The sequence below is a fragment of the Sciurus carolinensis genome, chromosome 14 (genome assembly GCF_902686445.1).
Source record: "Sciurus carolinensis chromosome 14, mSciCar1.2, whole genome shotgun sequence".
NCBI lineage: Eukaryota > Metazoa > Chordata > Mammalia > Rodentia > Sciuridae > Sciurus > Sciurus carolinensis.
The window spans coordinates 82,443,591-82,515,679 of NC_062226.1; the positions used below are offsets into that span (position 1 = coordinate 82,443,591).

General features: G+C 36.9%; 1 pseudogene; it reads right to left on the minus strand.

Moving 5' to 3' along the window:
- Positions 1 to 17,673: 17,673 nt before the first annotated feature.
- Positions 17,674 to 44,713, minus strand: LOC124964165 (ubiquitin-conjugating enzyme E2 K-like; annotated as a pseudogene).
- Between the last annotated feature and the right edge of the window lie 27,376 nt (positions 44,714 to 72,089).

Below are 72,089 nucleotides of genomic sequence, written 5' to 3' on the forward strand. Positions count from 1 at the left end.
CACATCCTTGCCAACATTCATGATTACTTGTATTCTCGATAATTGCCATTCAATTCTCTAACTGCTAGAGATGTTGAACACTTTTTTCATACATTTGTTGACCATTTGTATTTCTTCTGTAAAGTGCCTATTCAGTTCCTTTGTCCATTTATTGATCGGGTTATTTGGTTTCAGGGTGTGAAGTTTTTTGTGTTCTTTATATATCCTGGAGATTAATGCTTTACCTGAGGTACAGGTGAATGATTTTTTCCTATTCTGTAGTCTGTCTCTTAAAGCCATTGTTTCCTTTGCTCTGAAGAAGTTTTTCATTTGATAACATCCCATTTATTGATTCTTGATTTTATTTCTTGTGATTTAGGAGTCTTGTTGAGTAAGTCAGTTCCTAAGCTGAAATGACAGAGATTTAGGCCTGCTTTTTCTGCTAGTAGGCACAGGGTCTCTGCTGTAATGCCTAAGTCCTTGATCCACTTTGAGTTGAGTTTTGTGCAGGGGGAGGGTTCATTTCATTTTGCTACATATGGACCAGCACCATTTGTTGGAGAGGCTATCTTTTCTCCATTGTATTTTTATGGTGCATTTGTCTAGAATGAGATAACTGTATGTATGTGGGTTTGTCTCTGTTTTCTGTGCCACTGGTCTTCATGTCTGTTTTGGTACCAGTACCATGCCATTTTTGTTACTATAGTTCTGTAGTATGATTTAAGATCTAGTATTATGATGTCTCCTGCTTTGCTTTTCCCACTAAAGATTACTTTGGCTATTCTGGGCCTCTTATTTTTCCAAATAAATTTCATGACTACTTTTTCTATTTCTATGAAAAATATCATTAGAATTTTAATAGGAATTACATTAAATCTGTGTAGCACTTTTGGTAGCATTTTGACAATATTAATCCTGCCTATCCAAGAACATGGGAGATCTTTCCATCCTCTAGGGTCTTCTTCAATTTCTTTCTTTAGTGTTCTATTGTTTTCATTGTAGAGGTCTTTTACCTCTTTTGTTAGATTGAGTTCCAAGTAATTTATTTTTTATGAGGCTATTGTGAATGGGACAGCTTTTCTAATTTCCCTTTCAGCTAATTCATCATTGGTGTACAGGAACACAATTGATTTATGGGTGTTAATTTTATATCCTGCTACTTTGTTGAATTTGCTTATGAGTTCTACAAGTTTTCTGGTGGAGGTGTTTTGTTTGTTTGTTTGTTTTGGGGGGGTTTCAAAATAGAGAATCATGTCATTAACAAATAGGGATAGTTTAAGCTCTTCTTTTTGTATTTGTGTCCCTTTAATTTCTTTCTTTTGTCTAATTGCTCTGGCTAGAGCTTCAAAGACTATGTTGAATAGAAGTGGTGAAAGAGAGCATCCTTGTCTTATTCCAGTTTTGAAAAGAAATTCTTTCAAATTTTCTCCATTTAAATAATGGCCTTCAGTTTAATGTACATAGCTCTAACAATGTTAGATATGTTCCTACTACACCCATTTTCAAAAGTGTTTTGTCAATACCTATTGAGATAATAATGTGGTCTATTGAAGTAATGAATTATGCTTATTGATTTCCATATATTGAACCAACCTTGGATCCCTGGGATGAACACCAATTCATCATGTTACAGTGTCTTTTTAATGTTTTTGTATGTGATTTGCCAGAATTTTATTGAGAATTTTTCCATCTATGTTCATCAAGGATATTTGTCTGAAATTTTCTTTCCTTCTTTTCTGATTTTGGTATCAGGGTGATATTAGCTTCATTGAATGAGTTTTTAAGTTGACATGTTGAAATTTTCTATGTCCTACTGAGTCAATTTGGTTGGATCATATGTCTCTAGAAATTTGTCAGTGTCTTCAAGATTCTCTATTAGATTATAAGTTTTTAAAATAGTTTGATTATAGTCTGTATTTTAGTAGTATTTGTTGTGATATTTCCTTTTACATCATGAATTTTAGTAATTTGAATTTTCTCTCTCTTTTCATGAGCTTGACTAAGGTTTCATCATTTTATTTTTTCAAAGAACCAACTTTTCTTTTCAATTTTTTGTTGATTTTTTTCAAAAATTCTTTTGTTGTTTTTTAAAATTTCATTGATTTCAGTTCTTTTTTGTGGGAGGGGGCAGAGTGGGGAATGGGGATTTAACTCAGGGGCACTCAACCACTGAGCCACATCACCAGCCCTATTGGTATTTTATTTATATACAAGGTCTCATTGAGTTGCTTAGCACCTCACCATTGCTGAGGCTTGCTTTGAACTCATGATCCTTCTCTGTCAGCCTCCTGAGCTGCTGGAATTATAGGCATGCCATCACTAGTCTCAGCTGAATCAGCTCTGATTTTAATTATTTCCTGTCTTGTACTGCTTTTGATGTTCATTTGTTCTTTTTTTAAGGCTATGAAATGGAATATTAAGTTATTTATTTGGTGACTTTCTATTCTTTTAATAAATGAATTCTATACAATGACCCAGCATTAATGTGTTGCACTCTATTTGATTCTTGAAATTGAGAAGGGTTTGTTTGATGTACATAGATGCTCCATTACTTGGGGCATAAATATGTATGATTGTTATGTCTTATTGATGTATAATTCCCTTAAGCAATATGAAATGATATTCTTTTCCCCTACTTTGGCTTGAAGTTCATTTTATCTGAGGATAGAAAACACCTTCTTATTTATGAGACCCATGGAAATGATTTTTTTTTTCACATCTTTTCACCTTCAGTCTGTGGATGTCTTTGCCTATGAGGTGAGTCTCCTGTGGACAGTATATTATTGGTAATTGGTTTTTAATCCAATCCAGCAATATTTAATACAAAGAAGAGAAGAGAAAAAAACCCACACTTATTCCCAGGCACCAAGTTGGAATGGCTAGGGGACTCTTTGTTCCCACTCATGGACATTTACCCCCATAGCAATAACAGAGAATTAACATGAAGACTGTGGATACCACACCTACAAGGGTGTCTCAATCTGGATCACTCTAGAACACTTTGGCAAGAAAAGTGTGTGACCCACCCATATTGTGGAAGAGAAATTCATCACAATAGATGGTTAAAACCCAACATAGCAATACAAGAAATGTGAAAAAACAAGGAAACATAATACCTCCTAAAGTTCACAATTTTCCAGTAACTTACTCAAAAGATATAAAAGTAAATGAAATACCAAATAATATATTCAAAAGCTTGACTATAAAAATGATCAATGAATTCTGAGAGAATACACAAAGACAAATAAATTAAGAGCTTATAAATGAGAAATTCATAAAAGAGATACATTTACTGAAAAAGAACAAAACAGAAATTTTGGCAATGAAATACACAATAAATCAAATCAAATGTTCCCTTGAAAGTCTGTCTAATGGAGTAGACTATGCTGAACACAGAATCTCAGAGCAGGAATATAAAAAGACTGCCCCTGGACATTCAGACAGTATTAGAGAAGAAAATCAGTAAGCATGACCAGAATGTTCAAAACATTGGGACATAAAGTAACTGAATTTAAGAATCACTGGAATTGAAGAGGATTGCAATCGTAAGGCCAATGGAATGGATAATCTCTTCAGGGAAATGATAATTTTTATAGCCTTGAGAATTAGATGATCATCCAAATAGAAGAGGCATTTAGAAACCCAAATAGACAGGAGCAAGGGGAAAAAAACAGAAAAAGGAAGAAACCTCTCCACAATGCACTGAATTAAAATTTCTCCCATACAAAGCAAGGATATAATTTTAAATCCCTCAACGAAAAAATGTCAGGTCACATTTGGAGACAAGATGATCAGTATTATTTCTGATTTCTTGACACAGTCTCTAAAAACAAGAAAGGGTTGAAATAACGTGTTTCAATCCCCTCAAGAAAACTCGCAATCAAGATTGCATTATTCAGAAAAGCTATTCTTCAGAATCAAAGAGAAATAAAACTCTTCCAAGATAAGATAAAACAAAACGAATTCATGACTATTAAGCCAGCACTACAATAATACATAAATAAATACTACACACAGAAGAAATCATGTGTAAGCCCCAGAGCTCACAAAAACATCTCTTTTGAACAGGAACTAAGCAAATGAGATATATGACCATTAGTTTTTTCTAAAGCTTGTTCTTTTTAGTTATACTGGACAGTAGAATGTATTTGGCATATTATACATGCATGGAAAACCTTTTATTTCTAATAAAACTTTAGAAAGAAATCAAAATGACAGGATTTAATAAAATATCCCTAAAATAACATTGAATGTAAATGGTCTCAACTATCCAATTAAAAGACATAGGCTGGTAGAATGAATTAAAAAGCAAGACTCATCCATATTTGTTGTAATTGTTGAAAATTGATATACCATATAAATGGAGACCCCCCAAAGCAGAAATAGCTACTGTCATAGCTGAAAAAGAAGATTTAAAGCCAAAATTAATCATAAGAGACACAGAAATTCGCCTCATAGTGGTAAAAAGAACAATCCAACAAAATATAATGATAGCAAATACTTATGCTCCAAACATTGGTGTACCTAATTGCATAAAACAGACACTACACAAATTAAAAACTCAGATAGATATCAGCACAATAATACTGGGAGATTTTAACACATCTCTTACAACAATAAAGAGGTCATCCATACATTTTTTAGTAAAGATGCTTTAGACCTTAAAAATTTCATAAATCAAATGGAATTAACAGATATCTATAGGATAGTTCATTCAGTGATAACTGGTAATGGAACCCTCCCCGAATAGAGCACATTTTTGGTCACAATACAACTGTCAGCATTGTGAGGGAGGGAGGGAGAGAGAGAGAAGGGGGAGATGAGTATGATTCCTTGAATCATACATGATGATATTGGAATGAAATTAGAAGTCAACACTCAAAACACCAAACTCTGCAAGAACTATATAAACATGTGAAGATTGAATAAAACATAAATGATGAATGAGTGATAGAAATCAGGGGAGAAATTAAAAAGTTATTTGAATCAAATGTGTTTAGTGATATAACATACAAGAATGTCTGGGACACTATGAAGGCAGTTCTAAGAGGAAAGTTAATAGCTATGAGTACCTACAAAAGAAAATCAGAAAGATCCCAAATATACTACCAAATGATGTATCTCAAGTTACTTGAAAAAAATAAAAAAGAACAATTGGGTACAGTGGTGCATGCCTATAATTCCTGTGACTTAGGAGGCTAAGGCAGGAGGATCACAAGTTCAAAGCCAGCCTCAGCAACTTAGGAAGGTCCTAACTTAGTGAGAGCCTGTCTCAAAAAAAATAAAAGGGCTAGGGATATAGCTTATGGCTGTGCACCCCTTGGTTCAAAAATGAACCAACAAGCAAACAAAAATATTTCCAAAACCAGTAGAAGGAAATAAATAAGATCTCAGAGCTGAAATCAGTGAAATAGAGAATTTTTAAAAATGCAAAGGATCAATAAAATGAAGAATTGGTTCTTTGGAAAGATAAACACAGTTGATAAACCCTTAGTCAAACTAACCAAAAGAAAAAAGAGAAGACTAATAAAATTAGAGATAAGTAAGGAGAATTCACCACAGACATCACAAGGTCTATTTTGAAAACTTATAATAAATTGGAAAATTTGAAATAGACATTTATATACATATATGATGTGCCCAAATTGAATCAAAAGGACCTAGAGAACCCAACTATACTAATAACTAGCAAAGAGATAGAAGCAGTAATAAAAATCTTCCAAAAAAGTGAAGTCCAGGACAGGTGGATACTCAATTGAATTGTACCAGATCTTAAGGAAGAACTATTACCACTGCTCCTCAAATTATTCTACAAAATGGTAAATGATGAAACACTTCGGAACTTATCCTATGAAGCCAGTATCACACTCAACAAAAACCAAACAAGGATACAACAAGGAAAGAATAGTATAGACCAATATGCCTGATGAACTTATATGTAATAATTCCTAATACCATATTAGCAAATAGTATTCAACTACATATTCAAAAGATTATACATCATGACTAAATTGGTTTTATCCCAGGGTTGCAAGAAAGATATAATATTTGTGGATCAATAAATTTAATTCACTATATAAATAAAATTAAAGACTGAAATTTAGCCATAGAGAACAATGGTTGATCTTGGTTCAATTTCTTGGGTACTGACCCCAAATGTACATTTTTAACCTTGCTCTGCTTGTACTTGTGCTTCCGGCTATTGAAATTTCTAACATGCCAGAATGAAACCATCCAAAAGGTAAGGGAAGCAGAGTGAACCCCACCAAGGGAGGTTCTTATATTTTTTTGTCAATGTACATTTTTTCTATATATATGTGGTGCTGAGAATCAAACCCAGTCCCAGGCTAGGCAAGCGCTCTGCCACTGAGCCACAACCCAGCTATAGATTCTTATGTTTGTCCAAGGTGAAATATTTTGTGAAATGTCCTTTGTGATTTGTCATTTCCTTTTCTCACATTTCTAAATGTTTGTGCAGCTCAGAAAGACAACTTCACTCTTTAGAGAAAGAAGTCAGGCAGGGGTTCAGAGGGGACTAAGGTTTCCATCTGAAGTTCACAGATTATCTTTTGGGGTCTGGTGTAGCTTTGCAGCAGAAAGTTCCAAGCATAGTGTTTCTGAAGATCTTGATGGGATTGGATAGAGAGTTTGGTTTCTCTGAAAGAGATGTCTGTTCTAACATCAGATCCTGAGTCTTAATCCCATGTCATCAAGCCTTCCTATTGGTCTCATCAGGACAGCAGTGCTGACCTCCAGGGCTTGTGAGCAGAGTCTGCAACCTAAGCTCTGTCCTCAGGACCCAGGGGACCCTCAGAGCGCACTGAAATTCTATGTCCTCCTTGAGCAGAGGATTTCTAAGAACATCAAAAATGTGGATCCCACTGACAAAATCCTCCTTTGTAAATGTCAAAGATGTGAAAATTAAAAATATTTCATTGCTTTTCAAAATTAATAAAAGGAAGAAATACATTTCTACTAACTAAAAAATGAAGAGTTGTGCGATTCTGGCATAATAAATGTCTAAACTTGCTAAAGAAAGAATCAAAAGAAATGAGCCCCAGCCCCTTATTCATTCCTTTTTGTTTCAGCATGAGGGCACAAGGAGGAGGAAAAGTGGAGAATTTAAAGTAATGTTATGCCTGTTTGAGCTGATGCATTTAAAGGTAAGGTCTGTCTGTCTGACCTGAGCTCTACAAGAGTGAACCTTCCTATCTCTTCCAGCACCATGTTTTTGGAGTATACCAGTTTGTAGGCACAGTCTCTCAGGTAATAGAGTCTCAGAGAAGAGTTTCAAGAGAAATCAGTCAGATCTGAGACATTCCTCAGAGTCTGTGCCCTGCACTTACTTGTAATTTCCATTCTCACATGCTAAAATGTTTGGCCAACTACTGGTTACTGCCTAGTAGGTGGTCATGTGTGATGTCCATGGACACTTGGTTGCTTTGTTAATGAAGGCCTTGGGAGGGGGGAGCATGTTGTGAGGACATGGATGTGGGGAGTGTAAAGCAGGTAGCAGGCTCCCCCACCACCAATTGAACTGCACACTCTCCTTTCCCTTGTACTGGTTCTGGTTACAGCTTTGTACTTTGTCTCTTGCAGCCCCTCGGGCCGGAGTCGTGATATCATCAACTTCTGACAACTCTTATGTCCAGACCCCTTCTGTGGAGTGTGTAATAGAACATCTGCTATGGTCAGTCAACTGATCTGTAAGGCGTCCTTGGAAGATGATGCTAATTCTGTGTCCCATGTGCCTTCCATAACGTCTGTGAAAGTCATCAGTTTTTCTGTCTGCTGTTGTCTCAGCCATCCTTTCAGGAGCTTCAATATCAGCCCCTTTGTCTGAGCCCACTCCACCTCCTTTCTCTGAAGTCTCATCTGACCAAGCCACCTCTTTTAACTGACCAAGTTTTGCCATCATCACTGGGTGACCCTCTGCCACCAGAGTCTGTTCCTCCCTTGAGTACAGACCTTCCAGTGGATCAATTCCCAACTCAACCACCTGTTCCAATCCCTCCCCCGTTACATGACAGTCAAGAAATGCAATCTAATCTCCAACCTGAAGCCACCCTGTCTCTGGTGGATAGCCCAGATGGGTTGTCCACTAATGTCCCAATGACCAGAAGCACTGACAGTGCAAGTCTTGAAAAACAGTCCCATGCTGAGAACTTGTCTCCATCTAAATTGGAGCACACTCATGATAACGAAAACCTCATTGACCTCCATTCTTCTGAGCCCTCTTTTGAAAGTGATACTACAGCCAACCTTGTAGAATCTGGAAACATCTCCTTTCTCAGCCCAGATGTCTTGGCACTCCTGGAGAGACAAATAAAAAAGAAGGGTGATTTCCTGATGCAGAAGGAAAAGAAAAAGAAAAAATCTTTTCCAAAAGAACTTAAGCCAGACTACAAACTCCATTCTTCAGAGAAAATGTTAAAGTCAGTTGCTGATCAACAGGACTCACCTGTCTCTCTCCCTTTGAAGACCCTCCTTTTTCTTGTACTGGTTCTGGTTACAGCTTTGTACTTTCTGTCTCCTTCAGCCCCTCGGGCTGGAGTAGTGATATCATCCACTTCTGGCAACTCTCATGTCCAGAGTCCCTCTATGGAGTGTGTAATGGAACATGTGTTAAGTTCAGTCAACTGCTCTGTAAGGCGTCCTTGGAAGATGCTGCTAATTCTGTGTCCCATATGCCTTCCATAACGTCTGTGAAAGAGTCATCAGTTTTTCTGTCTGCTTTTGTCTCAGCCATCCCTTCAGGAGCTTCAATATCAGCCCATTTGTCTGAGGCAATCCCATCTCTCCTTGAGCAGAGGATTTCTAAGAACATCTACAATGTGGATTCCATCGACAAAATCCTCTTTTGTAATTGTCAAAGATGTGAAAATTAAAAATATTTCATTGCTTTTCAAATTTAATAAAAGGAAGAAATACATTTCTACTAACTAAAAAATGAAGAGTTGTGCGATTCTGGCATAATGAATGTTTAAGCTTGCTAAAGAAAGAATCAAAAGAAATGAGCCCCAGCCCCTCATTCATTCCTTTTTGTTTTCAGTGTCAGGGCACAAGGAAGAGGAAAAGTGAAGTATTTAAAGGTAAGGTTATGCCTGTTTTATCTGAGCTTTACAAGGGTGATCCTTCCTATCTTTTCCAGTTCCATGTTTTTTGAGTATGCCAGTTTATAGGCACAGTCTCTCAGGAATATAATGTGTTACAGAAAGAACAGGAAAATGTATGGGTCCAAAAATCCAAGGAAGACTTTTGTCCTCCAGCTCCCAATCTTTTATTGGATAGGCAGTTCTCCAAGGCTTATGTTTCACCATCCATCCTCCTGGGAGATTTTCCCCTCAAAAATGAGCTTCGGAAGAAACTAGAGCACCAAACTTCGAAAGCAACTTATTCAACACTGGTGGGATCTGCCCCACAGAGTCCATGAGTCTCTGTCAAGTATGAATCCTGAGTCTAAGAGCAGTTATGGACTTACATGGATCTCTTTAAGGGTCAAAGAAGCAAAGATCTTAAATTGAGCCAACCCAAAAGTTCCCATAAAAGAATCTCAGAATTGCTTCCTCTAGAGGACAGAGTGAAGAAAGTAAAGAGTCCAGAGATTGGCACAAAAGATTATCCACTGAGTGACCCAAAGGGGGCTCCAGATAATAGTCTGTACTCTGACTTTAAGACAGACCTGAAAAATCAATTGAATAGTCTTTTAGGAAAAAAATCAAAAACCTCAAGGGATAACTCAATTCAGAAACAACTGACAGAAGCTCTGGAAGTACATTTGAGCAAGAAATTTGAAGAAATCAATGAGAGTCAGATGCCTGACTCTGTGCGTAGATCATGGCATTCTGTGGATCAGCCATTGAGTTGCTCCAAGAAATCCCCCAGCCAAATGAAACACAGTGATTTGATACCACTGGTGGGTGAGGACAACTGCCTCAATACCTCCCAGGATATTTCCTTCCTTGGTTCTAAAAAACAAAAGAAGTTGGAAGACCATATTAAGTGGTTTCATAAAAGGATGATGTGTGGGCTTCCCCACAAGGTCCAGGAATCCATAGATATCTTCACATGAAAGGGACCCCATCTTGGTTCTCTTTTCATTCTGAAATTCCCTCCTCATCCAGCCTTATTTCTCGTAAGGATTCTAATATTGGAGTCTCCAAGCCCCTTAAAGGAGGCCTTAACACTTTTCATGGAGACAGGATGGGAACAATAAATTCAGTTCCCACTGTAGATGTCCTCTTCCTGCCACTTCAACTGTGAGCAAGGAAAGTAAGAAGACACTAAGATATTCTCTCTCTTGTACCTCTCATGAGCTTACAGAGAATATCAAGGCAATTGAGGGTGACAGACAGACTTTGTTACCCTGCATATGCAGTGACATAGATGAAGAGAGTCAGAAGCAGAGTGTAATAGCCAATAGATGCAGCTCAAAGCTGTCCACAAGGCAGGCTGGGACTAGACCCAAGTCATGGAATAAGGGAGTGAGTCCCAACAATAGCACAGAAAAGCCGACGTCTAACAAGTCCAGGGAGATATTCAAGGCAAAAGAACTCTGTGTTGTTCAATCACAATCTACTAACAGCCTGATGACCATAGAGGCAGAAAGCTTCTCAGTGATAGATGTGAATATGAGTAAAGTTGAACCAACCCTGAGCACTGAAAGGCCCCCAGAAGGAATATCAGCTTCCAAAGAATCTGAATCATCAGATCTTAAAAATCAGTTGCTTAATGAGTTGAAGTTTAAAATGGAGAGCAGGGAGCGTGGCCTGGCTTCAGGCTTTACCCCTGACTTGTCTCTTGCTTCTGATAACTTGACTTCCAAGACATTACTAACTCATTTCCAGAGTGCTTCTAGTGGTGACAAGGCAGCTTCCCAGGTGCTACAAGCCCATTTTGAGAACAGAGGGATCAGTATAGAGCAGGGACAAAAACCCTGGATCCCTACACATGTTTTATGCAAGTGTCAGGACAAGAATTTAGCACTAGCATCAAAGGCCAAAACCTGATTAAGAGGAGAGCTGCCTTCACTGGGAATACTGAAGCTCAGAAAATCATGATGGACTTTGGGGAGAAACTAGTGGGGAGCCATGTAGTAGAGAAAAAGCCTCTTTCCACCCTGAGGATGTCTGGGAAAATTCAGCACAAGGCAGGACCACAGGTTCAGGCAGAGCCTGTGCAGAAACATGCCTTCAACCTCAAGACTCCTTGTTCTAAGGTGCCAAGTGCCAAGTCTTGCAGCCAAGAAGTTGGCCTCACTGGTCAGAGGTATCCTACAAGGAACAGATGGGTCATGGACAGAGGCAGACAACCCCAGAAAAGTGTGACAGTACAGTATTATGTCAGAAGCATTACCCACCCATGCCATACAAGGAGTCCATGCTCCACCCAAATACTACCTACAGATGTCAAGTTGGTCAGGTGCCTCCAGCTACCCCTACTTTTGCTAAAGGCACTGTGTTGGGAAATTTTTCCTTATTGTTTGAACAGAAAAGGCTTCTCCAGAATGTCTAGAAAGAAAATTTTCTTCCCCCCAAATATATTCCTTGATTTTCCCCAATAAATTTTCTAATAAGATACTGTCTTTTCTGCGTACTGTGTTGGAGGTTTGGGTTTTGGGGAGAACCTCTTACTGATTACCTCTTTGGACTTCTAAAAGGTGACCAGTTCGCAAAACCTTTGCTCTCCCTGCTTCAAGAGCAGGAAGAATTTTGAGAATGGAGCAGCTTAGTCATTTTTTACAACACGTGTCAGAATGGTGAAACATGTTTGGGGGATTCTGGGTGATGGAGGTAGGGTCTAGGAGAGCAGGGTAGGTGCTGCCATTTGGGTTCCTTACTGGAAAATCACTTAAGGGAACAATTTCCCCTCCCTGGTTACTTTTTCATGCTGCCTGGACTTGGTATTTTTGCAAAGCAAAAGGTAAGCCCAAATGTTGGTGTTGTTCTAAGCATCTGCATGGCTGATTGCCAAGCATGCATACCTCTTGCCCTTAATAGGTACAGTTCACTTATTACAGTTCACTTTTCAGAATGGAAATGCCATCTTTGACTTTCATGGGCTGCTTAGAGACATAGTAGATCTCCACCACCTGTAGCTCACAGTCTAGAGTTACAGATATTTGAGGGTTTATCAAAGATCTGCACACATTCATTGTAAAAATAGGGGTCTGTTGGGAAGGTAACTGCACTTGAACAGATTGGGACTCCAAAATGGGAGAGTAATGGGTTTCATTGTCTCAGAGCACTCTTGAATTTTTTTTTTAGAAGCAAACATGAAAATTAAAAAGATAAATGCACCAAAGCCCCCTCATTCTAACACACTTCTTTTACTCCATTGATTTGCAGTATCTGAAGCACTTCAGATAGAAAGATTCTGCACAGGCTCTGGGAAGAACAAAAGTGTCAGGGGTCCCATGCACAAGGGACTTGCAGAGGTTAAGGAATCAGTAGAGGTCTCCAACAATAACTTGACTTCTTAGTTCCTTTCAACCCATCTTACGGCTCTTTATTTCCATTCCAGTTTACTTAGAGCTGCATCAGAACATAATTGACACAGGGTACTACCCTGACCCCACCCTTTATCCTGCCAGCATATGCCCTCAATTTGTCAACTCCCAGTCTTTAGTTTTTGCACTTACTCATCTATCCACTAATTTATTTCCTCTCTCTTCAAGGTAGGCCTCAAACCTACATTTACACTGCTCCAAATGGGCCTAATACAGCCCATTTAATCCTTACTCTCAGGCCAGTACCCCCCTGCCTTTTCTAGAAATGTCTTCATATATGTGACTTATTGCTATTGGATTCAAATCTTATAAATCTACTGGGACCACCATAAATTCATGATGTGCACCAGCATGAAATGGAAATGATTCACTCATTCATTCCCCCAAATAATTATTCTACGCTTTCTTTCAGTTAACAAGCCTTTTGGAACTTAGGCCACTGATTCCTTAGTCTACTCTTCTATACTACTTACATCTATTTCAAACCTCCTATACTATGCTTTTTTTCTTCTTCCTGTTACATACAAAGTTTTCTTTCCAAGGTCCAGTCTCAAAGGAATTACACTTCTGGAAGTGTCTTTATTGAGAGACTAGATTGAGTTTTGATTGACCCAAACTTGCCAACCATTCTTTTTGGTCTTTCCCTCTCCTTATGAGGCACTCAACATATTTCAAAATTACAAAAATGTTTAAACATACAGGGATAGATAGAAAAATGAAACATATAGGGATAGATAGACAAAACTCTGTCCTCAAATTTTATGATTATCAGAATGGGTGGTGTAACCCATCTTTTATATAATGATTAAAAGGCAAAAGTTCATTTAAATACCTTGATATCCATCTCTCAGATGACATGCTATGTCGCCTGTGTCAAGCATATTCCCATGATATTTGTCATACCAGGAACACATGCACAACACAGATGTATAGCACTGGTGATTAAGAACGGTGAGCATCATTTGATAATCAGTTCTGCTCTGCCTTTTAGTCAACATTGCGAAGTCTATCAATTCCTTCCCCAACTCCATACAAGAAGTAACCTTACAAAATTCAGGGCATAATATTGTATTTACACAGTGAATACAATATGAAAAGAGGAGCCGTAAATTGTACATTATTCAGATTTGCATATCTGTGATGCAAATACCCAGCAAGAAAAATTTAGGGAAGAAAAAGTTTAGTTTGGCTGTGGTTCTAAAAGTTTAGTACATGTTCAGCTGAGTTCATGGCTGTGGGCCTAAGGATCATGGCAGAAGGGCATGGTGGAGGAGCTGAGGAGCACTGATCCATTTATCCATTGAATGCAGGCAGGAAGGAACAAGGAAGGGAGAAAGAGCGAGGGAAGGAGGGAGGGAGGAAAGGAAGGAGGCGGGGGGGAGAGAGAGAAAGAGAGCAGGAGCTGCAGCAAAGGGCACACAGCCAGTACCCACTTCCTTCAGTCAAGCCCCTTCTGCCCACAGCACCACTCAATCAGTCCATTCAAACTAAAATGCTGCAATCAGGTCACGACTATCATAACCTAATCATTTTATTTCTGGATATTTCTTCAACACAGGAACTTTTTGGGGACACCTAATATCTAAACCATAACGGTGTAGATAAAAACTTGAGATTGTTTTTATAAATGTTTACAAATATTCAGAAGAAAGTAATTTTTTCCTGTCACATGGTTAAAATGAGTTGTTTCTAGTTAACTATATTATGTCAAACAGTTCTGTTCCCCATCCTTCCCTAAATGCCATTAAATATGAAAGATTTTGTGAAAATACTTAAACTCATTAATCTTCAGGGAACTATAATTTAAAACCACACACTAGAATGGCTAGAATAAAAAAATCCGAAAATAAGCATTTAAGAGAAATTGGAAGACTCATACACTCTTATGGAAATATAGAATTGTGCGACTGTTTCCCATCAAAATGTTAAACACAGAATTGCCTTAGGACCCAGTAATCCCACTCTTAGGTATATACATAAGAGAAATGAAAACAAGTCCATAAAACCCACATAATCGACCAATGAATGGATAATTCCTTGTATATCCATATAATTTATCCATAAAAGGAATAAAATATTGAGACAGGCTACAAAATGAATGAACTGTCAAAACTGTTAAATGAAAGAAATCAATTACAAATGATCATATAACAGTCCATTCTTATGAAATATTCAGAAAAGGTAAAATAAAGATAGAACATATAGTAGTAGTTTCTTAGTGCTGGGAGATGATAACTGAAGTGTACAGGGTTCATTTTGGAAATCACAAATATATTTTAAAATTGACTCATAAGAGATGCACAACTCTGTGAATACATTAAAATTGTTGAATCACCTTTTGTCATTATTTTGATCTATTGGCAGTCTCTTCTTTTGAGCATTACATACATATGCTAAAAAATACACATTAATTCCTGAGTATTTGAGAATATAGGTCATATACCATGTACTTTTTTCTTACTATTTCTTCACATATTAAGAATTTTCCCCTTCAGTAAATTTAACATTGACATAAAACTTAAAGCTAATCTTTCATCCATATTCCATTTTTTTGGCCACATTATCCAATAATATCTAGCTTTATTTTTATTTTAAATCTCCATTAAAAAAATCCAGTGTAGAATCATGCATTGCATTTAATTGTCATGTGTCTTAGTTTCCTTTAATCTGGAAACATTTCTCAGCCTTTCTTTTTATATGGCCTTTCTGGAGAATATATTCTATGTGCCATTTTTATAACTGCTTTGCATCTGGAAATTTGGTGAATGTTATCTTACTCAGATATTACAGGATGTTTTTACATTTGTCAGTCCTGGGACCTCAGGGCCTGTCAGAAATAGATTTGTTATAAGCAACAAAAAACAACATTATCGAAAACTTTGTGGAGGAATTCTCCTGAACAGCAAGCTCTTCTGTGGTCAATGGAGGTAGATGAGAGGAGGCAGGCTTGAAGCATATCTCTGTTTTGGGCAGAGATAATGGAGCATCTGTGAATGCAGAAGACAAGCAGAGAAAGGGGCTGTTATTACTGGAAAACCCTCATCAAACTGAAAAGAACTGGTGAAACATTTTGGTTGTCTTGTCATACTTAGAATTCCTCTATCCCTGGGAGCTTTGTGCCAGAGATCAAGGTTGACACTGATAAGACTGTTACACACAGCCTCTTTAGGCAGGGCATCACCATAGCAACTTAGCATCCTCTACCCATGCACAGAAACATTCTCAGGCAGCAGGCACACCACAGGCATTAAGCAAGCAGCGACCCCCAATCTCAGTCACCACTCTCCACATCAGCCAATATTGTTAAATACAACAAATCATCCTTCAAAATTGAAGAAAAAATAAAAACCTTCCAAGGTAAGCAGAAGCTAAATGAGTTCATGACTACAAAGCTGGAACTACAGACTTATTTTAAGAAATACTGCCCACACAAGAAGTAAAAAATGAACAAATCTCACTTGAAGAGTAGCTAAGTAAACGAGAAACAGAACCAAATTACATATTATAAATCAAAATGATAGAACTTAATAAACATCTCTCTATAACAATGTAAATTATCTGTGTAAATTATCTCAACTCTGTGATTAAGAGACAGGCTGGCATGATGATTTGAGAAACAAGACCCAACTACATGTTTACAAGAGACTCACCTAATAGGCAAAGACAGTCATAGACTAAAAGCGAAGGAATAAAATTGATATAGCATGTCAATGGAGCCTGAAAACAAGCAGGAGAAGCTATTCTCATATCTAAAATAACAGAATTCAAAACAAAATTAATCAATAGAGGCAAGATCATGTCATACTGATAAAGGGAACTATTTAGCAAGAAGATATAATGATAGTAAATATTTATGCTGGAAATGTGGGTGCAACTAATTACATAAAACTGACACTACTCAGATGAAAATCTCAGATCCCAGTATACTGAGTAACTTAATATGCCAATCTCACCAATAGATAGGTTTCCAGACATAAATCAGTAAAGATAATTTGGACCTAAAATATTATAACTCAAATGGACTTAACATATATCTTTAGAATATTTCATCCCACATCTGTTGAATATTCTCTCAACGGTCCACGAAACCTCCAAAAGAGACCATATTTTCGGCAACAAAGCAACTCTTAGCAAATACAAAATAAATGTTATCATTCCTTGCACCTAACTATATCATAGTGGAATTAAATTAGAAATCAACACCAAAGAACCCATGAAGTCAAAAGATTAGGCTAAAAATTACCAAAATAATTCATTGTATCTTTCTAAGTTCTCAACAAAAAAATTTTTAATTTTATCAGTTTAAAAATTAAAAATCAGTGAAAATTAAAATTCACTGAAAAACTAAGTTGGGTTCTTTCCTTATATCTGGGAATACTGCAACATCAAGTATTTACTGGTTTTGCAAGAGAAAATTGAAAACCCTATTTTTACATTCTTACTTAAATGGGAGTTTGAAAACTGTGACAAAACATTCCAAATCTATGACCTAAAATTGGAGTAAAAGATACTGACCCTCAGCACATTTCCCCACCAAGTACAGAGAAATTTACCATCAGAATATTAGCTGAGTGTGGTAAGAGGGAAGAAAACAGATATAGTGCCCAGTTTGTCAACAGGACATAAAGGCTCTGAATAAGTCACCATCTTCAATTCTGGATAAATCTCACATTTAAGAATTTTCTAATGCTTAAAATGGTGGTCTTTTCAGCTACCCATCCTAAGAAGTCAAATACAAGCATGCAAGTAAATTCGCAGTCAAGAGGATCCATGCTGAGAACAATTAAGGTGGCTGTGATGCAACACCAACAATTTGAATGGCCCTGACACACTCAAAATATCAATTATTCAACAAAATCCTGAAGCAAACTCTTGCTGGTCTTCTTACACTGCTGAACACTAAAGTAGCATGTTTTTTTCCACGGTTTTAACTTATCTCAAAGAATCTTTACACTATTAAGTATGAGACAAAAGTAAAGTATTTCCCCTTTTTAAATTTACACAGACATTTAATTAGACATTCAATTAGCAGGGATTTTCTTTTTCAGACTCCAATGGGGCCTAGATAACATCATTAGGCAAGATTGCCAGTTTGAAAGAAATCTATGTGGAACCCTGAAAATAGCAGATGTTGGTGCTCCTCAAGAGGAGGCAAGTTTGACTATCAGCCGTGCGCTCTCTACCCCTCAGTTACTCAGAAGCAATTCTGTGGCAGTCTCTACATCCCGTGATTTTGAAGACAAAGTCACTATTATTGCATTTCTATGGAAGTCCATGGAAAAACATCCTTTCTATTTTTCTGGTGTAGTCCGGACTAGAAACTGGTGCTCCATCATACATGTGCGCCCAAAGTCGAGCTGCTTAACTGAACATTTTCAGATTTTGTACTGATTTGCTGCTACCACATCTTGTGGATCAACCGGTTCTGCAGCTGTCAATAATACTTGCAATGCAGCAATACCGTGCGTAGAGTCATTGCTGCTGCCCATTGATCTTCAGGATATCAAAAAAAAAAAAAAAAAAGCCCGTGACAGAACTAATATTAGGATGTCATATTTTAGTGAAAAACCGGACCTTAGGGGGATTGAATGGATGTACTTCTGGTATTTTTATCTCTGGTTGATATCTTCCTCCTACCTCCTGTGTTACAGCTACGACCACCTCCACCTCTCACACCTCTTCACCGCCTCTTCCCTCCGTGATTCAGACCAAGCACACAAAGGCTGCCCTGCCGCCGTCTCTCCTGAGTGTGGAATCACCTCCACTGGGTCTGTGCACAAGCAGGACGTTGACCCGGGTCCGGGTCCGGGTCTGTTATAGCACCAACCGCCACCGCTGCCACGAGCCCATCACGAGCCCGCCGGAAGCCAGCCACGAGCCCTTCACGAGCCCGCGCATCTCAACAGAAGCTCCGGCCGCGTGGCTCCGCCCTGTCGGCGTCAGGGCTTGAATGATGAGTGGGTGAAAGAATTATTCAGGGGAGAAATTTTAAAATTCTTAAATTCTAATGAAAATAGCTATACAAAATACAAGAAACTCCGGGACACTATGAAGGCAGTGCTAAAAGGAGATTTCACAACTGAGTTTCTACATAAGCAAGAGAGATTCCAAATGTTCAACCTTATGATGCATTACTCAGCCCTAGAAAAAGTAGAAACAATCAATTGTTATAAGGAGTTCCCCAAAAACTTATGTGGGAGACAATGCAAGAAATTTTAGAGGTGAAAGTTTTGACTTATGAGAACCTTAACCTAATCAGTGCTTTAATCCACTTGAATTGATTGACTGGGTGGTAAAATTAGGCAGGTAGGGTGTATTTAGAGGAGATAGGTCCCTGGGTCATGCCTTGGGGTGTATGTTTTGTCCCTGGTTAGTGAGGTGCTCTCTGTTTTCTGGTGCCATGTATTGAGCTGCTTTCCTCTGCAGCAAACTTCCACCATAATGTTTTGCCTCACCATGGGCCCAGGCAATGGAGTTGACCATCTATGGACTGAGATTTTGGAAATCATGGATGCTAAGTAAACTTTACCTAAAGTTCTAAAATTGTTCTTTTCAGGTGTTTTGGTCACAGTTGCAATAAAGCTGACTAAAATTCGAAAACCAGTTTAAGGAAGTAAATAATCAAAAATCAATGAAACTGAGAATTTAAAAAATACAAAGATCCAATGAAATGAAGAGTTTGTTGTGTGAAAAGATAAGCAATATTGATAATCCCTTAGCCAAACTAACCAAAAGAAAAAGACAGAAGACCCAAATTTATCAAATGAGAGATTAAAAAGGAGAAATCACCATACACATTACAGAATTTCAGAGAATTATGACTTTGAAAACTTTCACTCCCATAAATTGAAAAACCTGTAAAAAATTGATACATTTCTAGACTTATATGGCCGGACAAAATTGAATCAAGAGGACATAGAAAACTTACACCAACCAACAACTACCAATTAATAAAAAGCTTTCCAACAAAGAAAAGTCCAGGACCAGATGAATTCTTAACTGCATTCTACCAGACCTTTAAAGAAAAACTAAAGTCGATGTTTCTCAAATTATTTCATGAAATAGGAAATGATGAAACACTTCCAAATTCATTCTAATAAGCCAGTATCACACTTATACCAAAACAAGAGAGGGACACATCAAGGAAAGAAAACTACAGACCAATATCCCTGATGAAACTAGATTCAAAAGTCCTTAATAAGATATTAGTAAATATTTTGCATACTATATATTTTTATATATTATATGTGTGTTATCTATTATGTATTCACATATTTTAAACAGTATTCAAGAACATATTAGAAAGATTGAACATCATGACAAAGTTGGTTTTGTTCCAGAGTTGCAAGGGTGGTTTAACATATGCAAATCAATCAAAGTCATTCATCACCTAAACAGAATTAAGGCAAAAGTCATCTCAATAGCTCTAGTTATTGAGAGTAGCTAAGTAAGATGTCAATACAGAGAGGATTTTTGAGAAAATTTATCACACATTATGACAAAAGCACTAAAGAAATGAGGCATAGAAGGAACTCACCTCAACATCATAAAGCATAGGTGAAAACTCAAAGGCAATGTCATAGTGAATGGGGAAAAACTGAAAGTATTTCCTTAAAGATATCTCACCACTCCTATTCATTACAGTGCTAGGAATTCTGGTCAGAGCAATTAGGCAAGGGAAAGAAATAAAAGGGCTAAAAATAGGGAAGGAAGAACTGAAATTATCACTGTTTAAGGACGCAGTCCTATACTTAAAAATCCATAAAACTCCGCCAGAAAACTTTTAGAGCTAATAAGTAAATTCCACAAGTAGCAGGATACAAAATCAATATACAAAATTTAATAACTTTCCTATATACTAATAATGCATCTGTTAACCAGTTGCAGTGTTACACACCTATAATCCCAGTGGCTTGGGAGGCTGAGGCAGGAAGATCATGAGTTCAAAGCCAGCCTCAGCTACTTAGGAATGCCCTAAGAGACTCAGTGTGACCCTGTCCTTAAAATGAAAATACAAAGAAAAAAAAAAAAAAGATCTGGGGATGTGGTTCAGTGGGGAAGTGCCACTGGGTTCAACCCCCAGTACAAAAAAGGAAACAAACAAAAAAAGTATTTATTGAGAAAGAAATCATGAAACCAGTTCTATCCAAAACACACACACACACACACACACAGACAGTCTCAGGAATAAATATAACCAAGGAGGTGAAAGATCTCTTTAATCTGAACTATAGAACATTGAAGAAAGAAAATGAAGGAGACACAGATATGGAAAGATCTTCCATATCAATGGATAGGCAGAATTAGTATGGTCATGTAACCAAAATAAATATCCAGGTTCAATACAATCCCCATCAAAATACAAATGACATTCTTCATTTGTATGAACTTAAAACAAAATACTCTTAAAATTCATGTGGAACAATAAAGGACCCAGAATAGCCAAAGCAACTCTAAGACAGGAAAAGCAATGCTAAATCTATTACAATGCCTGACTTCAAATTTTACTGCAGAGGTGTACTAACAAAAACAGCATGGAACAGGCATAAAAATAGATACACAAACAAATGGGACAGAATGGAAGACACAGAGACAAATCTACAAATCCGAGGTCCTCTGATTTTGACAATGGTGCCAAAAACATTCATGGAAGGAAAGACAACCTTTTAAACAAATGGTGCTGGGAAAACTGGTTATCCACATGTAGAAGAATGATATTAGATCTTTATCTCTTGCCCTGCACAAATGTTAACTCAAAATGGATGAAAGACCTCAGAATTAGACCAGAAACTATACAACTCCTTGAAGAAAACTTAGGATCAACTATACAACTTACAGGCAATGGCTTTCTCAATAGGATCCCTAAAACTCAGAAAATAAGGCCAAAACTTAATAAATGGACTGGCATCAAATTTAAAAGTTTATTCACAGTAAAGGAAACAATTAAAAATGTGAAGATAGAAAGTAGAGAATGAGATTTTTTTGCTCGCTACTCTTTGGATAGAGAATTAATACCCAGAATATACAAAGAACTAAAATTTTATCCCCCCAAAAGCAAATAACCCAAATAATTAATGGAAAATGAACCCAATGTGCATTCCTCACAAGAAGAAATACAAATTGCCAAAAATTTATAAACAAAATATTCAACAATTCAGCAATTAGAGAATTGCAAATCAAAACTACACTGAGATTTCATCTTACTCCATGAGAACTGCAACAATCAAGAGTACAAACAATAATAAATGCTAGAAAGAATATGAAGAAAGTGGAAGAAAGTGTTGGTGTGATTGTAAATTAATACAACCACTATGGAAATTAGTAGGGAGTTTCCTCAAAAACTAGGAATGGAACAACCATGTGACCCAGCTATATTACTTCCTGGTATTTATCCTAAAGAATTTAAGTCATAATAGTACATCATTACATTCATACCCATGGTTATAGCAGCACAATTCACAGTAGTAAAAATACAGAACAAGTCAAGGTGTCCACCAACCAATGAATAGATAAAGAAAATGTGGTATACATACAAAATGGAGTTTATCTCAGCCATAAAAAAAGATGAATTTATGTCATTTGTAGGAAGATAGATGAAACTTGACATGATTATGTTAAACAAAGTAAGTCAAACCCAGAAGATCAAGTGTTGTATGTTCTCATATGTGGAAGCCAGGGAGGAAAAAGGAAAAAAAATAGAGGTTTGTTGTCTCACAAAAATTGAAGGGAGATCAGTAAAGTAGAGGAAAGGTACTAGGAGGAAAGAGGAAATGAGGAAAAGAGGAAATCATGGAAAATAGTATTGTCCAAATTATATTGTTGCCTGTGCTGAGGCCAGGCCCAGCCACCAGCAAAAATCAACCATGTGAAGAGACAGCCTACAAGGTGGGAGAAAATCTTTGCCACACACACTTCAGATAGAGCACTAATCTCCAGAACCTATAAAGAACTCAAAAACTCTACACCAAGAATACAAATAACCCAATCATAAAATGGGCTAAGAAATTGATCAGACACTTCACAGAAGAAAATCAGCAAGCAATCAATAGGTATATGAAAAAATGTTCAACATCTCTAGTAATAAGAGAAATGCAAATCAAAAGTATCCTAAAATTTTATCTCACCCCATATAGAATGTCTATCATCAAGAATAAAAGCAACAATAGGTGTTGGGGAGGATGTAGGGAAAAAGGTACACTCATACATTGCTGGTAGGGGTGCAAATTGGTGCAGCCACTCTGGAAAGCAGTGTGGAGATTCCTCAGAAAGCTTGGATGGAACCATCATTTGACCCAGCTATCCCATTCCTTGGCCTATACTCAAAAGACTTAAAATCAGCATACTACAGTGATGCAGCTACATCAATGTTTATAGCAGCTCAATTCACAATAGCTAGATTGTGGAACCAACCTAGGTGCCCTTCAGTTGATGAATGGATAAAGAAACTGTGGTATATATATACAATGGAATATTACTCAGCCATAGAGAAGAATAACATTATGGCATTTGCAGAGAAATGAAAGGAATTGGAGAATATCATACTAAGTGAAATAAGTTAATCCCCAAAAATGAAAAACCAATTGATTTCTCTGATAAGTGGATGATGATATATAACAGGGTGTGGGAGGGGGCAAGAATAGAGGAAGGATGAATTGTATAGAGGAAAATGAGCGGTGGGGTGGAGGGAAGAAAAAATAATAGAATGAGACAAACATTATTACCCTATGTAAATGTATGATTATGCAAATGGTATGACTCTACTTCATGTATAACCAGAGAAATGATAGTTGTATCCCATTTGTGTACAATGAATCAAAATAAAAAAAAGAAATTAAAAAAATTATAGTTATATTGTGTGCATGTACACATATACACCAACAAATGCCACCATTATGTACAACTTAATGCTCCATAAAAATATGGAGACAAATAAAACAAACATTGGTAGAAAGGCAGAAAAAAAAAAGAATACAAAAATAAAAATTTTATTTTACTGTCATTCATTCTCTCACCAGTCCTTCACTTTTCTTTTATATGTATTCGATACATCATTATTCTTCTCCCCAAAGAGCTTAATTTAACTTTTTTTTCTTATACTTGGGATTGAATCCAGGGGCACTCAGCAACTTAGTCACATCCTCAGATCTTTTAATTTTTTTTTTTTTTTAAATTTTAAAGAGCATCTGGTTAAGTTGTTGTGTCTGTTCTCTACCATTGCATTCTCTTGTCTCTACCTTCTGAGCAGCTGGGATTATAGGACTGAGCCACCTTGCTTGCCCCACATTTTTTTCTTTTTTGGCTTTTCTTTCAACACAATTTTGTTAATAATGAATTCTCTCTCTCTCTCTCTCTCTCTCTCTCTCTTTCTCTCTGCCAGAGAAAGATTTCATTTACTTTTTCAATTTTGAAGTATGATTTCTCTGGATATAGAATTCTAGTTTGCTCTTTCTTTTTCTTTCAATCCTTTAAATATTTCACTCCACTTTTCTTGTTTGCATGGTTTATGATGAATTTGTCCACAATTCTTATCTTTGTTCCTCTTATAGGTAAGGTGCTTTTATCACCTCTCTTGTTTCTTTTTGGGTATTTTTTCTTTTGGTTCTTGTCCTTTGAATATGATATGCTTGGGTGAGGATGTCTTTTCTTTCTTTTTATTCATTTATTTATTTTTTAAATCTTAGTATTTTTCCTGCTTGGTTTTATCTGCACTTCCATGATCTGTGGCTAATATTTTAAGAAATTTCAGAAAATTCTCAGTCATTCCTTCAAATATTTCTTTTGCTTGAATCTTTCTTCTCCTTCTGGTATTCAAAATACATGCATGTTACATACTTTGAAGTTTGTTCTTAGATAATCTGGATAACAAAATTAAATTGTTTTTCTCTTTCATTTCAGTTTGGGAAGCTTTTATTGAGATATATTCAAACACACACATTCTTTCCTTGGCCATATGTAGTCTAGTGATATGCCCATCAAAGGCTAAAATATTTCATCCAAGAACAGCACAATATACATTTTTCTCAAGCTTATATGGAACATTCACAGATTATTTCTTGCAAGAGAAATATAGCCAGCTCTTCCCTCCTTGTGCAGGGTTTCTAGTGACTGCTCTCCTCCTTCTAGGATCAATTACTCCCTAGATTCTTACTCTGTCTTGTTAGAAAGCATTTGTAATGCTCCTGCAGTCCAAATGTGGGATCAAATATCTCCATCACTTCCTTAGTCCCATGCCCATCCCTAAACCAATGTATATTTCCAGCCCTAACATAAAGGTCTTTTCTAGGAATTCCCACTGAATTCTTTGAAGCCACAGTGGCCAGATATGACAAATAGATCCTCATCTTCATCCATCTCTGTATCATCAAGTTCAAAGCTGTCTAATGGTTGAATGCAGTGGTAACTGGTAAGAAAAACATCAGAGAGGTTGGAGCACCAAGGGTGGAAAGAAATGTGGTATAGAAGTAAAGATGTCATGAAATCATTGTGGATGGAAAGGGGAAGGAACGTGACATACCACTGCCAGTATTCAGACTTTCCAGGCATGAGGGAGAATTAGGTGGAACAGGGCTCATCCTGGCCCCACCAGTCTCTCCACTTTGTCCTGAATGCCTGACTACAGGCCTGTAAAAACAACCTTTAGGTTCCATGAGACAGCCAGGCTTACTGTTATGGTTTGGATGTGAGTCCCCTCAAAAGTTCACATGTGAGTCAATGCAAGAAGGTTCAGAGGAGAAATGATTGGGTTGTGAGAGTCTTAACCAATCAGTGATTTAATCCCCTGATAGGGGTTAACTGAGTGCTAACTGAGGTGGTAGGGTGTGGCTGGAGGAGGTGGGAATTGGGGTCATGACTTTGGAGTATATATTTTGTATTTGGCCAGTGGAGTCTCTCCGTTTTCTGATCATCAGGTGAACTGCTTCCCTCTACCACACTCTTCCACTTTGATGTTCCACCTAACCTCGAGCCCCTAGAAATGGAGCCTGTTGTCTATGAATTGAGACCTCTGAAGCCTTAAGCTCCCAAATAAATTTTTCTTCCTCTACAATTGTGTTGATGGGGTCTTTAAGTCACAGCAGTGAAAAAGTTGACTAAAACATTTATTGAGGAAGCAAATAATACAGGCTTCAAGATTTAAGTTTTGTTCTTATTAGTACATTCAATGTAGCATACCCATCATCTCAAATTTGACTCATAACTTGAACATCAGAAGGGATGAATCACCCAGTTAGTAGAAAAGCCAGTACGAGGAAACTCAGAGCATGTGACTCTCATTCTGGAATGATTTCCACGTACCCAAGACCTGAGGACTCTAATGGAGAGATGTGGGGGCTGAAAGAGTCTGAGTGAGGTCACATAACGAGTCATACCTGGTACTCAGATATTTGCTTCTGTTCAAGGAAACATTGAATGAGGCAGTTAGAGTTTGCACTCTCAGAGTATCTAGGAAGTAATCTCTCCAAATCGAGGTGAGCAAGGGTAAGCCCATGTGATGATTATGTAAGTTTACCAATGCCTCACTGTGGTACAGAGGTTATGCTGGCAACAAGAGTGGGTAATTTCCTCTGTACGGATTCTTGCTGTACCTACTTATGCAACTTCAGGTCATTTTTATCTGTGGCAGGGTCATTGACCAAACAATATACTGATGTTTCTATTCCTTACCAGAGAGAACACCCACAGAAATTAAAACTAACGTTCCACCTTTGTCTTCCAGAAATTTCTGGGCTCTTAGACCCAAAAATTGTTAATGGTTTTCATGTTTCTTAAAACAGAAATTTCGAGACACCTGTTGCATGGTGTGTTATACAGTGCCATCCAGATTTTCATGTGGGAAAGACATTTAGTTAGTGTTCTGAGGAGGGAAGGAGGAGGAGGGAGAAGTTGAAACAGATCCTAGGTTGAAAGAGGGACAGCTGTTAAATATAGTAGTAGCAGCTTTGGTGACTTGAGAATAAAAATATAAAGATGGTTTCCTTAAATGGATGAGTGCTATGTTGAAGTCCTTTAGGAAGCAGCAGGATTTTTTTAAGGGATGAAATGGTGTTTGCTGAGAAGACTAGTAGTCAAGTCCCATTAGTTTGGGAACTGCAGCAAAACACTACATTGTCCAACCTTGGCATATTGCTTCACAGTGGATACTAATTTAAACAGGCAAAGGATACCCAGGAGTGACTAATATTGGATATTTTCCTATCTTTCAGAGTGCGGGTTTTTCATCAAATTTAGAAAAATCACATACTGCTTATACTTGAGAATTTGGGAAAAAATTTTCTCCCGTTCCCCACTTTTATTTTGCGATGCCCGGGGTTAAACCCAGGGTCTCAGGTATGCTAGGCTAGTGTTCTATCACTGAGTCACACCCCAGCCCCAAATTTATGCTTTTATGTATATTATAACATTTAATCTTCACAAAGCTTTGAAGCAGGTATCTTTTCCCCTTTTAACAAAGGGGCAACCTGAGGGATATAGAAATTAATATACTTATTGGGCAAGCATGGAAGAGGAAGCCAGGAACGGACAGTCCTTACTCCCTTATTATGAGGAATTATTTGGATATAAATCACGACAAGTGCTATGGTGTGGATTTGGAAATGTCCTCCCACTGCACATATGTATTAGCTAATGCAGAAATGTTCAGAGGTGAAATGATGAGATTATGAGAGCTGTAAACTCATCAGTGGATCAATCCATTTTATGGATGGATAATTTGAGTGGACTACGAGGTGGTACAGGTAGGTAGGTGGGGTGTCGCTGGAGGAGGTGGGACACTGGAGAATTGTTCTTGGGGAATGTATCTTGTCCCTGGATCCCTGGGTGCTCTCTGCTTCCTGGCTGCCATGAATTGAGCAGTGTCCCCCCACCGTCCCCTTGCACCATGCTGTTCTGTGTCACTGCAGGCCCAGAGCAAGGGAGTCAGCTGACCATGGATGAAATCTCCTCAACTGTGAGCCCCAAACATACTGTTCCTCCTCTAAGTTGTTCTTGTCAGATATTTTGGTCATAGCAACGAAAAACTGACTAGAACAACAAATATAATTCAAGTGACTTGAATAAAAAAAAGAGAAGGTGTTGATTGAGGTCTGGGAGGAACGCCAGCCTCAGGCAGCAGGGTTCATGCTGGGCCTCAATGGATGCCATCAGGATTCGTTTTCTATTCATTTCTATTCATGCTTTTTATTCTAGATTCACTTCATTTTAAGACTTTGAACTGAGGTTGTGGCTCAGTGGTAGAGCGCTTGCCTAGCATATGTGAAGCACTGGGTTCGAGCCTTAGCACCACATTAAAAAAAATAAAGTTATGTCCATCTACAACTAAAAAAAAATTTAAAAAAGACTTTGAGTCTAGCAATTTCATAGCTACATCCTCTAAGCTTCAAGGGCAGGTGAAATAGGTTGACTCTCTCACTATTCCTTTGAAAAGTCCCATTAATCTTTATTGTCGCCAGTTGGTTCACATACCCTTTATTGCAAATCACTGTTACCAGAAAAATGGAATGCTCTTTTTCACCATTTCTGAGTTATATACCATCCTTAAAATAAGACTATGGAGGAGAGGAAATTTCACTTGCTCGCGATCTGAAACACGAATGGAGTTAGTTTCCCAGAGGACAATAAAGTGAGCAAATGCTATAAAATAAAAACAAAACTCAAATAGATGTCTACTCCAGCTCTATTTCGTACCACTTCATCTCTGCCTTATTTTCCAGAGTGATGTCATTGACTCATGCATAGAGTTGTAGGAAGAATGTTGATTCTGGGGAGACTTTTGAAGAAGAAAGAGGTGGGTTGTTATTCAGAGCAAGGAGCTTTGAGTGGGGGGAATCAGCTGGACTCATGTGAGTAGGCCATTCAACAACCTGACCTAACCTGGTGCACCCTTTCTCGTCTTAGAGCCATTTACCCTCATTCCAGGTCAGTGATTGCCACACTCTAGAACTTACAACCAGCAATACCTGTACCTTCTGAAAAAATACAGTCCGAAATTACACACTTTGTCCTTCTGGCTTATGCCCTCGATATGCCAGTTGCTGCAACCAGCGTGTTCAAACTCATGGTTCCGGCAAGGGGAGAAGGGGGATTGGAAAAATAAAGGCCCATAAACATAGCTTTTGAAGATTAAGCTGGGATCAGGTGGAGCTCTGCTCTCTGATGGAGATGCAAATCTAAAGAATTACGCCAGCAATCTTTATTTACATAAGTCTCATTATCAGGTTAAAGACTATGCAACCATTATTCTTTGTATTCAGGAAAGTTACAGAAACTAGGTCATTGATGTAACTTTTCCACAGTTGCAATCCACAGTTGCAAAGTGCTATGTTAGAAGCTTTGTATAGCTTTCAAGAAAGTTCATTGTTAAAAGTTATTGTGAAGTGGGCAGGAACAGGAGAAGCGGAGCTGGTGAAACATTGTGGTTGTCTGGCATAAGAATTCCTTCCTTCCCAGGAGCTGTGTGCCTGTGCCAAGGTCAGAGCTGATAGGGCTCTTGCACAGAACCTCCTCATGCAGGGCAACGACACAGCAGCTAAGAATTCTGTGCCCTTGCACAGAAACATTCCCAGGCACCAGGTATGCCACAGCCATGAGGTCATAGAGGCCCCCCATCTCAATAACTGCTCTCCCATTCTGTCGCCCCTCTCCACAGTGTCTCAACCTATGCAGGAAGTATAAGCCGCTTTAAATTTTCTCCCTGTTTATCTGCCAATATTTCTCTAAATTTTCCCTCTCTCCAAGAAAAATGTCATTGTCTACCTTTAATCACAAACCTGTACAGCTTCACTTCAAACAGTCTTCTACAATCTCCTTTCATCTTTTCTGCCTGGCAAATCCAACTCTATTTTTTTTTTTTTTTTTTTTTTGATCTGTCATCTAAAATGGGACTGATTTCTCTGGGGACGGGGAAACACACAGAATTAAGTACACTGGTGCCGCCATTAATTCATCATCTACAACTAAATGGTCAGTTTCAACAAACCTGAAGCGAATCCTCTCATTCCTTCAGTGATTAGCTTGTGCCAGGCAGTCTTCTAAGTACTTGGGGACACACCAATGAGGAAACAAAGCTCTTTCAGTGGAGTTTATATGATTACTTTCTTAGTCAATTCCCTTGCCTGTCTACTCAAAAGTATTTCACTTTCTTAAACTTCTCTATTCTCCTCACCCATTAAGCATATGTTTTGGACCACCACAGAGGAATAAAAACTTAAAAATACCCCAAACAACTTGAACTCCCATACCTCCTTTGCTATTTCCTTCCTATTATTTCTGAAAGAGATTTCCTTGGATGCCTGCCTTAATTCGCCCAGGCTGGAATCTGTCCTTGCTTTCCAATTCACAGCAGTGTGTTGGGATGTTAGTCTTAATTTCTACCTCCCAGGATGTGACCACGTCTACCTTATTGATGGGTCTGTGCCCAGCATTTGGTAATTAGAATCTAGTAGAGCTCAGAAACTTCTGGAGGAATGAAGAAGCAATGGGAAGGATTTCAGATGGATGCCCAGCTCCACTCTGAGGCGGGGCCACCATACGGGGCGGGGCCGTACCAGGGTGGGGCCTGTGAGGTCACTGTCTTCTTAATGGCAGCAGGGGTGACTGTGGGTGTCAGCTCAGGCCTTTTGATTCCATCCCCTTTACTTCCTGAAGGTAAGAGTTGCCATTTGTCTCCAAGAGGAGGTTCTGACAAGGGTTTCTGTCTCGCCAGTGACCTTCCCCCGCTCTGTCGGAAGGTTCTTTTCCCCTTCACCTCTAAGACCTTCCCAGTGTGGAACCTATAGGCCTCATAGCTGCTGCACTCCAGCGCCTCAGAAATGGCTCAGAGGCCTGGGCGTGGGGCTGTGCCTGCTAGACACTCATGGAGGAAGGTGATACTAATTAGAGAACAATAGTGACACCTGTTAAGGCTTCACTTGCACAGGCAGCGTGGCCTTGCCTAAGTAACCTAACCTAAGTCTCATAGCTCATATATCACGTGGGGAGAGGCTAATGCCTAATGACAGGACTGGGCATGAGAACTGGAAGGAACCAGTAGATAAAGACCTCTGTTCAGTAGGGCCCAAGTTAAGGAGTGGGCCCGTGGCCTTGTGCAGTGACCTCACGGGTTTTGCCAGGCTCAGAGAGCCTTGGAAATGCCTGCAGTGGACAGAAGGGCTGTGTAAGGGTCCAAGTGCCAGTCCAAACACTACATTAAGAAAGCATCCCTAATTCTGCAGGACCAGCAACTAGAGGTTGAAGGCTCAGAACTCATTCATTGTTTTCGTAGGAGTCAACAGATGCTTCATTCTGCTGTCTCACATGGACTCCGGCAAATCTAATAAGAGTGGTTGGTGGGAACTCTGGGAAAGGCCTATCAAGACCTCGTGCCAAGGCTGATACAAATGAGGTCTGCTCCTGAGGTGTAGAAACAGAATCCTTTGTCACTCCTTAAAGATCCAGGACAGTAAGACCTGAGGCTCTGCTGCAGATAGGACTGCGATTTTTCTTTAGGTAATGACCTTCAGTTCCTTGCTTATTGATACATTCATTTACTTATTAAATTCCTACTATGTGGCTTTGTAAACATGCTTGGATTCAGAAGTGGTAGAAGGGAATCCTTTTAGTAACTTTCTGTTTTGTAGAGTAATATATAGGAAGTTTGAAAGATATGAAAAAGTAGGAAGAAGAACCCCACGGATTTCCACCTTTGAAACAATTAGTCTTAATATTTTGATGCTTCTTTTCAGATGTTGCTAAGCTTATCTTTTACATTGTTTAAAAATATGTACTTAAAAGGAAAAACACATTATCACACACATTTTATGTTATTATAAACTGTATCTTTTGTATACTGTCTTCATTTTCTTCAGATATATACCCAGGAGTGATATAGCTGAATCAAATGGTAGTACTAATTATAGTTTTAAGGAACTTCCATATTGTTTTCCATACTGGCTGTACTAATTTAAAGTCCCACCAGTAGTGTATAAGGATTCTTTTTTTTCTCCACATCCTCACTAGCATTTATTTTTTGTTTTTATGATATTCTGTCTGGGGTCAATTCTTGCTTTCATTTCCTGAGCCTGTGCTGATATCTTAAAGTATTTTTCCCCATGTTTTCTTCTAGTAGTTTCAAAGCTTCAGGTCTTATATTAATGTTTTCTATTCATTTTGAGTTGATTTTTTGATTTTTGAGAGATGGATCTACTTTCAATCTTCTGCATGTGGATATTCAGTTTTCCAAGTACCATTTGTTGAAGAGGCTGTCTTTCCTTCAATACATATTTTTGCCATCTCTGTGATGAACCAGTTGACTGTTGATGTGTGAATTTATTTTCTGGGTTCTCTATTATATTCCACTTGTCTATATGTCTATTTTTATGCCAATATAATTTGGTTTTTGTTACTGTGTCTCTGTAGTTTGTTTTGAAATCAGCTATTGTGATGCCTTCAGCATTGCTCCTTTTCCTCAGAATTTGTTTGGCTGTTTGGGGTCTTTTGAGCTTCCATACAAATTTTAAGATTTTTTTCCCTCTAGTTCCGTGAAGAACGTCAGTGATATTTTGGTGGGGATTGCACTGAATCTGTAGATTGCTTTGGGTAGTTCAACAATTTTAACAATAGCATTTTTCCCAATTCATGAATATTGTGTGTGTGTGTGTGTGTGTGTGTGTGTGTATGTGTCTTTGCCCCAAAACCAAACACCTAAAAAAAAAAAAAAAAAAAGTTACCTCAGATAAAAAATTAAAAGTCTCATAAGATTAAAGATCACACCTTCCTAGGAGGTAGAAGCTCTATTATCACTCTTATCAGTTTGATGTACATTTTGAGTTGACCTAGAATATGGGTAGCTTATTTATTTTACACTAAAAGGTATCATGTGCATGACTCTATAGCATAGTTCCTTTATTCAACAGATATCTCATCAATCAACCTATAATAGCATGTGTATATATGTATTTGTATATGTATGTATATATGTTTATGTATGTGTGTATATATGTGTGTGTATATATTTTAACTGCTACATAGTTTTTCATTAGATGGCTATTTCATAGCATGTTTTCAGATGATTTTACATGTATTCCCTATTTTTATCATTATATAAATTCTGCCATAAATACCCTTCTAGATGTCTCATTTTACATTCCAGTTCTTTTCTAGATTGTATACCTAGAATTGGAATTTCTACAGCAGACTGTTCAAATTTTTAAAAACATGTATTCTTTATTTAAAAATTACCGTGAATAAGTTGTTTGACCTAGTAAATAAATGTGCATGTTAGAAAATCATTGGAAAGTTTTGTAATGAAAATTTGTCCTTTCAGTTTGGAACCAACTTGACTTGCTTGACTTTCAATAACTGTTAAATATGATAAAACAGTTATTTTAATGTTTTTCATTTTGGGTTTGTCTGACATTTCTCATGTTTAGTTTTATGCTATGTGTCTTTGGTAGGAACAGCACACAAATGAGGTTGATGTCTTATTTCATCCTATCTAGTATTACGTGATTTAAATTAATCCAATTTCTAACGTTGCTCTACTGAATCACCAATTAAGATATTGTCTGTTAGATTTTTGTACTGTAAATTTATGTCTTTTTCTTTGTAACTGTTATTTTGTATTCTCTGAAACTAGTGCTTTTTTGTTTCTCATCAAACTTTTCATTTATTTATTAATTTATTTCACATGGCTTCATGGTTTTCTATTTTATTTTGTTAATTATGTTCCATTACTATCAATATTTATTTTGATGTTCATATTGTCACAGGTTTGGACAGTGGGAGACCCTTCAAACTGGCTTCTTGGTCCTTTTGAAGTATCTTCATCATTCCATGAACACTTTCTTACCCAACAATACATATCAGAGCCATCTTATATTTTTTTTCCTGCAGCAGTCCTACTATCACTGTTTCTCCATGAAACCTTGATTCTATTTTCTGGAGAAGAGTATTCAGGATCCAATTTGGCGGGGGGCTAAGTATATTCATTGCTATTGGGATATCATCATTCCCATGATTTCTTAGTGGACAGATCTGGCTAAATACATAGAAAATGTGTTCATATTTATTTCTCTATATACATTGAAAATCATGAGTTTACACCTACACCAAATTCCAATTAAATACTCTACAGGTTTCGTTTGTATTTTCCCTCTCCACTTCTGTAACTCTTTTCTTCAATGGTGAGAAATCTAGCTCCTATTCTTAAGACAGGGAAGACTTATGATGTGCTGTTTGGTAGACCAGTATCAATTCTCACTTTCTCTTTTGAGGTACGTCAATGGCAGTAATCATGCAATATGAATGCAGTGGATCATAGAGCTTTATCTGACAGTTGAATGTGCATGTATCCTCTTAGAAGATGTCAAAAGGAGTAAAATGTTTAATTTCACATTTGTGGATATTTATACTGTTTTGACTGCCAACAGAAGCAAAATCTTAATATGGTATCTCAGGAGATAATCATATTGTTACTCTTCAAATGGAGGAATAAATTATGTAATTTAAAGATATCTTTGCAAAAGGAAATATGATTGATCATACAATCATTAATGGCTTTAACAGTTACTAATTCCAAGCTTCAACCTCAGGCCTTTCTCTTTGACGTTAAGATTATTTAGACAGTGACCTTTGTATTTGGAAATATTTTTGATAATTATTTGACTGACCATTGACCATTTTACTTATATATTTTTCATAATGATGTTTTTATTTTAAGAATCATTGTTATTATTTCTTGTGGTGGTGGGTATTGAACTCAGGGTGCTATGCTGCTGAACTATGGCTCCAGCTGAGGTACTTTGCTGAGTTGTCCAGAACTTGCAGTCCTCCTGTTTTTAGCCTCCTAAGTAGCAGGGATTACAGGGATGAACACTATGCCTGGCTCACATTGGTACATTTTAAAATTAAAATTATTTAAAGGTGATGTTTGATTCTTTGATAATCTTATGTTTTTTCCTAATTATAATTTTTTTGTTTTTCTTTGTTTTATTTTAATTGTTCTATTTACTTATACATGACAGCAGAATGCATTTTGATTCAATGTATACAAATGGAGTACAACTTTTCATTTCTCTGGTTGTACATGACGTAGAGTTTCATCATTTGTGTAATCATACATGTACATAAGGTAATGTTTGTCTCATTTCACTATCTTTCCTTCCCTGTACACTCCCCTCCCCTCCTTTCCCTCTGCGTGATCTAGTGTTCCTCCATTCTTCCCTTACCCTCTCCCCTCCAGCCAATAGAATTCCCATTATGTATCATCATCCACTTATCAGAGAAAACATTTGGCCTATTATTTTGGAATATTGGCTTATTTCACTTAGCATGATATTCACCAACTCCATTCACCTGCAAATGCCATAATTTTATTCTTCTTTATGGCTGAGTAGTATTCCATTGTGTATATATACCACAGTTTCGTTATACATTCATCTGTTGAAGGGCATCTAGGTTGGTTCCACAATCTAGCTATTGTGAATAGAGCAGCTATACACATTGATGTGACTGCATCGCTGTAGTGTGCTGCTTTTAAGTCCTTTGGGTATAAACTGAAGAGTAGGGATAGCTGGATCAAATGGTGGGTCCATTCCAAGTATTCTGAGGAATCTCCATACTGCTTTCCAGGGTGGCTGCACCAATTTGCAACTCTACCAGCAGTGTATGAATGTGCCTTTCTCCCCACATCCACATCAACACTTACCATTTGCTTGTGTTCTTGATAATAGCCATTCTAATTGGAGTAAGATGAAATCTTAGAATGGTTTTGATTTGCAGTTCTCTAATTACTAGAGATGTTGACATTTTTTCATATATCTATTGATTGCTTATGGATCTTCTATGTGTGAAGTGTTTGCTCATTTCCTTAGCCCATTTATTGATTAGGTTATTTGTAATTTTGGTGTTAAGTTTTTTGAGTTCTTTATAAATTGTGGGGATTAGTGCTCTATCTGAAGTGTGCGTGGTAAAGATTTTCTCCCACTCTGTAGGCTCTTTCTTCAAATTATTGATTGTTTCATTTTCTGAGAAAAAGCTTTTAGTTTGAATCCATCCCATTAATTGATACTTTTATTTCTTGCATCCTGGGAGTCTTGTTAAGGAAGTCTGGTCCTAAGTCAACAGGATGAAGATTTGGGCCTACTTTTTCTTCTATTTGGTACAGGCTCTCTGGTATGATTCCTAGATCCTAGATCCACTTTGAGTTTTGTGCAGGGTGAGAGATAGGGGTTTAATTTCATTTTACTGCATATAGATTTCCAGTTTTCCCAGCATCATTTGTTGAAGAGGTTATCTTTCCTCCATTGTATTTTTTTTGTCACCTTTGTCTAGTATGAGACAACTGTATTTATTTGGGTTTGTCTTTGTGTCTTCTATTCTGTACCATTTGGTTTACCTGTCTATTTTGGTGCCAGTAACATGCCATTTTTATTACTACTGCTCTGTACTATAGTTTAAGGTCTGGTATTATGATATATCATGTTTTGCTCTTCCTTATAAGTATTGCTTTGGCTATTCTGGATCTCTTAGTCTTCCAAATGAATTTCCCATTTGCTTTCTCTGTTTCTATGAGGTACATCATTGGGATTTTAAATGGAATTACATTGAATCTGTATAGTGCTTTTGGTAGTATGGCCTTTTTGACAATATTAATTCTGCCTATCCAAGAACATGTGAGATCTTTCCATCTTCTAAGGTTTTCTTTAATTTATTTCTTTAGTGTTCTGTAGTTTTCATTCTAGAGGTCTTTTACCTCTTTTGTTAGGTTGATTCTTAAGCATTTTATTTTATTTTATTTTGAGGCTATTGTGAATGGGGTAGTTTTCCTAATTTCTCTTGCAGAGGATTCATCATTTATGAATAGAAATGCATTAGATATACACATGTTGAATTTACATCCTGCTACTTAGCTGCATTCATTTATTAGTTCTGGAAGTTTTCTGGTATTTTTTTGGTTTCTTTAAGTATAGAATCATGTCATCAGCAAATAGTAATAGTTTGAGTTCTTCTTTTCCTGTTCATATTTCTTTAATTTCTTTGGTCTGTCCATCTGATTGCTCTGACTGGAATTTCAAGGATGATGTTGAATAGAAATGGTGAAAGAGGGCATCCCTGTCTTATTTCAGTTTTTAGGGGAAATGCTTTCAGTGTTTCTACATTTAGAATGAGCTTGTCTTTGGTCTTAGCATAGATAGCCTTTACAATGTTGAGGTATATTTCTACTATCCCTATTCTTTCTAGTGTTTTGAGCATGAAGTGGTGCTATGTTTTATCAAATGCTTTTTCTGCATCTATGAAATGATCATATGATTCTTAACTTCAAGTCTATTGATGTGATGAATTACATGTATTGATTTCCAGATGTTGAATCAACCTTGCATCCCTGGAATGAATTCACTTGATCATGGTGCACTTTTTAATATATTTTTGTATGCAGTTTGCTAGAATTTTTTAAAGAATGTTTGCATCTATGTTCATCAGAGCTATTAGTCTGAAGTTTTCTTTCCTTGATGTGTCTTTGCTTTTTATATCAGGGCGATACTAGCTTCATAAAATGAATTTGGAAGTGTTCCTTCCTTTACTATTTCATGGAATATTTTTTTAAAAAGTGTTTCTAGGTAATTTTTTTTTTATTGTAAACAAATAGGGTACTACTTGTTTCTCTGGTTCTACATGAAGTAGAGGCGTACAATTTATAAATTTGAGGAATATTGGTATTAGTTCTTCTTTGAAAGTCTAGAATTCGACTGAAAATCTGTCTGGTCCAGAGCTTTTCTTGGTTGGTAGGCTTTTATTGACTTTTATTTCACTGTTTGAAATTGATCTGTTTAAACTGTGTATATGTCCTCTTGATTCAGTTTGGGTGGATCATATATCTCTAGAAATTTGTCAAAGTCTTTGAGATTTTCTATTTTGTTGGAGTATAGATTTTCATAATAACTTCTAATTATGTTTTGCATTTCATTAGAGTCTGTCATGATATTTCCTTTTTCATCACAAATTTTAGTAATTTGAGTTTTCTCTCTCCTCTCATTAGTGTGGCTAAAGGTTTATCAATTTTTTTTTTCAAAGAACCAACTTTTTGCTTTGTCAATTTTTTCAGTTATTTCTTTTGTTTCAATTTCATTGATTTCAGCTCTGATTTTAATTATTTCTTGTCTTTTACTACTTTTGGTGTTGATCTATTCTTCTTTTTCCAGGATTTTGAGATTTAGTATTAGGTCATTTATTTGTTGACTTTTTATTCTTTTATTGATTGAGCTCAATGCAATGAATTTTCCTCTTAGTACTGTTTTCATAGTGTCCCAGAGGTTTTGATATGTTATCAGTGTTCTTGTTTACCTCTAAGAATTTTTTTATCTCTTCCCTGATGTTGTCTGCTATCCATGCATTATTCAATAGCATATTATTTAGTCTCCAGGTGTTGGAGTATTTTCTATTTTTTATTTTGTCATTAATTTCTAATTTCCTTCCATTATGATCTTATAGGATGCAAGGTAGTATTTCTGTTTTTTTGTATTTGGTAAGTGTTGCTTTGTGGCATAACATGGTCTATTTTGGAGAAGGATCCATGTGCCACCAAGAAAAAAAATGTGTATTTGCTCGTCAATGAATGGAATATTCTATATATGTCTGTTAAGCCTAAATTATTGATTATATTATTGTGTTCTATGGTTTCGTTGTTCAGTTTTTTTTTTTTTTTTTTTGGAAGATCTATCCAGTGGTGAGAGCAGTATGTTAAAGTCACTCAGTATTATTGTGTTGTGGTCTGTTTGATTCCTGGAATTGAGAAGGGTTTGTTTGATGTACATGGACGCTCCATTTTGGGGGCCTAAATATTAACGATTGTTATGTCTTGTGATATACAGTTCCCTTAAGCAGTATGAAATGTCCTTCTTTATGCATTCTAACTAACTTTGGCTTGAAGTTCACTTCATCTGATATGAGGATGGAAACCCCTGTTTTTTTACTGAGTCTGTGTGCATGTTTTTTTCCCATCCTTTTACCTTCATTCTGTGGATGTCTTTTCCTATGAGATGAGTGTCTTGAAGACAGCATATTGTTGGGTATTTTTTTTGTAATCCAGTCTGCCTGTCTATGTCTTTTGATTAATGATTTTAGGCCATTAACATTCAGGATTATTATTGAGATATGATTTGTATTCTCAGTCATTTTGGCTTGTGTGTGTGTGTGTGTGTGTGTGTGTGTGTGTGTATGTTTCCAGAAGTTTATTTGTTGATGATGAAGTTTTAATATAATTTTCACATGGTATGAAACATTTTATTTTCTCTTTTTAATCATTTAAAAATGTAAAAAAAGTTTTTAACTCATGAACTGTGCAAAATAGACAGGAAGCTAAGGTTGGCCTACAGGCAGTAGCTGCCAAGATTGCACCAGCTGTGGATCAACTCATTTACCTGTTAAGTCCACAGTGGCTAATAGGTCTTTGAAGGAAGCACCAGATTTTATTTATCATGAACACTCAGCATCTGCATGTAGTAGGTCCTTGACAACTCTCTAGTCATGATTTCAGAAGTTTTAGTCCTATGTCACTTAGTCCCAGTGACCCAACTAAGTGCCACCTCTCACAGATTCCACCCCCTCCCAATACACCATCACATTATTACCCCATCATTAATCCACTGAGGAGGTCAGCACCCTCATAATACAATCACATCCCGGAAGCCCCACCTCTGAACACTGCTGCATTGGAGGCCAAGCCTTCAACACATGAGGCTTTGGGAGACACTCCAGATCCAAACCAATTAGGATCAGCACCATTTTAAAGACATGGAGACTGAGGTCCAGAAAAGGAAAGAGGCTTTCTTAAAGTCGCACACCTGCAAAAATAAAGTAGACATCAGTTCTCCTACGGAGAAAGAAAATATGTTAATTGAGCAAGTATTCTATGCCAAGCACAGGGTCAGGGGCTCTGCATGCACAGCCTCACTCCCCACGTACTGAGTACCTGCAGTATACCAGAGCCTGCTGTTCACTTGCAGTCATATCCCTTGAAGCCCAGATGGGTTCCCCAACACTCAAGCACTACACTGTGACTTCCATGAAGCAAAGACCTGCTTGTCAGTCTAGCTCCCCAGTGTCCAGCAGCACTTCAAACAGTCATGTGTGTTCAAAGAACATTTGTGGAACTATGAATACACACTGGGGATCAGGTGCAGTGTCTTAAGTTTCCACATTTGAATCCTTTTCCTTCCAATTTTAAGGAAGTAAATTTTCTTAAAATTGCAAATTTCCTTGCAATTTTAAGATTGCAACCTCAATCTTAAAATGAGGTTCACGGCACATGAAGTTTCTCTGTAGTCTTCACTAGCATTGGGTTGACCCCTTCCTTTCTGCCAGAAGAAATGAATTTCAGGAAAACTGCAGAGCATTTTGTTGTTATTGTATGCATGTAAAATAGTTTGGAAAAGACTCGTTAAGAGTTCCCTGTAGTGGGGGTATCGCAATACCAGATCTTCAACTCTATTACAAAGCAATAGTAACAAAAACGGCATGGTATTGGTACCAAAATAGACAGGTAGATCAATGGTACAGAATAGAGGACATGGACACAAACTCAAATAAATACAATTTTCTCATACTAGACAAAGAGGCCAAAAATATGCAATGGAGAAAAGATAGCCTCTTCAACAAATGGTGCTGGGAAAACTGGAAAACCAAATGCAACAGAATGAAATTACACCCCTATCTCTCACCCTACACAAAACTCAACTCAAAATGGATTAAGGACCTCGGAATCAGACCAGAGACCCTTTCATCTTATAGAAGAAAAAGTAGGTCCAAATCTTCAACTTGTTGGCTTAGGATCAGACTTCCTTAACAGGACTCCCATAGCACAAGAAATAAAAGAAGAATCAACAACTGGGATAGATTCAAACTAAAAAGCTTTCTCTCAGCAAAGGAAACTATCAGTAATGTGAAGAGAGAACCTACAGAGTGGGAGAAAATCTTTGCCAATCATACTTCAGATAGAGCGCTAATTTCCAGAATCTATAAAGAACTCAAAAAACTCTACACCAAGACTACAAATAATCCAATCAACAAATGGGCTAAGGAAATGAACAGACACTTCACAGAAGAAGATATACAAGCAATCAACAGATATATGAAAAAATGTTCAACATCTCTAGTAATAAGAGAAATGCAAATCAAAACTACCCTAAGATTTCATCTCACCCCAAGTAGAATGGCGATTATCAAGAATACAAGCAACAATAGGTGTTGACGAGGATGTGGTGAAAAAGGAACACTCATACATTGCTGGTGGGGTTGCAAATCAGTGCAGCCACTCTGGAAAGCAGTATGGAGTTTCCTCAGAAAACTTGGAATGGAAACGCCATTTGACCCAGCCATCCCACTCCTTGGCCTATACCCAAAGGACTTAAAATCAGCATACTACAGAGATACAGCCACATCAATGTTCATTGCTGCTCAATTCACAATAGCCAGATTGTGGAACCAACCTAGATATCCTTCAGTTGATGAATGGATAAAGAAACTGTGGCATATATATACAATGGAATATTACTCTGCCATGAAGAATGATAAAATTATGGCATTTGCAGGCAAATGGATGAAATTGGAGAATATCATGCTAAGTGAGATAAGCCAATCTCAAAAAATTAAAGGACAAATGATCTCGCTGATAAGCAGATGAGGACATATAATGGGGGTGGGAGGTGTTAGCATTAGGATTAGGGTTAGGTTTAGGGTTAGGGATAAGGAGGGTGGTAAGAATGGAGGAAGGAAGGACTGTATAGAGGGAAAAGAGGGGTGGGAGGGGTGGGGGGAAGGGAAAAAAATAACAGAATGAATGAAACAACATCACCCTATGTAAATTTATGATTACACAAATGGTATGCCTTTACACCATGTACAAACAGAGAAACAACATGTATCCCATTTGTTTACAATAAAAAATAAATAAATAAATTAAGAGTTCCCTGTAGTGAAAGTAGTTTCCCATTTGTACTGGCAGATGGGTTCCTTATTTCTGGTTTTTAACTTGACTTGGTTTCTCCTTTGATTGACTTTTCCTTTAGTGCAGTTCCTCCCTTTGTTGACTTTCATTGTTGTTTTTCATTTTCTCCTCAATGGCATATTTTGCTGGGAATGTTCTGTAGTGCAGGCTTTCTATTTATAAATTCTTTTAACTTTTGTTTATCATGGAAGGTTTTTATTTCATCATCAAATCTGACGGTTAGTTTTGCTAGATGTAAGATTCTTGGTTGGCATTCATTTTCTGGGTATATATTGTTCCAGGCCCTTCTAGCTTTTAGGGTCTGGGCTGAGAAATCTACTGATATCTGTATTGGTTTCCCCTTACATATGATCCCATACTTTTCTCCATGGCCTTTAAAATTCTCTTTATTTGGTATGCTGGGAATTTTCATTATAATGTGCCTTGGTGTGGTTCTGTTGTAATTTTGTACATTTGTTGTCCTGTAAGCCTCTTGTATTTGATTTTTCCATTTCATTCTTCAGGTTTGGGAAATTTTCTGATATTATTCATTCCTTTGGTTTGCATCTCTGTGCCTTCCTCAATCAAAATAATTCTTAAATTTGGTCTTTTCATGTTATCCCATAATTCTTGGTGATTCTGTTCATAGTTTCTTATCATCTTTTCTATGTGGTCAACTTCATTTTCTAGATTAAAAATCTTGTTTTCACTGTCTGAGCTTCTGTCTTCTAGGTGATCTAGTGTGTTGGTGACACTTTCTGTTGAGTTTTTGATTTGGTTTATTGTTTCCTTCATTTCAAGGATTTCTGTTTTTGTTTTTCAAAATCTCTATCCCTTTATTGACATAATCTTTTGCTTCCTGCATTTGCTCTTTTAACTGTTTATTGAAGCGAACTTTTGCTTCCTGCATTTGCTCTCTTATATCATCCTTTACTTCACAGATCATTTTAATTATGTACATTCTGAACTCCTTTTCTGACATTTCTTCTACCATGCTGTCAATGGAATATATTAAAATGGCATCTTTGTTTGGGGCACTTGCTTCCCTTGTTTTTTCATGTTGTTCATGTATCTTCCCCTCTAGCAATGTGAATCAGAGGTATTACAGTTTCCGCCCTGTAGGTTTATAGTGTCCTTGCAGGTTTCCAATACCTCACCTTTAAGGGGGATATGAGCATCATTCAATGCAACCAATATGAAACCTTAAGCCGAATAGCCCCTATTAATACATTAACAGTATTGTTGTAATAAACAGATATGATGTGTTCAATTATTATCTACAGCATAAACAATAGGTTTGCAAAAAGGTCTACAATTTCTAATGGTGGACAAAGAGGATGGGGGATGTTGTAGGATGTAATGTTAATGAGGTAAGAAGTGCGAATATAGAGGTACTAGATCATAGGAAGAGTGAAATTGGAATCAAAAGAAGTTGGTTGTTAGCAGGAGGAAAGGGAGAAAGAGACTGAGGAAACATAGTAATAAGAGGAAAATAGAGTAAAGAAAATAAAAATGGAAATAAATACATTTACAAATTTTTTAAAAAGAATCTACAACAAAACTGTAATATATTATTCAAACCTCCCTGTCTTCATTAGCTTGATGCTTGAAAAGTGGTTGATTTCAAAGATGATGGGAATGTGAGAGTGGAAAATGAAAGAAGAAAAAAGAAAAAAAATGGGGAAAAGAAAAATTGTTGAACAATTGTTTCTGTTGGAGTTCAGTATCTTCTCTGCCTCCCTCTCTTCTGATAGGTGGGTTGTCTGGAATTTGCTGGTAACTCCATCCACAGGATGACGACAGTTACTAAGGTGGGAGGAACAGATTGGAGGCGGGACGCCTGGAGGCAGGGTATAGCAATTGCCTGTCCCTCTGGAAGACTGCACCCTAGGACTCTCCTTTGGGGTCCACTCATGTGACACAGGAGCCTGGTCTTAGCCCCTTCCCTCACTTGTGGACCCCACAATTCCTGGTCTATAATTTAGTCTCTAAGTTGTATCTCTCCTTTCTCTGCCCTTTCAACTTCCCAATCAGGAACCTCTCTCCCCGAGGTCCTGAGGGCTGAATGCTGGAACCTGTGCGCCTATTTCAGAAAGTTGTTCTGTATCGGGCAAATCGGGACCAGGCATTGAAAGCTGTGTGCCAGCCACGTAGTTGCCGGCACTGGACTGATTGGTGGCCAGGGGATGGTCAGGAGGCTGGGGACTGAGGGGCTGGAGGGCCCTGTTGGTTGCCAAACCGGTGGGACCAGGTATTTGTTGGAATCCTGAACCAGGCTGATGTTGGATCCAAACAAGTGCTCCCGAGTTGTCTCTGGCATTCCTGTGGGTGCCAGCCTGGTTGGTTGGATAAGCTGGGATCAAGATGCCCTCACACCTTTTTCCCACCTATCAACCCCTTGTAAGTCTCTCTCCTCCCTCTGCAGCAAGATGGTGGCTATTAGCACACCTAGCAGTGATACTTCAGTTACAACCAAACTTTTAGGGCCTTTGGTGATGATCTTTCAGGACCTGGCTGATATCCCTGGATGTAAGCGGCCACGTCCCAGCTTGATGGCAGCAGCAGAAGCTAACTTGTAGGTACCTTGAAAATGAGCTTCTAGTCTCTGGCAGCTATCACAGGATGGAAGCTGCCCCAAGTAAAGAGGGCGGAGGTGTTGGCAATAATCCTAGATGGCGGCAGAGGTGTCCCAATGTGTTGGTAGATAGGGAGCCGCAGTGCAGGGCATCTCCGTGTGTCGAGTCTGAGCAGGGTGGGCTGGCGCTGGAGATCTGCCTACCAGTATTTTAAATGTGGTATCAACTGTTCCTTTTTAGAACATTGACCTGAGATCTCTTCTTCATCCACAAATTTACCTATTCATGTCTTTAAATACTGTGCATATGCTGACTAGACTGGATATCTCTGTACTTCAACTTTGTATATCAAATTGTTTACTTCTGTATTTGTTTTATGTGTCAAATAGAAAGCTTAATCTTACTATGTACAAAACCAAACTCCTGTTTTTTTTTCTGTTTACTTTTTAAATCAAACTTTATCCTCTCAGTTTTTCTTATGACAATATCTTTCTACAAGTTTCTCAGGCCCAAAACTTTAGAATCAGTTTTGACTTCTTTCTCATTCTCCTACCCCATAATTGGTCCATCATCAAATCCTTTAGAGTATATCCAGAGTCTGTGCAATTATATCTTTACCTCCTCCACCATTTGGATCAAACCATCATCGTCTCTGTCCTGAATTCTTGAAATAGCCTCCCAGTTGTCTTCCGGCATCCATGTTTGCCTTTAAGTCTGTTCTCCGCTTTGAAGTCAGTGTTATCTTTTAAAAATATGTGTTATGTCATATTATGTCTCCACTGCAAACTTGCAGAAGCTTTTAACTCAGAAAAAAGCCCAATGGCCCCTGAGTTCCTTCCTTATGATTGTTCCACTTTTGTAACCTCATATTCAACATTCTTCCTTTTGCTTATTCTATTCTAACTATGGTTGGCCCGCTTGCTCTTCTTTGAACAGATCAAGAATTTCTTATATGCCCCTTGTGTTTAGAACAGTAATACTGGTATTCCATTAATATTTGTGGAATAAATAAATTAAAACCCCTTCTTAGAGACTATTTTTCTCAGATTATAACAGCAACAGTCAAATTACACCATTTCCTGATGCTTCCTTCTCTCTTTATCTAACTCCACTCCTAATGAAGCAGAGGCCTCCTTGTGTGTGGAACTGTGAGTTGGGTGAATAGAAAAGTTCAGGTGGGGAAAATAGAGAAAAGCAAAACCACGCCTTTCTCCTCCTCCTCCACGCTAGGTCTTCCACCCTGACAGCACTACAAATTTGGAAGAAAGGTGAACTTTTAACTTTAAAGGAAGTTGGTGTTTGGATCGATAAACTGGACTGAACATTTTAATCATTGAGCTAAATCATTCTTGACATTATGAATGACTTAAAAGAAATTCCAGGTGTGGTAGCTGTAATCTCAACTACTTGGAAGCCCCAAGGCAGGAGGATCCAAAGTTTGCAAGTTCAAGGCTGGCCTGGGGAACTTAGGAAGACCCTGTCTCAAAATAAAGGACTGGGATTGTAGCTCAGGATTCAACCTGAGATTCAACACCCAATTCCAAAAAAAATAAAAGTAAATAAAAGAAGAAAAGAAGACATATGTTCAAGAAAATTGTGGAATCTTCTACCACCAACATTTCTTTTGAAGGGCTAGAGAAAAATGAATCTCCAGATTGGTTTAAAGGGCCTGTGAGGGCAATGAATGATTTTCTTTTTAAACAATTCCTTCCTTCCTTCCTCCCTTCTTTCATCTTATGGAATTCTAATATTCAACTTAACAGTTATTCTTCTGTTGTTGTCTTTATCACAATGATTAATCATCTTTGTTTATATGCTTCCCTTTATCCAGCAGAAGACAGAAAGAGCATTTTAAAAATCCTATTTATTTCAAACCCACCAAGGTTCCTGCTATGTAGCAACCAATGAATGTTGAATAACATTATTAGCCCCTTCCCCCCATTGTAATTCAAGGGTAACTTGAATGCCTAAAGTACCTGGAGTAACAAAGATGAAGGTTTTTTGGGGGGGAGGGGGAGAGTACTCACTTGACCACTGAGCCACATTCCCTGCCCTGTTTTGTATTTAATTTAGAGACAGTGTTTCAATGAATTATTTAGAATCTCGCCATTTCTGAGGCTGACTTTGAACTCATGATCCTCCTGCCTCATCTTCCCGAGCTGCTGGGATTACAGGCCTTGGGAAAAGATGCAGTTATTGCTTATAGAAAGGGGCCATGTTGCTTATGTTTGAAGAGGTGCTATATTTCAAGATTTAGACTCATTTACCACAAGGAAATTTGAACATCAAAAGGAAAAGTTGAACATCATTACATGGACAACATTTTACATCTGAAAGTTATCACAGAATTGGCTTTATTCTTCCCTTTTTATTCAACCTCTCAGTCACCTAATCTGTTTTCCTGTTGCAGAAAGGTATGACTATGGCTTTTATAGAGCTCAGAGTTTGTAGTAAATGCTAAAAATAATCCTGTTCTCTACATACCTTGTATTTTTGTGACTCCTCTTTATAGACAGAGCCTGAATCTTTAGTATTTAAAAGTTTGAAAGTAAACATCTTCTGTACTCTTGTGGCAAATGCCAAAAAAAAAAAAAAAAAAGTTTTAAAAGACTAGAGAGGCTCTGTGTTTCAGTATAAAAAGTACAGAATTATTATTAGTTTGACCCAGAGATGAAAAGTTATAATACATTTTGATTGAAAGAGATGCCACATGAATTTAATAATTTTCTTGTGGATTATAATTTTTCAAACAAACTGTAGTCATGATTTAATCCCTCCTGGAAAGACAGGAGTGTATCTTCAAACAAACTGCCTAAGCTTTTTGTTCACAGTTTGCGTTTTGATTCAACATGATGGATTAGGAGGGGTGACAACGTGAGCTGTGACAGCTTTGGCTAAATCCCACCTGGCATTCGGTCCCTCTTTTCTTTATAAAACTCTCCAAGGTTATAATTCTACAAAAGGCTTAATCAGTCACTGGAGGAATGCCTTGGCTTGGAGCTGGGGGTGGGGAGCAGGGATTTAATATGCCTATTAAAAAGTCTGTTGTTATTGGAAATTCTCAGGTTGTTTAATTTGCATTGTGAAAGCAACCCAAGTATGAATCATATTTAAACTATGCTGCACAGGGCTGACAATGAAGTGAACACTTAGGATCCATCCCAGTGATTTCTGTAAGTCCTGTCACTGACACCCCGTGGACCTTTTTAAGGCACATTAAAGCTGCCATTTCCTGGCTTCTAGAAATCATTTCATCCATAGTGTACTTCCATAATCACATTACATACACGTCACACATATGAAACTTCCTCTGTCATATTCATCAGACTTCTCTTTTCTACTGTGGTTACTTACCATCACCTTCATTCCTTCACCTTGGTTAAGATTCAGCAGGGAAAGAACAAAAAAAATTATGCTAATCATTCAATACATACCAGAGTTTCAGATAGATACAAGCCACATGGCTCAGTCTTTATTCTTTCGGTTTTGTGATGTCGTATAAGATCCTTCATAGTGCTTTGGTGAGAATAGGCAAGTTAGTGTTAATTGCTTGAAGACAGCAACTGTCCCATTTTGGGGAACAACATATTGACCAGCTTCACCACTTGTTAAGTGCCCTGCAGATAATTTGCCGTTATTAATTAAAAAACTGATATCTAATAATCAATTATTTAAAAATGAGGGCTAACTCAAAGTCATCCTTACAGTAAGACCATTCTCTTACTGTACCTTCTCTTACATTGAAGTAGCAGAAGACAGTGTAGAGTTTGCAGGGAGATTCCTAGATGTTCATGGGAATATGACATTCCTGGGAGGACAAAAGTATTAAGAATCACTAATTTAGTCCCAAAGTAGAAGCAATTGATGGATTAAGGACCCATATCCCCTTGTTCTGTTGTTGCCTGTATGGATCTGCAATTTTGTACTTGATGATTCCTTCTTGAAGGCCTTATTAAGATTTGGTTTCTAATATGTAAGTACTTAGCTTATATTCAACCACATATGCTAACAAGAAAAGAAAACCATCAGTAAGAAACTCTAAATCAAATCTTCCTTTGAGAATGAACTTTGAATTTCAACCCAGTCTGTCAAACTTCACACGAGTTATTAGTAAGTGATGATATCATTTGCATCAAACTTCCTTCCTTTATCTGCACACCTATTATAGAAGTACTGAGCAGGGACAGGGCTGGTGGCCTATGGAAAAAGAAAGAAATTTAAAAATTTTGATATTTGGTCTCTGAGCTATTCAAAAGTGGCAGTTTATTAAAACATTGGTATGTACATGGGGTATCATTTTTTTCAGGAGATTTCAGTAACAACCTATCTTTGAAACTTAGGGGTCTTGAGGTTTAGGAAAGGCATAAAATAAGAATATGGAATTTTACAAGTCTTTTTCTCTTTTTAGATCTTTGGTGAGTGTATACAATAAACTTGAAGTCTTTTGTGTTTTAGACTTTTAGTGTTTTAATGATCCAATTAATTATTATGTTTTATTGTTTTAATATTTTCCTGTGGTTTCCTTGTTTTGCACTTTTTTCACCATTATTTCATGTCAGTGAATTTTGAGACCTGAGATTCAAGTGTAAGTTATTGAAATTTGCACTTTTTTCACCATCATTTCATGTCAGTGAATTTCGAGACCTGAGATTCAGGTGCAAGTTATTGAAATTGTTACATTTTAAACAATGTTTTAGAAACATATTGGAATCTGACATAATATTGTTTATTTTATTAATTTATGTTCACATTTATTGATATAAATTAGAATTTGTAGTTTATATATACTTAATATACACATTCTATATGTTTATATATATTATATAAAATGCATTTATTAATATACACATATTGAAAGTATATGTATTTCTAGTACATATAAAAGTTACTTTTTAGTATATATGTATGTATATAAAACATTTTCAGTGCATGTGTACTCAAATATTTTATTTTGGCATTTGAAATTAAATTTTAGTGTTTCATTCTGTTTTTCTTCTGAAATGATCTGTGTAATCGATTAAATAATCAGCATTCATCATTTTCTGTAAGATGAATATTTTCTGCTCTTACCTGATAAGGTCTATATAGGGTCATTAGGGTTTAGAAAATGGGGAAGCAGCAGGAAGTTCCTAGAATGAAAATCTAAAGTCCCTAAAGACACCAGAACTCAGAAGCAATATGGTGACAATTATTTGGCACTAGCCCAATGCAAGCAGGTTTTAATATGTAGATCCTAATTTGTTGCTCTTGTTTTCTTGGTATCCTCACAAAACCAAGATGATTTTTACCCTACTCACGACTACTCAAAATGTGCTCTTATTCCGTATAGAATTCAAGAACTTTTCTTATTTGATTTTGAGAATCTGAGTTCTGTGGAAATAGTCTGAAAACAAGAAGGAGAACAAATGTCTTTAAAATGATGAGTGTAGGTTTAACATTATGCCAAATTTTATCATATTCAAAAGAAAAATGCTAACATTTCATTAACATAAATCTATTAATATGGCATACATAGCAGACAATTAATAAATAAGGCAGTGTTATCTATAGGGTTTGTATTGTGCAAAACTCAGAGTCATGGATACTTAGAAAATCTGTTAAAAAATAATACCCAGTTACACAAAATTTGTTTGCAATTCTTAGGGGTAAGTTTCAAGAAGAAAACTGAAACTCTAATTTTAGGCTATTATTTCTTTCTTATTTATTCAGAGAAGTCTTAGCTAAGGACATTTACTACAGTTATAATCTCTCGAAACACTATATGACTCTCCTTCTTAAGTTTTCTTTGTTATAAATCATTTATTTGTGTGATTATTTTATGCCTTGACTGTAAGCTCCTTAGGAGCAGAAATGTCCCCTTTCTCCAGGATAAACACATGAGTTCCTATAATATGGTAATCACACAAATATTGGTTGAAGGAATCAATGTATGAGTGGGATTCAACATTAGATACAGAAGTTGGAGAGGACAGTGTTACTTGTGCTAGAGTTGTCAGGACAGGTTTCATGGAGGACGAGTCACCAGCCAACTCTCGTTGAGTACTTACTAGTAGGTAAGGCCTTGGGTTGGGCATAGGTGGGATATGTAGATTTTGTTTGTGAAAGGCAGAAAGTATTGGTAATCACAGAGATAGAGAAGAAGCATCTTGGATGTGGGCAAAGAGGCAGAATATCAGTGTGGATTAATGAGTGGAAAAACTAGTTCCCCTGGTGGGTGATGGTTAATTGCAGAAAACATGATTGTAACCACGTTATGAGCCATTTTGATACAGGTATTGTTTTGTTTTGTTTTGTTTATAAGCAGATCTTGTAGTGAGGATTTTTTTTTTTTTTTAAACTGGGGAACGGGGTGTACGTAGCTTTGACTTTTTTTTTTTTGCGGTGCTGGGGATTGAACCCAGTGTAGTGAGGATTTTTAAGCAAGTGAATTCTGAAAGAAGAGCTCTTAGAAGAAATGAGTGAGGGAGTAAAGGACAGGGGAAGCAACCAAGCATAGGCAAACTTTCAGTGTCAGCCTGATCCTGCCAGGGTCTTCTCAGGTGTAATACATCTGAATATGTCCAGACCAAGGTGAAGAAACCAGATGTTCATGCTCCTGTGTTCAAGACAAGCTCTGCTAGGGAATGTAAACTTCCAGGCCTTTCCTGTTTTTTCTAAAGGGGCAGGAACAAAGCAGCTCAAGTAGCTCAAGTGCTTTCATTAGAAGAGAGTGGCAGGTGCTGCTGGCCATTAGAAGCAAATCATACCAAAGCTAAGCACACTGAAAAGTCAGAGGATTGAAAGAATTCAGGGCAGAGCACTGGTACGGTCTGCTATAGAAGTTATGGCCTGACTTGATAACAATAGAGATTTATAACAGTGTTACCAAACCCGGTTGTATGTTAGAAGCATTTGAGAAGTTTTGAAAGAAAAATTAATGACTGGGCTCCATCCCAGGTGAATTAATTCAGAACCTCTTCATGTAGAGCCTGGACATCAACAAAAGATTGACTGGGTTATGGATTCCTGGGCAAGATTGTGTCAGGGCGTGAGTAGCATTTTAGGGAGATAAATGCATAGGGATTTATGGCTAGTCTGAAGGAGAAAAAAATGGGGGAGAAAATGGAATTTTAGCCAGAGGTGATGACTTGAACTGTGCTGGTGGCAGAGCAAATGGAAATAAAGAAACAAATGTGTGAGAGAGATTAAGGAAACATCCAGGAGACTTTAAATAACTGATTGAATGTGAGAGCTTGAGGGGGTGGACGAGTCAAAGATGGCTTGAAGATGTCCAGGCTGAAAGTCTGGCTTTGAAGCATGTCCTTTGAAGTACTATGATGCTCAGACTAGGTGGAAAATTATATCAGCATAGCCCTTTGACATTTTCAGTTGGAAAAAGGAGGATGCTTATTTTTAATGAGGAAGCTTCTCTCAGGGCCTAGACTGTTCTTTGGTCAGAAATTAGAAATTCTATGAACACTTTCAAGCTAAAAGTGACTGTTTAAATCCTATGCTTCTTAGTATAACAGAATAAAATTTATTTTATGTGGCCTAAGAAATTTATTCCCAAGGAAGTGGGACTTTGTATATTCAGAAAATGGTTTTCATAATTCTGTCATACTGTGCTGGTGTCAATATTCCAGTTGGAAGGATTGTCATTGGTTATTTCTGCTATTACTATTTCTAAATATATAAATTTTAGAGCTGCTGATCTTTTCCTCTTAGTTGTACATTGTAACCCTTGACATAACATATATTCCTAGATACATGTTTAGCATTTTATGCTTTTTTAATGTGGTAAAGTGCTTCTAAGACAATAACTTTTGCCTTGATAAAATAATCATGCAAATAATGGAAGTTTATAGTTTTCACTTCACTGTGTAATATTTCTTTGTAGGGACAAAGCAGAAGTTTGTCATATAACTACTAATGTCACTCACTTAACATAATACTTTCTCAACAAATCACAAATAATACTTTCACAACAAAAAATCCAGTACTATAGTATCAAAGGACAAAATTATAACAATTTAGTTTGAAGATTTTATTTAACTTTTTTATAATTCTAGAATTGACAACACTTTATTGCATAAAGTAGAATAAGTGTTCTAATAAACTGAGCAGAAGAGGTTGATTTTATAGAAGGGCTCTGTAGTGGTGAGCAGCAGCAGCAGAAGTAGCAGCAGACAGTAGTGGGTACACTTGGGGGTGGGGGGCAGTGGGCCTTGGTTACTCAGGTCTTGAAAGAGGTACCTGTTCCTGTGCTGGACCACCTGACCCCTGTAGTACAGGGCACTCCATGAATGAGGGGATAACTGCACAGCCAAACTAGTTAGGTTCATAACATACAGACTTGTTTGAGTGTACTAGAATGTTTATGGAGCCCAGTGATGGGAATATGTAGAGGTGTCTGTTCCGTAGGGTGGTGTGGATTCTTAACAGTAGCTCTGTTCTCAAGATGGCACTGTGCTATAGCAGCTTGTTTTCTGAGGGTCTGTGAGGAGACAACGTGAGTTCTCTCTCTGAAGTACTTCTTCCATGAAGACTCTAGACACCTCCCCCAATGGCTCTAGGGGATGTTTTTGGGCTCTATGACTGTGGAACTCTCCTGGAGCTTGGATTACCAGCATTCATGCTGATGGGTTCTGCTGGGACTCTCCCTTTTACCCTCACAATTGGTAATTTTCTTGACCAGCGAGCTGGGATTGCAGCTGTTTCTTTCTCTATGCTGCCATCCGGGTATCTACATCCTGTTGGGGTTTCGTTTCTCCCTTGCTGTTCCAGTGCTCTCCCTCAGTATCTCACCTTGAAATTCAGCTATTCATTTGTTGTTATTTGTGAAGAAGGTGAGTGTTGACCACCTCTATTTGGCTCTCTTGTAATACATTATTCCTTTATATTTTATTTATCCATTTCTTTAATTTTAGGATTTCTCTTTAGTTCTTATTTATACTCTTACCTCCACTGAATTTTTCATGCAGATTATGAATTGTTTTCTTAATTTTGTTGAATTGTCTGTATCTCTACCATCCCTTTGAATTTCCTTAAAATCATTATTTTGAATTCTTTTTCAGGCAATTTGTCAATTTCCCTTTTTCGGGGGAGGGGGGTCCATTGCTAGATGGTTATGTTCTTTTGAGTGCATCATATTACTTTGTTTTTCATGTTTCTCGTGTCCCTATGTTGGTATTTATAATAACTGATGTGGCAGATCAGTTGCCCAAACCAGTTTTAAAGGGTTGCTTCATAGTAAAAGACTTGCCCTATATTGATTGGATAGGCTGTGTTGGCTTTGGTTCCAACTGGGTACAGTTGTAGAGTGTCTGTGTAGCTGTTTCTGCCCTAATCACGGTTGGCAATTTCCGCAGGTATCTTAGTGGCCTAGGCTGCAGGGATTTGTGAGATTGCTACTGTAACTGGGATGGATTTGCTGGTGGCTTTAGACAGGCTGTGTATGGCTGCAGGTATGGGGCATCTGTCTGTTTCCATAGTTCATGTGGGGAAGAACCTGTGAAGGTGAGATGCTGCTGACACAGTAGTAGATGTGGGGAAACTGTCAGATTTCTGAGGATTGCCTGTGGGTAGACCACTCAAATGTGCCCAGGTAGGCTTGATATATTGTGCCTGGTAGTGGGGATTAGATGCCTGTTAGTATTCAAGGGCTGCACAGGTGCCTCGATGGTCCAAACTACTCAGTGTGGGCTGCTCAGTTGCTTCCTAAGGTTACAGGAGGAACTGGGCAGGGCAACCTTACCATTTTCTGGGGTCTTGGCTGGCAGACCTTAGGACAGGTGTCCTACTTGCTTCTCAGGGTCACAGGAGAGTAGGCAGGGGTTCTCAGCTGCTTCCTAGCTGTTCTGAAGGCCTCAACTGCTCATGGTAGATTTCTCACCTTCTTTCTAGGGCCAAGTATATGTGGATAGGGCTGTGTGTCTGCTTCCCAGAGGCCTTGGGGGGCTGATTCACTGAGAACAGCCTGCCTGGCTGCTTTCTAGGAATCAAAGATGGGTGGGTAGGACTGAAGGTTGGTAGGCAGGGCTGCTGGCTACTTTTCAGGACCTAGCATTGGTGAACAGGGCTACCTTTCTATTTCTTTGGGTCCTTGATGGACCCAGTGGCTCAGGGTGGGCTGCCTGTCTGTTTTCCACACCAAGGGTGAGTGAATGGGGCCACCTGTTTTTCAGGGGCTACAACAGGCCGAACTTTTCAGGGTGGCTTCCTAGGTGATTCTTGGGGCTGTGGGAGGGTAGGCCACAGTTTGTGGCTAGTCATGGGGCTAAGGTGGCCAAGTTGCTGAGGGCAGCCATCCGACTACTTCACAGGACCTCCACCCCTGCTACTGTAGGTAGATCTCAATATAGTGCTGTTGTAGCAGAAGCTTGAAGGGGAGAGAGCATAACATGGGCTAAGCTCTTTCTCTGGGGCAAAGCAGTACTATGGATTTCCCATCAGCACACCCAATGAGGCCTAGGGCCTGAGGACTGCAGACTTCTCTAGCAGAAAACACTTCAGATTTCTGTGGAATTAGTGTCCACTTCTGGGGGTGCTCTGTTTGCCCTTTCCCTAACAAGCAAAGTCCCTTTTCAGTGTCTAAGACTGATCTCTGGAGAGGTGGGATGGTAGGTGCTGTGTGCTTGGTTCCCTTCTTTGTAAGGCCATCATCATTTGTTTCTGTGCTTTGGGATGTCCCTGCTGCATCCTTACTGTACTCTGATGCTCCGCCTCAAACACTTCAGTAGAATAGCTGTTGCATTCCTCCCTCCCTCCCTCTCTCCCTCCCTCCCTTCCTTCCTTCCTTCCTTCCTTCCTCTCTCTCTCTCTCCCTCCCTCCCCCAACCCCATATGTAGTGACAACTCTGTCAGACATTTCTAGTCGGCCATCTTGCTGACATCACTTTTAACTAACTCAGATAATATTGTTTGAGCCTGTAGATCTTGATTTCATTGTGGTAGAAGCTACGGGCATCCATGGCTTCCTGATGCAGACTGTCATTAAATTTTCTTTTTGCTTGAACTAGTTTGGCCTCCACAAATTGCAATCAAAGAGTTTTATTATCATTCATTCTTTTGGTCCCATGTTTCTTCTGTCTATATGTATGACTGAATGAAATTTTGATTTGAGAATTTCCTACTTGTTGTGTAATCCTGATAATCACTTACATAGAATTTCATTTCAAATATGGTTTAAATATTTACAAAACAAACAAAAAAACCCCCTTACCTGTATGAAAGTATTTCATTAATGAGTGTTGAAGTTATTCCCCTTAGTTATATTATCTATTTATCTATTAATCTAACTTTACTTTTTGGTGTGAAAATTGAGAGTAATGTGGAAAACATAAAGTTAGAAAGATTTTGGAAATAGACATATTTCCTAAGTATTTTTTGTTGATTAAAGGAAGCAACCCAAAAGATTTGATGTTCTGGGTACTTAGGCTTGGGTTTGAGAGAAAAATTTTTTTGATTAGACCTTTATGATATATAAATTCCAATATACAGACATTAAAACATTTTAAAAACCCATGAATAGCATTTTTAAGTATTTTTTTAGATGTTGATGGACTTATATTTTATTCATTTATTTATATGTAGTGCTGAGAATTGAACCCAGTGCCTCATACATGCTAGGCAAGTGCTGTACCACTGAACCACAAACCCAGCCCTAGCATTTTCTTAAGTACATATTAAATACATGCACACACACTCACACACACACACACACACACACTATTTAGTTATGATTGAAGTTGTCCTATTAGAAAGAAATATACATTTATTATAGGAAATAGAGAAAATACAAATGTTCTTTGAGATATTTAGTTAACATTCATTATGTTAGAGACATACTTAAAATATAGCAATGAATAACACAGATGTGTTGTTTGCTTTCATGGAGATTAAATTTTAGTAGCATAGAAAGAAAACAAAATTAGCCATAATCCTGCCACTCTGAAAAAATGCATTTAATATTTCAGTGCATTTCTCCCCAGCATATGTTTGAGTATTGTGTGTGGGGATGCAACACAGTTGGAACTACACTCTGCATATAAATTCAGGTTTTATTTTTTCTTTTAGTTTTTTTTATCTTGAATATTAAGTAATTAACATCTTCAAAAACATTGTTTTTAATGGCCATTAATAGTAAGTCATATATATTTACCTTTGAAATGTTGGTATTACAGCAGTGAGTAGTTTTGTCTGTAAACGCTTGTTTAGATCTTATTTCATTAAGATACATTCTTAGGAATGAAATGAATGGTTAAGACAGGAGCATATTAAAGGTACTTCTAAATAAATATGAAAAGCAAATTATATGAGATTTCTATAAAAGAAAAGTTAGAAGATATTTATCTCACTTCACCTTTGGCATCACTAAATATTGATACACATTTTTTTGCTAGGATTGTTTTTGGATCTTTGTTTTTGTTAAAGGTTGTAGTGTACCTTCCAATTGGTGATTTCAGTTAGAGGAAGGAGTTATTTTCTGTGCCTTGCCTGTTCTGCAGTAGTAATCTTGGGTTTAGAGCAACATCAAACTCAAAAGACATGAGAGCTTCATCCAGCTTTAAGTAAATTTAGCATTAGGAGAAGAAAACATGTACAACATCATAAAAAAAGTTGTGTGATTTCTTTCAGGTACAGATTTTAATTTCCTACTTGACATATGACCAGTGATAAGAGATGAAGGGCTGGTAAGCCATTTCAAGAGTTTCATAAAGTTGTTTTATGTAGTAAATGAGTTAATATATGTAAAGCAATTAATTTCTGGCACCTGACAACTGTATTAGATACTATTTTGTATTCTTGCAGAATCAGAAAATGTTACAAATTTTGTTTCAACTGTTATAGTTTAGAAGACTCAAGAGGAAGAATAAAGTCAGTTGTCTTTATATATTTACTTACCGTCTTCTGTCTTCTTTCATGATGTTATATCGTTCTTTATTGTATTTTATTTTATTTGTTTATTTATTTATTTTTAAAACTTTTAAAAATCTTTACAGGCTGCACTTTGATTCATTATACACAAATGGGGTACATCTTTTCATTTCTATGGTTGTACACGATGTAGAGTCATACCATTTGTATATTCATACATATACTCTGTCTCATTCCATAATTTTTCATACCCATCTCCCTCTGATTTCCCTCTGTGTTCCTCCTGTATATCTTTTGATTTCATTCTGAGATGTTTAGCCATTTTAAAGAGGATACTCCTTCTGACAACAAATTCTCTTAACTTTCTTTCATCTGATAATGTATTGAGTTTTGCTTCATTCCTGAAGGATATTTTCAGTGAATATAAGCTTCTTGTTTCAGAAATATTTTCTTTTTTTTTGTAAACAAATGGGGTACGACTTGTTTCTCTGGTTGTACATGAAGTAGAGGCATATAATTTGTGTAATCATACATTTATAAAGGGTAATGATGTTTGACTCATTCTGTTATTTTTCCTTCCCCCATCCCTCCCACCCCTCTTTGTCCTCTATATAGTCCATCCTTCCTCTATTCTTGCCTCTCTCCCAATCCCCATTATGTGTCATCATCCACTTATCAGTGAGATCATTTGTCCTTTTTTTGGGGGGGGGATTGGCTTATCTCTCTTAGCATGATATTCTCAAACTTCATTCATTTGCCTGCAAATGCCATAATTTTATTCTTCTTTATGGATGAGTAATATTCCATTGTATATATATATATATATATATATATATATATATATATATATATATATATATATTCCTCAGTTTCTTTATCCATTCATCTATTGAAGTGCATCTAGGTTGGTTCCACAATCTGGCTATTGGGAATTGAGCTGCTATGAAAAGTGATGTGGCTGTATCTCTGTAATATGCTGATTTTAAGTTCTTTGGGTATAGGCCAAGAAGAGGGATAGCTGGGTCAAATGGTGGGTCCATTCCACGTTTTCTAAGGAATCTCCATACTACTTTCCAGAGTGGCTGCACTAATTTGCACCCCCACCAGAAATGTATGAGTGTACCTTTTTTCCCACATCCTTGCCAATACCTATTGTTGCTTGTATTCTTGATAATTGCCATTCTAATTTGGGTGAGATGGAATCTTAGGGTAGTTTTGATTTGCATTTCTCTTATTACTAGAGATGTTGAACATTTTTTCATATATCTGTTGATTGCTTGTATATCTTCTTCTGTGAAGTGTCTGTTCATTTCCTTAGCCCATTTTTTGATTGGGTTATTTGTATTCTTGGAGTAAAGTTTTTTGAGTTCTTTATAGATTCTGGAGATTAGTGCTTTTTTATCTGAAGTATGTGTGGCAAAGATTTTTTCCCACTCTATATGCTCTCTCTTCACATTGCTGATAGTTTCCTTTGCTGAGAAAAAGCTTTTTAATTTGACTCTATCCCAGTTATTGATTCTCGCTTTTATTTCTTGTGCTTTGGGAGTCCTGTTAAGGAATTCTGATCCTAAGCCAACAGGATGAAGACTTGGACCTACTTTGTCTTCTATAAGATGCAGGGTCTCTGGTCTGATTCCGTGGTCCTTGATCCATTTTGAGTTGAGTTTTGTGCAAGGTGAGAGATAGGGGTTTAGTTTCATTCTAGTGTATATGCATTTCTAGTTTTCCCAGCACCATTTGTTGAACAGGCTATCTTTTCTCCATTGTATGTTTTTGGCACCTTTGTTAGTATGAGAAAACTGTATTTATTTGAGTTTGTCTCTGTGTCCTCTATCCTGTACCATTGATCTACCTGTCTATTTTGGTGCCAATACCATGCTGTTTTGTTACTATTGCTTTGTAGTAGAGTTGAAGTTCTGGTATTATGATACCCTCTGCTTCACTCTTCCTGCTAAGGATTGCTTTAGCTATTCTGGGTCTCTTATTTTTACAAAATGATTTCATGATTGCTTGCTCTATTTCCATGATGTATGTCATTGGGATTTTAATTGGAATTGCATTGAATCTGTATAGCACTTTTGGTAGTATGGCCATTTTGACAATATTAATTCTGCCTATCCAAGAACATGGGAGATCTTTCCATCTTCTAAGGTTTTCTTTAATTTCTTTCTTTAGTGTTCTGTAATTCTCATTGTAGAGGTCTTTCACCTCTTTTGTGAGATTGATTACCAAGTATTTTATTTATTTTGAGCTATTGTGAATGGGGTAGTTTTCCTAACTTCTCCTTTTGAGGATTCATCACTTATGAATAAAAATGCATTACATTTATGAGCATTGATTTTTATATTCTGCTACTTTACTGAATTCATTTATGAGTTGTAGAAGTTTTCTGGTGGAATTGCCTGGTTCCTCTAAATATATAATCATGTCATCAGCAGATAGTGACAGCTTGAGTTCTTCTTTTCCTATTTGTATCCCTTTAATTTCTTTGGTTTGACTAATTGCTCTGGCTAGAGTTTCAAGGACAATGTTGAATAGAAGTGGTGAAAGACGGCATCTCTGCCTTATTCCAGTTTTTAGGGGGAATGCTTTCAATTTTTCACCATTTACAATGATATTGGCCATGGGCTTAGCTTAGATAGCCTTTACAGTGTTGAGGAATATTTCTACTATCCCTATTTTTTCTAGTTTTGAGCATGAAGGGATGCTGTATTTTGTCAAATGATCTTTCTGCATCTATTGAAATAATCATGTGATTCTTGACTTTAAGTCTCTTGATATGGTGAATTACATTTATTGATTTCTAGATGTTGAACCAACCTTGTATTCCTGGGATAAATCCCACTTGATCATGGTGCACTATCATTTAATATGCTTTTGAATGTGATTTGCTAAAATTTTGTTAAGAATTTTTGCATCTGTGTTCATTAGGGATATTGGTCTGAAATTTTTTTCCTTGATGTTTCTCTGGTTTAGGTATCAGGGTGACATTGGCTTCATAGAATGAGTTTGGGAGAGTTCCCTCCTCTTCTATTTTATGGAATACTTTGAGGAGTATTGGAATGAGCTCTTCTTTAAAGATTCTGTAGAACTCGACTGAGAATCCATCTGGTCCCGGGTTTTCTTTCTTTGTAGCTTTTGATGACTTCTATTTCATTGCTTGAAATGGTTCTATTTAAATTGCGTATGTCCTCCTGATTCAGTTTGGGTGAATCATATGTCTCTAGAAACCTGTTGATACCTTTGAGATTTTCTCTTTTGTTGGAGTATAGATTTTCAAAATAGCTTCTAATTATGTTTTGTATTTCAATTGTGTGTGTCATAATATTTCCTTGTTCATTCTGAATTTTAGTAATTTGAGTTTTCTCTTTCCTTCTCTTTGTTAGTGTGGCTAAGGGTTTTTCAATTTTGTTTTTTTTTTTTCAAAGAACCAACTATTTATTTTGTCAATTTTTTCAATTTTTTCTTTTGTTTCAATTTCCTTGATTTCAGCTTTCATTTTAACTATTTCCTGTCTTCTACTACTTTTGGTGTTGCTCTGTTCTTCTTTTTCTAGGACTTTGAGCTGTAATGTTAGGTCGTTTATTTGTTGATTTTTTTTTTTCTTTTATTGAATGAGCTCCATGAAATGAATTTTCCTCTAAGTACTGCTTTCATAGTGTCCCAGAGATTTTTATATGCTGTATCTTTGTACTCATTTACCTCTAAGAATATTTTTATTTCCCCCCTGATGTCTTCTGTTATCCATTCATCATTCAATAGCGTATTATTTAATCTCCAGGTATTGGAATAGTTTCTGTTTTTTATTCTGTCATTTATTTTTAATTTCAATCCATTATGATCTGATAGAGTACAAGGTAGTATCTCTGTCTTCTTGTATTTGCTAACAGTAGCTCTGTGGCATAAAATATGGTCTATTTTAGAGAAGGATCCATGTGCTTCTGAGAAGAAAGTGTATTCGCTCTTTGTTGGATGGTATATTCTATATATGTCTGTTAAGTCTAAGTTGTTGATTGTGTTTTTGAGATCTATGTTTTCTTTATTCAATTTTTGTTTGGACGATCTATCCAGTGGTGAGAGAGGTGTGTTAAAATCGCCTAGTATTATTGTATTGTGGTCTATTTGATTTCTGCAATTGAGAAGGATTTGTTTGACATACATGGATGAGCCACTGTTTGGGTCATAGATATTTATGATTGTTATGTCTTGCTGATTTATGCTTCCCTTAAGCAGTATGTAATGTCCTTCTTTATCCCTTCTGACTAGTTTTGGCTTGAAGTCCACATTATCTGAAATGAGGATGGATACTCCAGCTTTTTTGCTGTGTCCATGTGCATGGTATGTTTTTTCCCATCCTTTCACCTTTAGTCTGTGGGTATCTCTTTCTATGAGATGAGTCTCTTGCAGGCAGCATATTGTTGGGTCTTTCTTTTTAATCCAATCTGCCAGTCTATGTCTTTTGATTGATGAATTCAGTTCATTAACATTCAGGGTTATTATTGTGATATGATTTGTATTCCCAATCTTTTGGCTTATTTTTGTTTTTTAACATGACTTTGTTTCTCCTTTATTTGGCTATTCCTTTAGGGTAGTTCCTCCATTTGCTGATTTACATCGTTGTTTTTCATCTCTTCCTCATGGAATACTTTGCTGAGAATGTTCTGTAGTGCTGCTTTCTATTGGTAAATTCTTTTAGCTTTTTTTTTTTTGTCATAGAAAGATATTATTTCGTCGTCAAATCTGAAGGTAAGTTTTGTTGGGTATAAGATTCTTGGTTGGCATCCATTTTCTTTCAGAGCTTGAAAAATGTTGTTCCAGGCCCTTCTAGCTTTTAGGGTCTGGGTTGAGAAATCTGCTGATATCTGTATTGGTTCCCCCTGAATGTAATTTGATTTTTTTTCTCTCGCAGCCTTTAAAATTCTATCCTTATTTTGTATGTTAGGTATTTTCATAATAATGTGCCTTGGTGTGGTTCTGTTGTAATTTTGTACATTTGGTGTCCTATAAGCATCTTGTGCATGATTTTCCATTTCATTCTTCAGATTTGGGAAATTTTTCTGATATTATTTCATTGAATAGATTGTTTATACCTTTGGCTTGTTTCTCTAAGCCTTCCTCAATCCCAATAATTCTTAAATTTGGCCTTTTCATGATATCCCATATTTCTTGGAGATTCTGTTCATGATTTCTTACCATCATCTCTGTTTGGCCAACTTTGTTTTCAAGATTAAATATTTTGTCTTCAATGTCTGATGTTCTGTTTTCCAGGTGTTGTATCCTATTGGTTATGCTTTGTATGGAGTTTTTAATTTGGTTTATTGTTTCCTTAATTTCAAGGATTTCTGTTTTTTTTTTTTTTTTTTTTTGTTGTTGTTCAGAATCTCTGTCTCTTTATTGAAGTGATCTTTTGCTTCCTGCATTTGTTCTTTTAACTGTTGATTGGTGTGATCTTTCAGTGCCTGCATTTGCTCTCTCATCTCATTGTTTGCATCTCTGATCATTTTAATTATGTACATTATGAACTCCCTTTCTGACATTTCTTTTGCCATGGTGTCATTGGATTTTATTGATATAGCATCTAGGTTTGTTTTGGACAATTTTTCCCCTTGTTTTCTCATATTGCTCAGGTATCTTCCCATCTAGTAGTGAAACTCTTGAGATATTGCAGATTTCCTCTATTGACTTATAGTGTCCCTGTAGATTTATAATAACTCACCTCCTAGCCTTCAGTAACCTGACGTCTTGGAGGAACTGGATAATGCAGGGCTCCACAAAGGAAGCTTTCCCTCTAGGAGTGGTGGCCTCCACGTGGGGTTTATTCCCTGCTAGTGGGCATAGGCACCTCCATGTTTTGACCAATGGTCAACTGAAGGGGCACTAGACTGTGGGCTTGGGCACACCTGGTCTGGGCCTGGGTCTCTGGTTTTACCTCTCCAGCAGGGAGGCCTCACTGGGCAGCTCAGCTCTGCTGCCCCGACAGGGAGGTCTTGCTGGGCAGCTCTGCTCCTTGATGTTCCCAGCTGTCCAGATCGACCGCCCAGGCAGGGAAGACTCATCTGGTGGCTCTGAACTGGTCCTGAGTCTCTCAATACCTCCTCTTCTTGAATCCTGAGTCCTGGAGTGACATGGAATGCAGTCACCCTGTAGTCCACCATCTTGGATCCCCCCAGAACTATTTTATTTCAACATTTGAAAAATATTGTGCAACTTTCTTCCGGTCCTTGTGGTTTCTAATGAGGAATTAACTGTCTTTGAATTGTCTTTTTCTCTGAAAGAAAAGTGTCATTTCTCTGTTTTTCTATTTCTATTTTCTATTTCTTTGCTGAATGCTCAGTTTTTTCATTTAAGTGCATTTGTAATTACTTGTTGGAGCATTTTATGATTTAAACTTTTTTTTGTTAAATAATCCTAACATGTTTGTCATCTTGGTGTTGGCATGTACTGAGTTTCTTTTTTTTTTTCCAGAAATAATGAGTTATTTCTATATCTTGGCATATTGTGACTTCATTAAAGCTGTTACTGTCTAAAAGTTTTCTGTCTGGCAAGGTTACCCTTTACTGGTCCTCTAGCTAGAGAGAATTGGTGTATAATAGGGTTTTTTTTTTTTTTTTTTTTTTTTTTTTTTTTTTTTTTTTTTTAATACCAGTATCCTTTGTCATTACTTGTTTTCAGCCTTAAATTTGGGAAATATCAGGTAATAGGAAAACTAAGAGAACTCACCACCCCTTTTGGGTCCTGAGGTCACTTTCTTGCTTTGTTTTCTCCATCTCCCAGAGTTTTCTTATATTTGCTTAATTTAAAATGTCCAAGGTTTTAAAATATTGCTTAGCAGAAGGAATAAGAAAAGTACATCTACTTACTATTTTTTTCTTTTCTCAGAAGTGGAACTTCAGTGGCTTGATAATATTTTGTGTGTGCCTTCTTGAAAAATAATAGCTGTCCTTTGTATTTTGCTAACATGGTATATGTGAAGATGAACTCTTTATTTTCTATTTGGAAGATGATTGAGCCAATTTCTGCTGACATGTGGGTAGATGTATTTAGTTGCTAGCATATATTCTAGTATCTAACATCTATATTTTGTGATTCTGTGACAATAGTAGGTATTAAATAAGTTGGTTCTTCTAGTGAATCCACAATGTTATTACCTCTTAGCTCCAAGTCTGATTCTTTGTCAATCTCTGTTAATGGAGTTATACTTTAATCTTCTAAAATAAACTTTTAAAGGACTCTTTTAGTTCTTTCTCCCTATAGTACAAAACTATGGAATCATACCACCCAGGATGTAATATATGACTTCTAATTATCGTGTACTCTTTGCCTCCTCAATCCTCTTTTGGGACTTGATGTGTATAAAAAGACATAGTGTGGAGTCAGAGGAAGTATGAAATATTATGGTTGTCTCATAACACCTTCTACTTGGTTGAAGAATAACCAATCCATTATTATTATTATTATTATTATTTAATATATTTCTGATTGGATATAAGCATGTTTCTGTAAGCCAAAGGGACAGAGAGTTGGTGAGAAAGAAAACTGCAACCTCAGGAAAGCTGTCCTCATTTTCAGAATGATGCACGGATCAATCATTGACTATTTGCTCTATTCATTTTCATTTGTTTAATTGTTCTAAGGAAATTCCTTTCAGATTCAGACAACAATCACTTTTCAGCATTGCTGTTTCTATTCTCTTTTTCTGGGTTCTTAAAAGGTGTTTTTAAGCAAAGGAAGCAGCAGCCAGCCAGATGTCATTTAAAACTAGAATCTCCCAGACTAAGCTCGTCTTAAGGGAAATTTAAAACGAAGTCTAAATGATAGCAAGTTTCAAAAAAAATCAAATTGCACAATTAAGTTGCTAAAATAATGGCTTCGTTTAAAAATCAGTGACATACAAAAATAATTTTATTGTTTGAGTTTTTAAGCATTTTCAAATCTGCAAATCAAGTTTCTCTTGGTGCTTGAGTAGATACCATCTGCTGATCTGTAACTAAGCCAGTTTTTACATTTGGGTCTAAATTTAATATTTAATTCTGATAGATGAAATGTGCATATCTTTATAAGCAACGAAGCCTTTGTAGATTTTTATTTTAATACTTTTCTAAAAAAATATATATGCTTATTAATGGTAACTTATATTTGTTAGTAACTTCTTCAAAATATTAGTTTATATAAAACCTATCCTAGAGGTATCAGTTAACCATTGCTGTATTAAAAAAAACAACTACAACAACCTAAAATCTTAGAACAGTCATCAGAAGCTTAAAGCAATTGAATCTATAACTCAACTCAGTGGTTTCGTCTGACTTGGACTGAGCTCAGCAAGGCTCGCTCAGGTGCCCAGGGTCAGCTGTGAACTGGCTAGGTAAACTCCGATTTTGGCTGTGCTTTTTCAAATGTCTGGGGCCTTGCCTGGGACACTGTACTGACTTTCCTGTGTCCATGTGTCTCATCTTCCAGCAGGGCAGCCCAGATGTGTTCTTGGGGTGAAGGCAGGGTGAGAGCATGGGAGAGAGTACCAGTGAACCCAGAAAATGCCTCACATCTCTTGAGGCCTAACCTTGAAACTGGCAAAATGTTGCTTCCTTTATTTACATTTATTTAGGTCATAGGGTTAATGAAATAGGCTCCATATCTTGATTGCAGGACTATAAAATAACATTCAAAGGTCAAATATATAGAGAGGGGGGTGAATACTTAGGTTCATTTTCCCAATCAGTTCACTCTCAGGAAAGGAAGGAATTGGGAATAGGACCCCCTTTCATGTCTCACACCAGGTTTTATTGAACTAGTTGTTCTTTCTACTTACCCACACTGTGTATGCATCTGAATGTTTTTATTAGGCGGGAAAAACATTTGTGCTTTAGGGTGTGTCAGGTCCTCAAGTGCTGATCTGGGTAGCTGCCATGAAATCATCTTCTTTTTATATAATGAGTGCTTAGTAATTTTTCACAAAATTAGCTTTAGAGAAACAAGAATTGAAAAAAAGCAGATTTTATACAGTTGGAAATGTCTGGTATTTTCCAAGTGCTTTCAATATACAGAATCTTGTGAAGGTGAAGAAAGACATTTTACATTGCTTTAACAGTTCATTTGTTTTGATTGTTAGTCTCAGAGAACTAGGGTGATAATACTAGCGCTATATTAACTCGAGTTATCAGGGTCTTAACTTTATTTCATATCCTGTACCCTTCAAAAATTATTAGCATTGTGAGAGATTCTTTTTGGAAATCAAGTTTCAGGATAAGCTATAAAACAGAGTATGTTTTTCCTGACATGGGGATTTTTTATAGGAGCCCTCTCATCCTTTGTTGTTTTCCTTGCCTTCATGGAACTGGAGATGGATGAAAAAGATAAAATTGTCACTGAGTTGTGGCAGCTTCAAGCTGTCCTGTTTGTTTGTCCCCAAATCTTTCTGTGCCAGCTCCAAAATCTCCTCTTGCCAAAATTAGGTTTGGAAAAATAACATATTTCGTATATGACATATGCTTGAAATTAGCAGGAAATGCAGCCAAGATTTGGAAATTAACAAGGAAAAGTTATTTCTGAAAATATTTGAGAGCCAAGAAGAGTGTTTGACTTCAAACATTAGGGCTTTCATTGTTTAGTAAATTAAATAATAATAATAATGATAATAAGAACAACAACAAAATATAAGAAGGAACAGTTAAACATTTCTTTCTCTCAATATGTGTAAATAATTTTCATTTAGAAACCTTTCATCACAAATAAAACGAGTAGTCTAATATAGTATTTTTAGGAAAACTAATCTCCTAATGATCTGGTAAATCTTACTCTATATGATTTTTTGGGAAATGAGATCATGTATTCCTGTTTTCCATATGTGAAAAAGGATTTACCTTTGATCTGCTACCTATAAGATAGGCATGATTGAAGGAATTCAGGACAAAAATCAAATCTTCCCTTTCAAATATGCAGCACTCTTTGGACATGACTTCTTGATCAACACATTATTCTTTCTATACCAAGTATGGAATTATCTTCTCTAGCAACTTATCTCTTTGAATTAATTAATTCAAGGCAGGGAACACTAATTGGTTAGTCTGTATAACACAAGTCAGTGAGGTGCTAAGGAGGGATATAGGAGATTTGCTAACTGTGTTCTCTGACCATAGGAGATTTAAAATCTAATTGAGGAGAACACAGATTCTTAAATAGGAGGTGTTGTTCTTCCCAGGACCCCATGCATAGGAACATGCCTTCTTTTAGAGTTTTATAATAATATATAAGAAGGTAAAGACCTATCTGGGTTAAGAACCTCTGAGTTTGTTGATTTCATGATTCCTAAACGGAATCATGAAAATGAGGCAATGTATTTTCTCTACTTCCCTCAAAATGACACATTTTGAATAGGTTCTGTAAATTAGCAGAAAACAGGCTCTGTTTTTGTTGTGTTTTGCAATGTCTTCCTTATTTGTCTCTTTTTATCATTATGAGATGGGGTATTATCAAGAGGGTATCAGCCTGGCACAATGATCTCTGCCACTGAAATAGAAGTGTTTGTTTTGGGATGTTGCCTCTCATTTCCTCTTTGTGAGTTCTCAGCATCCTGTTTCATTGAGATGGAGTCTGGTATCATGTGATCAGAAAAGCTATTAGATTTATGAAACTCCTAACAGTTCACTTGAGAAAAAGTGAGCTTGCCTCAACCATGTGCAGGGTATCATTAGGTAGCTTGTTTAGAGATAAGGAATTTTAGGAGTCTAAAAACTGTAAGATGATCTAGTTGTAGGGCATAGGGAAGAACTACCAAACATGACCTTTCCCTACTACTTTGGTAAGGAATTCAGTACAGCATTTAAAAATTTTTTCTCGATGATACCAAAGCAGTGTGTGGCATTTGCAAACTGGATCTAGCTAGTTACCACTGTTTGGCATACATTAGGCCCCTTAACTCTTACATTTCTTTTAACTGTAAAAGAGAACTAATAAAAATACCTTTCAGAATTAAAATATCCCATTATAGCACTATATATAGGTAAACATTTTTTGTTTTTGTTTTTATGGTATAAGAAAGAGCTAGATAAACTTGCAATAAATAGAAGCACCCAAAGACCATACTTAACCCATGTTTCCTCTGGAATAACTGTGTACAGTGAACTTTGAGATAATAAATGCACTGATTATCAAAGAGCTTAAAATTAATAGAATAATTTAGTATCTTAAACCCCAGATGAAAAGTGACAAACAACAGGAGGAAATTATTAACAATGATTCAGATAATCAATGGTCACTTTTTTGGGGGGGCATTTGGAAAGGCTTCTTTATGAGGCATGATTTGTCAGGCAGTTTGAAGTGGGCCTCAAAGAACACAGTGGAGGGGCTGGAGTCGTGGCTCAGTGGTAGAGCACTTGCCTAGAAAGTGTGAGGCACTGGGTTCGATTCTCTGCACCACATATAAATAAATAAAATGAAGTCCATTGAGAACTATTAATAAAAAAGATAATGCTCCTTCCCATAAAATTACTATGTTACAGCAGTTAACATTTAACAACAACAACAAAAAAAGAACACAGTGGATTTCAACGGGTAAAGATGGAGAAAAGCAGTAGGAGGATATTCCAGACGTGGAGATGGATATGAATAGAAATATGTAGGTGAAGGCGATGAATGCACAGACTCCTAAAAATCAAAAGAAAGAGAACTATGGTTTATGTTGGTAGCCATCTGGAGATCCCTTTGGGAAATACAGGAATGGGGTTTAGGTGAGAGAAGGAAAGAATGAAGTTGTAAAAAGAGGCAAACTGTGATAAGAAGTGAGAGAAGAGGGGGGCCAAGAGCACGGTTAAGGGGTATCATGGAAAACAACAAAGACCAAACAAACATAAGGAAACAAAGCTGAGTCTGATTGTCAGGAGGGGACATGCACCAGGGAAGAAATTCACTGAGTGGACACAGGGGAATGTGTTTTCAAAGGGATATAATGGTGGTTCTGATGATTAAACTCACACTTTGAATTGGATAGAATTATTCTTTGATCTGTATGTGTGATTAAAAATTTGTCTTTCATTGATCAGGAAATGGTTATTAATTAGTCTAGAAGGTTTTGGCATCTTAGGGTCATTCAGAGTTTATGTTCATTTATCAGCTTCAATTCTTTAGGACCAATTCTGATGAAACAGGACATTAAATTCTGATATCTCTTATGCAAGTGTTACTATACACAGGAAATTTCAATTTACATGAGTTAGCCAGAGAAAAGATGAATGAGGTAACTTAATATGGAAGGGGATATGATTTTTGCTTGTCTTTTGCTTTTTCTTGTCTCGTGATGTCTTTTGATTTTAAGACATTATCTTAGAGTGACCACTACTAAGTTCTATGTTCCATGCAATAAAGTTTTTAAAAAGTAACTTTGTTGAAATATTACTCACATGCTATATAATTCATTTAAAGTATACAATACAGTGATTTTATATATATATACAACCATTACCAATTTTGAGAATATTTTCATCATCTCAAAAATTCTATTCCCTTTAGCTATAATCCTCTTCTCTTCCCGAGGCCTAAGCAACCAAAATTTACTTTCTATCTCTATAGGTCTCTCTGTTCTGAAGTTCCACATAAATACAAATTGAATAATATCTGGTATTTTGTGACTAGTTTCTTGAATCATCACAGTGTTTTCAAAGTTTATCCGTGTCGTAGCATGTATCAATACTTAATAACCAAATACTATTCCATTGTAAGGATAGCTGAATGTTGTGAATCGATTCACCCTTTGATGGACATTTGGGTTGTTTTTACATTTTGACTATTCTGAATAATGCTGCTGTAAAAATTCACCTTCAAGTTTCTGTGTGAACATATGTGTTTTACTCAGCTTTTTCATTGCTTTGATGAAAAAGACCCAACCAGAACAACTGTAGAGGAGGAAAAGTTTATTTAAGTCTCAGGTTTCAGAGGTGTTAGTCCAATAGAAGCTGACTCCATTCCTCGGGACTCAAGTTGAGTCAGAACATCATGGCAGGAGAGTGTGGCAGAGAAAAGCTGCTCACATGATGATCAGAGAGCAGAGAGAGAGAACTCCACTTTCCAGGTACAAAAATATACCCCATAGCCATTTACTTCCTCCAGTTACACCCCACCTGCCTCCAGTTACCATTCAGTTAATCCCATCAAGAATCAATTCACTGATTAGGTTAGTTCTCTCACAACCCAATTATTTCTCCTCCGTACCTCTTTGCATTATCTCACATGTGAGCTCTAGGGGGACACCTCACATCCAAACCATAGCAATATGGTTTTAGTTATCTTGGCCATACACCTAGGAGTAGAATGGTTGGGTCATATGTTAACAATGCTTAATTGTCTGAGTATCTGCAAGACCGTTTTCCAAAGTGTTTGTACCATTTTACACTCCCAACACAATATGAGGCTGCTCATTTGCCACTTTTTTGACAACACTCATTATCTGACTTTTTGATTCTAGTCATCTAGTAGATGTGAAGCAATATCTCATTGTGGTTTTGATTTGCATTTCCATGATGACTAATGATGTTGAACATCTTTTCATTTGCTTACTGGCCACTTGAATATCTTCTTTGGAGAAATGTCCATTAAAGTCCTTTGCTTATTTTTAAATTAAATTGTCTTTTTATTATCGAGGTCTAAGTATTTATGTACACCAGATTTATGGTTTGCAAATATAATTAAGTCTCATTATTTATGAATTCCATATTACAAATTTGCCTATGAACTCAATGTATTTTTACTTCTCTGTATGTTCTCCCATTTTGTGTGGTGGCTTTTTACTTTTCTGATGATGTGAGTTGAAACATAAAAGTTTTAAATTTTGCTGACATTGAGTTTGGATATATTTTTTTCTTTTTCTTTTGGTTTTGTTGTTATATCTAGGAGTCCTTTGTTAAATCCAAAGTCATGAAGATTACCTTAATGTTTTTGTCTAAAATTTTTATTTATTTATTTATTTTTGTCATCCTAGGGATTGAACCCAGAGCCTCACACATGATATGCAAGTACTCTGTCACTGAACTACACCTCTAGTCCTTGCTTAAAGTTTCAGTTTTTACTCTTACATTTAGTTCTTTGAAACATTTTTAGTTAATTTATTTATATGGTGTAAATATATATGGTGTATATATACACACACACAAATGGAATATTACTCAGCCATAAAAAATAATAAAATTTTGGCATTTGCAGGCAAATGAATGAAATTGGAGAATATCATGCTAAGTGAGATAAGCCAATCTCAAAAAACCAAAGGACAAATGATCTCGCTGATAAGCGGATGATGAAACATAATGGGAGTTGGGAGGGGGGCAAGAATGGAGGAAGGAAGGGATTGTATAGAGGGAAAAGAGGGGTGGGAGGGGTGGGGGGGAAGGAAAAAAATAACAAAATGAGTCAAAAACTATTACCCTATGTAAATGTATGATTACACAAATGGTATGCCTCTACTTCATGTACAAACAGAGAAACAAGTTGTATTCCATTTGTTTACAATAAAAATAAATTAAAAAAAATTTTTTTTTTTTGTTTTTTACATGTGGCTAGCTAGTAGTCTTAACACTACTTATGCTACTTGTTGAACAAAATATTCATTCCTCATTAAATGATCCTGGCACTATTTTTGAAAGTCACTTGGCCATAAATGTAAGGACTTTTTCTGTACTCAATTCTATATGTCTGTTCTTAAGCCAGGGCCAGACTGTCATGATTACTATTACTTTCTAGTAAAGTTTGAAACTTGAGAAGTGAGAGTCTATTTTGTTCTTCTAAAAGATTATTTTGTCTCTTCCAAACCCCTTGCAATTTCATATGAAATTTAGAATAAACTTGTCAATTTCTATAAACAAACTTAGTGGAATTCTGATGGGAATTTCATTGACTCTATGGATCAGGTTGGTAAATATTGCCATCTTAATGTGAAGTCTTTTGATCCATAAACATTTCCTCCAATTATTTAGAACTTATTTATTTTCTTTAATCAAATGCTATATAATTTTCAGAGTATAAGTTTTGTAATTATTTTTCTAAATGTATTATGACTATTTTATTTTTATTCTTTGATGCTATTATAAATGGAATTCATAAAATATTTCCCGATTGATTATTGATCATCTGTCCATTCTTAATTTTGTATAGTGTTTCCACATGCTTTGCTGTTTCATACCTCTGGACCCTCACTAATACTGTTTCCTCTCTCTAAAAAGTCTTCCCTCTCCAAGTC